Below are 58,415 nucleotides of genomic sequence, written 5' to 3' on the forward strand. Positions count from 1 at the left end.
TATTCCTGGGATGGGGTGAGGAAAACAACTGTTTCCCATCCCACATCTCATTCAACACCCAATGAGATCTGGATTTGGAGTGGGTAATCCCACAGAAACTGGCATTTCTTTGAACTGGGTCTGACTTCAATCTCCTGGCTCTGGGGCTGTGTGTGCCTTATGTACAGATGCGTATGCACATCTGGAGGGGAAGACTTGTGGCAAAGAGGGGCAAGGCAGCACAGATTACTGAGTGATGGATTACTGTAGACTGCCATAGGGTTAGAAGTGCCTCTGCACCTCAGGAAACCCCACAGATGAAGGGGTAGGAAATAATGAGGGATGAGGCAGACACAGGGATGCAGAGCCCAAGAGAAAGTTAAAGACAGTGGGGAAAAAGCAGAGGAAGTGGGAGAAAGAGACTCAGGACAGGAAGAAAAAGACAGTAAGGGAAGTAGCTTGTCAAGGAAAATTTTAAGCAAAGAAGGAACAAATGAAAGAATTAAATTAACCAATTGAACAGTATATAGTAAAACCAGAGAAATAAGGACAAGAAAGGAAGGGAAATGAGGAAAAGGGAGGAAAATGAGAACCCTAAGCCTTTTTTTTTTTTTAACATGGCCACCAATTGGATTTGTCCCATCAGAGAAAGATGTACATCCCCACAGGAGTTGTCAGACCCTCTGTAACACCAGCTTTCACTCTCACACTGGCCAGTTTGCATTGCCTCTTGTCCTGCAGAAAGCTGTGCTTAGTCTGAGTGTCATGTCCTGCCTCATGCCCTCTCTCAGGTGCTTCCTGTTCTCCTGACCCTCCTGGAGCCAGGGAGCTGCTGAGCCTGCCCCATCACAACCCCACCATCACCTCCAAACCTTTTTTCTCATGGGCATTCCCTCACCTACTTCAATTTCTGGACCATTTTAAATGAAGTACCAAGAGGAGAGAGGTGAGTTTTCTTGTCTGGGGTGGCCTTATAAGCCGTGTCCTGACAGTGCAGGGTCATAACCTTCCCACCAACTTCCAGTAACACTCACATGAGAAGTGCCCACTCCCCACAAACCATCATTCCCCAACTGCCAGGCAGGAAGTTTCTCTCTTTAACTGCTGCTGAGAGGGCATTAAACAACCTAGAAAAGAACTCACAAAATGGGTCAAGGCCCTGCTCTATTACCATATGGGCTTTGTATTTTTCTGCCTTAAGTAGGTCTTATTCTTCTCTGCTATGCTGTAGAATAGAGCTCTATCCACAGATCAACTGACATGAAAGCACATCCCCTCACCATTGTGCAGGGGGTTTCTTTGAATTTTAAATATTACCTTTTGCAAATGATAAAAAGGCTGCACTTAACCCGGTGAGTGAACCCAAGCACATGGCTAAGGCAATGAAATGGGCTCTGATCCAGCTCCCTCATAGAGAATCCTCCTCTCCTCATGGCAATCAGCTGGCTTGGTGCTGAGCACAACTGTCCTAAGGGGAATTTCTTTTCTCTGGAGCTGGGTCAGCAATGCCACCAATATTCATGAAGGATTCACTTGAATGCTTGTGATGAGGGCAATGCTGCTGATGGGTTCCTATTGGTAATTTAGTCCTTGTCCCAAATTCCTTGGCAATGAGAAGTTCAGAACCTGCCTCTGCTGAAACTCACCCACACAAGTGCTGATGACCCAGTGGCAGAGGCAGCTGGCTGTGCTGCTGTGCAGGGATCGTTGCATTCGCACACACACAGCAGCCAGTGCAAGGCTGGCTAATTCACATCGTATGTCAAGGCCAGGACAGCTGTCCCCTGGCCACCATTTCAGGGGCTGGGGACATATGTACAAAACAGGTGCTGTTGGAGCCAGTGAAGGATACAAGGTCCAGCAGCAGCAGCCAAAGCAAATTATTTGCTGGATTATATGGCCCATCAGCAGAGCTGCCCGGCTCCTCCTTGGATTGTTTGGGCTGAAATATCACATTTTATATGCTTATCTGGAGTGAGATTTCTGTAGAAAAGATTTCAATGGTCTCTTCACCAGGGCAGTCTAAAGAGTAACGCCTTTTTTTTTCTTGTGTAGGAGACTTCTTCCTATGAGTAGAGGCAAGACTTTCATATCTGGCTGAAACATGGGGATGGAGAAAGAGATTGACTGGAAGGATAAGATTTGGGGACAAAAATGCCAAGGTAGGTCACTTGGGTACCAGCTTCTTACTTCATAAAGGGATTGTGAATTCACATCCATTAACCTCTTTATGGCACTCAGATAAAATGGAGACAAGCACCACAGGAAAGTCCATATGGGTGTTAATACTTCTGCCTCCCAAGTTCTGCCTCTCAAATTGTTACAGATTCAAGGATGGGATTTCAGGACATTTGCACACTGAGCAGTGAAGATAAAACGTAAGTGCTCACTAGGAGGGCACATTTCAAACTGTTGCTCATGGCTCAGTGCCCTGAAGAGACAGCAGGAGTTTTTGTGCTACTGAAAATTTACCATTATTCATTTGCATCTATGTGCACGTAGCACTGAGACAGAGGGAGAGACCTCCTCTGTTCATCCCATCTCCAATGCAACAGTTAGAGAAGAGCTGCTTTTTGCAGATATCCTGCTAAAAACCCTGCAGTACAGAGATTTGCTGGAGCTGGGCAAAGGCAAACCTGAGGTTCTGAAGCACTTAGAAATGGCATTCATAATGTAGACAGCCCAATGAAGTTGTCCACCTTACTTGGAGAGTCAATCGACAGCAGGAATTTCTGGGAATAAGAGCACAAAGTCATTTGCTCACAGCTTTCCCATTGCAGCCCTCTGTCCTCTCACCATGAGTTTGCTGCTAAATTCATCTCCAAGCCCTGTCTGCTACACAGGTGATAACAACCACAGGGGGAAGGGAAATATCTCTTCCACAGAGGTGCATGTTAATCTCTAGTTTGGATTAAATATATCTCAGCTGCTAGAAACAGCTGGGAAAGATTTTTTTTCTTTGCTGTTTTTAAGTGTGATGCATTCTTCCTCTTCATCATCCCTTCATGAAGGGGGAAAGAAAAGCTTGGATAAAAGCCTTACTCCAGGGCAAGAAAAGATCCAAACTGTAGCTTTGCATAAATCTGTCACTTTGATTCCCCTGAGAACAACTACAAATGTGAAAAATGGCAGAGTAAAGCAAGTAGAGGTGTTAAGCCCTCTTTTTTTTAATTGTGAGGAGAAAAAAAGGGAGAAAACCTTTTTTTGTGGGTTGTGAGCAGCCCCCTGAGCATGGTGCCTTTCACTCAGCTTTATGCTTCATTAGCTCTTCCAGAACTATCTCTATGTCCATGAAATCTTGTTTCTAAATGAAAAAGGAAACGGGGAAATTGTCCCTCATCAGTATCTGCAAAATCCGCATTAATCTCTCTTTGTTGTGTCTGCTGTTTTATTCGCTCTCTAGAACAATTTGTAGGGCTTTTCCCCCTCTCTCTCACTTTTAAACACTAGTGGATCAAGGATTTTTCTGAGTTTGGCTCATGTGTGGGAGGGCAGCTTCTGAGGACACTCAGTGATGTTTCACCCCAGGGTCAGCTTTGCATCCTGCATTAAACTTGGCTCTTTAACTTGCAACAAAGGAACATTGTTGTTACAAACACTTTTTTCTGTCCTCAGTCCTTTCACTTCCAAACGCTTCTGCAACAAGTGGCCAGATCTTGCTCAGGCAAGTGATGGCAGCCGTGGGGGCTGAATTCATCTTTGCTGGCAGTGCTCTGGTTGCACCCAGCAGGACCGACAGCACCTGGAGGCAGGGGCTGCCCCTCGGTGGCACCTGGATTTGGGGCATGCTGCAGGGCCCCTCACACCAGCAGGAACGGCACAGGCACCTCCTGCTCTGCCTGGGGCTCCTCCTGCCCCCAGCCATCCCACGCAGACCCTGTCTGGCTGCAGCCCAGCTCCACACCCCTACCTTTGTCCCTTAATCTTCCATGCTCTCATTAAGCAGGAGGTGTTTTCCTTAAGGCTCCATTGTGCAGAAGGAAATTGCTTTTGCCACTGCAGTCCCAAGGGCTGTACATTTCTCAGGCAATTAGGCCTTTATCAGGCTCAACGGTGTAGAGATAAGGATTGCTGAATATCTGTTGGCTGACACAGACTGACATAGACATATAGCTTAATTAATGTAAGTGAAATGTTTTGAAGTCCTTTTTATTCTTCTTTTGGGGCTGTTTTTGTTTGTTTGTTCGGGGTTTTTTTATGTTGTTGTTCACTTGTCTGTTTTAAGTCTTTGCCCAGTAAATTGGTAAAAGTATATTTGGAGTAAATGCAGTGAAATTATTTAGGACATTGTTGAGTACCACTAGTCACCCTGTCTAAGTCTGGCAAGCTGCTCTCTCCAGTCGCGATGGCATTGGTGACTATTTCCCTCCTGTGACAGTCTCAGGACCTGATGGGACTGGAGACCCCAGATTGCTCACCACTTTCTCACACTCAATCACAGCAGGACTCAGGGTGCTGAGCCAGGAGCCCCATCTCTTGCTCTGACATTGGAGAAAGCTGCCCACACCAGGACATCTCTAATCCTACTCAGCTATAAGCCGATCGGATGTGGAAAATGGTTTACCCACCAAGGGAGTTTTGTATTACAGTGCTGCGCTGCTTGTGCTGGAAGCCAAATTAACAGTAAGGTTTGGCCAAGTTCTGCATAGTTTGAAACCTGATTTTTGACTCAGTTTCTGTCTGACAAAGAGCACGATTTTGGCATCTCCATCAGCAGCTTTGTTTTCTGGGCTGTTACTCCCATTCCAACAAGCAAGGCACAGGTGGCCTATGCTCAGACAGGATTCCTGTGTGTCTTGTGACTTGTGTCAAGGGCATTACATGGGGATGAGTTTAAACAGATGAAAAGTGAGAATTTGTGGAATTTCAGCAACCTCTACAATTAATATGCAATGACAGAGGTAGGATGAATTCCACCATTGCAGTTTTTTCCTGGGGACATGCAGTCCAGGCTAATGCACAGCTCTGCTCCTTTTGTGGTGACTGAGAGATCACACAGAATCACACCAAGAGTTGTGCTGGATTGTGATTGGAGTTTCTCATTTCAGTGATCGACCAACCCTCACTGAAACAAACAGGAGGCTAAAACAGACGTTTTTAATGTGACTTGGGTTGGCTGTTGAAACCCAGCATTATTTGTGATCATCTCTCTTACATCCCTCTGAGATTGAAGAAACATATTATGGACAAGTGCAATCATATACAGATATGATGAACATATTATATGATTAATACTCCACAATTTAGATCAGAGTTCAAATGTCTCTTAAGCAAAAGATCTTTTTCTGCCCAATATCCAGAAGCTAGAAGACAGTTTCCCAAGAGGAATCCTTAGTTCTTAAGATTGCTTCCCTCTTGGTTCATCTTTCCTTAAAGGCATTTGAGAACATGATGAGTTCTGCACATACTGGAAATTGCAGAATATTTTCTGAAAGAGAAATGCATTGTAAGACAGTAAAACCTAACTGGTCTAGCAGGAGCTGGAGTCAGGACACCAGAGTGTAATTCTCCTTCCTGCCTCTGTGACATTTTGGGCAAGTCACCAAAAGTCCCACTGTACCCCAGATTCTCATTTGTAACTAGGGATAACACCATTTTCTTTGATCACAACGCTGTGGTGAAGAGATCCTGGAATATGATGATACTATATAGTAATGGGGACTACATGAATAAAACTCATGTTGCAGGAAAGACTACTAGCAAAGGATTGATAGCTAGCAAATTGAGGAAAAGAAATACAGCAGTGAAATGTTAAGAGCTGCTAACTGTGTGTTTAAAGATTTGGGAAAATGCCTAGAGCTGTAAGTAGATGCCAGATAAATCAATTATTATAATAAAACTTCTGGGAAGAGGTTGAAATGCTGGAATGATCAGATCATGTGTAATTATGAACAATATTTTCTGTCCTCTTGGTAACACAGAGTTGCAAGGAATGTGTGTGTTGCCTCCAGAAATATGAGGGGCCAGGATGTCATTCTTTCAGAAACAAAACAGACAAGAACTGAAAAGGAAAGGGAAAAAGAAAAAAAAAAAAAAAAAAAAAGGAAGAAAAAGAAAATAAAAGCCAAACTAAACAAATGCCTCACAGGTCAATATGCAGCAGCCAGAACTTTGAAAGGCAGCCAAGGGAAATTCCCTGCAAACCTTCCCTCTGCTCACATAGGAATTCCTTGCCCCTAATCTTTGTTTGGGATAAGCTGAATCATGCTATATGGTCTTATTTTTCTTTCCAGCTGTACACCTCCAGGCTGCACACATGCAAGTGGATCATCAGGGATAAACAAGCCTCTACTTTTCTTTCCTATGGCCCTTGAGTTCATGGTTGGAATTTTTTGTTCAAACTAGTGGTCTCTGCTGGAGCCACCTTGGTCTCAAAGGGTGATGGGCAGCACCCACAAGACCAGAAGTGGTTGCTGCAGCTGAGAGCTATGCAATTGCTCCTTCACTGACATATTTAATGACAATATGTGCTGCTCACTGCAAAAAAATTATTCATAAAAATCCAGCCATTTATGGATGACTGATGGCAAGTTGGCAGCACAATTACCTAAACTGTCTGTATACACAGTTCAGGTCACTGGTGACTGTTTAGGCTGTGCTGTTTCAAGATGAATTAATTGCCTCCTGGGTTTCCCCTGGCTCTGCAAGGTTTTTCTGGATTTACACATGCTGCCAACTGCTGCACAGAAAGCCAAAGGCAAAAGATAGAGCTCGGAGAGAAGATACTGATGGGTCCTATCTAGAAAAGCTTTAGTTTCATTTGCCTCTGGATATCATAATCTCTTCGTGCCACAACTCTTGTTGTGTCACAGGCCATTGAAAAGAAATAATAAAAAACCACATTGCAAGCCATACAAATAAAAGGCTTTGATCTTGTTCTGCTGTTTGGGAGAAAAGCTACAAACTCCACCCTGCTGAAATGCAGCCCTAGCTGAGCTTTTCGTAAACTCACTCCTACAGGCTTCATCCAAATAACAAACTGGGTCCCCATCTGGAGTTTGTGTCATCCTTTTAAAGGACACTTTGATACACAGCAGTAGGATTCCCCCAAGCATCAGTTCATAATGTTTTCTTGATTCTTCCCCTTTACAGAGATGACAGGCAGTTTTTGCTCCTTGCAGAAATGGCATGCAAGTGTCAATGGGATAACTTGGTGCATCACATGGCTCATCCTCAACGCCACCTAACAGCCCTGATGCAGTGAGTGTTCAGCACCACCCCAGAGTGTTGTCCTTGTGGATGCTCCCATCCCTTGCCAATATTTTAACACCTTTAATTCAGGCTGTCTGCCTCCTCACACTACTTAGGATTCAGAGCACTTTTCCTAGACACACTGCAAAAGGAACCCAGGAGATTCCCTGAAAGAAAGGAAAACTTGACATGGTATTTTTTATCTTTTGGCTCTGCAGTGATGCTATCATGCATCTCCTGGATTGCTGACACCTTGGCATTAATCCTCATTGAATTCCTTTGCCAGCTATATCCTGCTGTCTCAGATATGATTTATGTCTTTACTGATGTTCTGCCCCATTAAAACAAGACTATCCCTCAGAGAAGACCCCTCTTCTCAATATTTATGAGCAGGTTTGATCTAGAGATTCCCAAACCCAGTACTTTCAAAGAAGACATCATGTAGGCAACTTTCGCCTATAAATTGCAGAAGCCACCAGGGTGGTATGACAATGTAATGTGAGATCCTACTGCTGAATGGTTTGCTGGGATTAAAAGACCATGTCCCTTAAGCACTGTGTAATTTCACTAGGAGTGTTTGGAGTTTATTGCAGTCTTTTCCAGAAATGGCAGCATTTCAGTGAGAGGGTGTTGTGGAGCATCACATTCTAGTGGGGTTCTCACCCTGAATTGTGAGAGTATCCAAATGCCCTTCAGAAACATTTCCAGTAGTGTGCTTTTTGCCTTTTTTCTTTTTTTCCACTCCCCAAGTTAAAAGCTCAGACTCTTTTATTCTTTGTGTACTTTATACGATCAGCTCTCAATAAGTACATGATTTATGCTTTAGGATGAAACCTGGAAATAGCACTCAGACCCCTGGAGAGTTCATTCCTACAAACTAAAGATGCTTTCAAACCATTCTGCCTGATTGCATCCCGATACAGAATGATTCAAGAGAGCAAGCCTTATTCACTTCTACCACTCCTTTGGAGAGAATCACGACAGCACAGCACAGGGGGGAGCCAGCTGTTTGGCTTTTTTATTTTATTTTGGTGGTTTTATCCCATTTTCTTCCTCAGCCTGTACCTAATTCTCAGATACATTAGCTCAAGCCAGGAGTAACTGCTCTGATTTCAAGTGAGATGGGGTTTACTCAGCTGGCTGCCTACTTTGCTCAATTATTAATGTCGGAACACTATTGATTTTGCCTCCCTGAGCTTAGTGGCGAACAAGTGCTGAAAAATGAAAGTGGCAAGCACAGGAACAAGGAGAAAACAGCACATTTTTCCAACACAGTTCAGTCATCTGAAATCCGAGTGGTCCTTGAAATATATTAATCTTTTCCTTAGAAAATAATTTCCTTAGAAATTATTTTTTCTCTCTCAAATTCCCCTAGTTACATTCACTCAACATTATTCTTTTTTCCCAGGTTCAAGGATGAGATGTTTCTGGGGTAATGGTTTGGGCAAATGATACTTCTATGGGAGCTGGCTGTAATCTAGGAAGCTCTTTGAGATTTCATATGTAGAGATATCACACTGAAGAGTTTACAAAGGAAAAAAAAAAAGTAATATATTAACCCAGCTCTCACTCTCAGACACAATCTTCCCCTGCTCAATCCCAAAATGCACTTTACTGGTTACACTCTCAGGCAGCCCAAAATCTTAGATGGCCCTTTGCTTGCAAAGAATAAAGAAGAGAAAATGCCTCTTAAGAAGTTTACCTTCCTGAGCTCCCCTGCCCCAGCACTAAGTTCACAAATCCTAGACAAAAATCCTCCAGGACCCTAAAGCGCCTTCCCATATTTTCTCTCTACTCTGGAACACACTATTGGTGCCAAAACTCACTATGTCCAGCTGTGATTCAGCAGCACTTGTGTTCAGCTCAGACTTGGCCTCAAGGAGCAACTACTGGGGCTTTTAAAGAGATTTGTATTAAATCCCCACCCAGAGCACAGCCTATAAAAAAAAGGGATGGTTTCAAAGGGAAAGTTATCAGGCCAAGAAAAAAAACTTACAGAAATCAGAACAGGTTGTGTATAGATCTATAGGCTTTTTACTACAGCATCAGGGGCAGCTCAGACCCTACAGTGATACACTACAGAAAAACTGAAAATAGAAACAATCTCTTAAATGGAAATCTTGTTGGGAATAGTGGCAGTGATATCTGATATTAGTGATGTTTGACATTGGGCTTGATTTAGATTTTGTCACAGGTCCTTTTCCTGAAGAATGATAGGCTAAACCAAAGCAATGGGACCTGGACAGGAACTCTGTCACTTGAACCCTACTCTGACATTGCAAGGCTAATAAATGCATAAGGAAAAAATAATGTAATAGTCTAACTAATAATATCTTCATAGTATCCTAACCCTTCAGTGAGAGAAACTGCCTAAAAATTTTTAAATTTACTTCCCCTTTCATTGTCTCTTGAATAAATTGATAGACAGAAGTTGTGATGTAATTTAAGCACTAGACTGACTTTTCTTTCTCTTCAGCACAGAGTTGAGGCCATGTACCCTTTCTCCTTTGTACCCTCTAACCTAATGGCCAACCAAAAAAATCAGGTAGCTGGGGGAAAACAGAGAAATAAGAAGAGGTGGCTGCAAGTGAGACAGAAAACACGATACCAAGAGGGTGCTTGGGCACAGGCTCCCAAGGGAAGTGGTCACAACACCAAGCCTATCTGAGTTCAAGAAGTGCTTGGACAACACTCAGACACATGGTGGGATTCTTGGGCTTGTCCTGCGTGGGGCCAGGATCTGGACTTGATGGTCCCTGTGGGCCCCTTCCAACTTAGGATATTCTATGATTCTATGATAGGAATTACTGCAAAGAAACTGCCTGGGTTCCTGTCTGGGCCTGCATCATGTCCTGTTCACTTTGAGGGAGCTGGGGAAATAGAAGTAACCACAAGTGTTTACCTCCTGTACACTACATTATCCAATAATCTACCCAAATAAAACAATATCCCTTTACATAAGACAGCAAAGAAACAAGTGAAAATGAGAGGAAAAATAAAATACATATACAGCAAGCAGCAGTTTTGAGGCTACAACCTGTGTGTTAATAAGATATTTTAATAGGCTGTTTCCCTGTCCTCACAGAACTCAGCAAATCTAGAAACATATTTTTTATAGCTGGCTTTCTATGACACCAGCTTGTTCCCATCTCTGTAACTAGCTTATTGCAGTTATGATATTAATTGCTCAAATTGTAAACCTGATTATAAGGTCTGCTCCCTCATCTGCTTTATTCCTTGGCTGGATGTCACTTTAGGGAGCAGCAGGGATTTAGAGTGGTGTCTGTCTGTGGCATCCATCCCCTCCCCGACTTGCCATTAAGGCTGCCTGATTCAGGAAGCACAGTCTGCCTCCAGTGGAGAAGCTGGTTACAGAGCCTCCAGCCATCAACCCCACCCGGGTCTGCTCCTGGCTGGGGAGAGAAGATCAAAGTTGCAGAGGGAGGCAGAAAGGCTGGCAGGAGGGATAAAATGCCTCTGTCTCGTGCTGTTGAATCCCACAGACCTCATGGGTCACACCTGTGAGACACTGACGTGCCCAGAGGTCCATGTTCTTCAAACAGCCACTGGGTCTGACAGTTGTAGTACTGCCTAGAGCATCCAAAGGCCAAAGATAGACAATATGTTAAGTAGGAGACGTCCAAGAGAGATCACTTGCCACTGGGAACACCCACAGGCTACCCCTTGAGAAATCCACTTTGAGTCACCCCCAGCAGATCTGACAGGCAGCAACATGGATTCAACCATTTGACATCTGGGTATCAGTCTGAATCTCATCAGGCAGCTGGACTTGATTTCTGGATATCTCTCCCTTTAATACCTAGGTACTTCCTCATGTGGAGAAAATAGATGGTCCCTGTGCTGCCTGGCTCTACCATGAGGAATTTGTATGTTGCCAAAGGCATTTCTTATATTATTGGAAATGCTTAGATGGGTTGGGAATCCCACATTATGAGTTCTGAGACATTATGTTTTCTCAGTGAAGAGTGTAATGGGACAAGGGAAACATGCTCTACCATTTCTCTTCAGAATCATTTCTCTGTGCTTCATCCCTCAGCAGGGAAACCGAGGCACTCAGTAGCTCAAGAGCCAAGTCCTGTGCTCAGGGATGAACAGAAGATCCCTCCCAAAGGTCTCTCATGCCAGCTGCAGCCTGGCTGTGTGGTCACAGAAGACAAAGAGGAAGACATTTGTTCCATGACACAATGTAGAGCCTTGGGTGCCAGGGCACCTGAACAAAAAATGGTGGCCCCGGCCATGCCTTGAGGCTCTGCACAGCTCAAGTTAGGAGACACCATCATAGCCACATTGTCATACACAAACCCTAAATTAAGACATTTATCACCATGCACACGTGTACCCAAGAGAGATTAGTTACATGCCCAATGTCAAATAGCCTTGCAAGTCACAGGTCCTTTAATTTAATTACCAGTACTTGAAAATGCAGATCAAAGTTTCTGTGGATGAAAACAAGGCTGACTCAAAAATCCTTAACTTTCTAAGCCAAGATGTCCCTTTACAGCTGAAAAAATTACAGAAATGACTGCCACAATAAGTAGATTAACCTCTCTTCTAAAGACATGAAGTATCCAACTAAGAAATACTTTAGTTGCAGTAATTATTTGACTTTAATAAAGTAAGTGCATGTATTAAGTGTATTTCGTCAAAGTAAACTAATTTTTATTCATACCACTAGAGGTAATAATAAGAGTTAACAAATCAGACACATTGTTTTGTGTCCTAAGAAGCTTTAGAAGCACTAAGGAATTAAGGATTTGCTAATAAAAAGTGGTGAACAAACAAAAACCACTGAACAATTTTAAGAAGCTTGAATAAGCTAGAGAAATCAATGCAAGATAAATGAGAATCTAGAGAAATCTGATTTATATTAAAAATCCCTAAAAAGAATCATGCATCATAGTCTGGGTGGAACAAAATTACTGTGTCTTTTTTCCATACCTGAACAGACGCCCCAAAATGCAGATTCCACCACAGGAAAGGACATTTCTTGGGACATTTGGGACAGCTATAGGGGGTGGTTCTGGCAAAGGTGTGTCATGCAAAGAAGCATATCTGTGATAATGATAAAACCAGGATGAGAGAAAACTGACAGAAGATAACCAGAATCACAAATACACAGGTATATGAGCCTAACATTTTTCTCTGGTTCTATTTCTATGGTGCTACTTGAAATTGCAATAAATAAACAAAACCCTGCTGCTTCAGAAGGGGAAATCAGTGATCAGAGTTCTTTCAAGGTGCCATTAAAATCAAGGCAATAAATTTATGCTTGTACTGAAGCACATAAGCAGTTATTTAACCAGCTCTGGGTTCGTCATTTTTCAGCTATTGGTTATGCTGGACCCTGAGCCCCATCCCAGGCATTGCTCACCAGCAGTGCTATGTGTGGTTAGAGCATTTTAGTGCTGTAACTTTAAAGCCCAAACCTGCAGAACGCAAACCTCACTTCAGAAGTGCTTAGCGCCCTCAGCTGCCTGAAAAGCACTTTGTTTTCTCACAAAATTTCAGTCTGAGTTTACTGCCTCAAATAGCCTCAGAAAAATTCTCCTTCTCTACCTTTTCTTGCAAACCAAATTATTCCCAGTATCCACTGGTCTCCCAGTGCCATGGGCAGGAACACCTTCCACTAGATCAGGCTTCTCAAAGCCCCATCCAACCCGGCCTTGAATACTTCCAGAAATTGAGCATCCATCCATAGCTTTTCTGGTCGACTTGGGCCCATTTTCATCACCCTCCTTGCAAAAATACTCTTATGTACATTCTAAACCTACCCTCTTTCATTTTAAAACTGTTTTCCTTTATCTTGTTGCTACTAGTCCTGTTAAAAAGTCTCTCTCCATCGTTATTACAAGCCCCCTTTCAGTATTGAAATGCTTCAATAAGGTCTCCCAGAGCCTTTTCCTCTCCAAGCTGAACAACTCCAACTCTTTTAGCCTGTCTTCACAGGAGAGGTGCTTCAGCCCTTTGTTAATTGTCATGGTCTTCCTCTGGACCTGTTCCAACAGGCCCAAAGGCTATTTCTCCCCAGCCTTCTACCTTAACCATGTGAGCATGTTTTGAGTCAGCACAAGTGAAATTCTTTTAGGTAAAAACTGATCCAGGTTAAAAACCTCTGGCCTGATCCACTCTGATCTGGTTGTCTGTTCAATGGCAGTGTTGTCTCAAAGAGGCTTAAACACCATACAAACTGCAATCAAAGCCTCCTTGCAGCAGTTATATTCATTCCCAGGTATGCTGGGGTATTCCTACAGTCATCACAGAGACAAGCCAAGGCTTCAACATGAGAATATCTCTTAAATTATCAGGGGAATACTGCAATTTATGACATGTGCTTGCAAACTTCACTTCCACCCAGCAGAAACCACAGTATCTCAAGAGCAAGATGAGGATATGGTCCCATGGAGAACTGTTGAAAGTTCATGGCTTGTAGGCCTGGAAGACGCTCTAGAAAAAAAATCCAGTTAGGTCCTATCAAGACTGTGATTTGGCGTGTCTTATTGGGAAACACTATACTGTAACAACGTCCATAAAATTCTGGAATTTTCCTTTTAGTGGTTTGTCTTTGCTGCATCCCATCAAAAATACCAGTGCAGCTCAGTTCACTGGGATAGCACTATTTCCCTCCTCCAGATTGTGTAAAAGAGAAAGAGTGATGAGTGCAATTACACAACCCACTAGAATGACATTTTCCACATTTAGCAGGAAAGCAGCTTGTGGAGTCGAAGAGCTCTTCAACCAAAAATCCTAGCAAGACATTTGAGGTAAAGAGAAAAGAAGGGGCATGTATGACTGAAAACATTAGACAGATATTTTAAAAAAGGATTTAAGTGATAAAATTGAGGAAGAACTCATTTTCTTCCAGGCTATAGTTGAGAGATATGTTTTTTTAAAATAATGTTTTAAAAATAATGTAATGCTTTTTTTACATTTAAAACAACGTTACACCTAAATATTTTTCTTTTGACCATCTCTTTGCAGCCAGGAAGCAATGCATTCTTTATGTCATAATGTATGATGGGAGCCTGGCTCATCCCTCCCCATGGCCCACTTGGTGGTATGGAGCTGTTCTCTTCTAATGACAAACACCAATGCATTACAGGATAAAGGAAACATTCTTATCTGTGAGAGATCTTTGCCACAGTACTTTCTGAAGAGAGGCTTCCTCAAGTCCATTCATGTTAAATTTCCTATTGAAGATTTATACAAACATTAAGAAGTCACTTCTTGCAAGGGGAGCCTGCTGTGTTGGACAGTCCACTGTGTGTGATTCTTCCTCTACAAGTTGCACTGTCATTCCTCCTTGGCTGTCCAAGACTTCTCCATCTGACCTGGAATCCTCACATTACATTCCCTTCTTCCATGGCTCTCCAATTCCTTCTCAGTTAAACCCTAAAATAGTCCCACTTTTACTTTTGATCATCCTGAGGCAAAAGTAAACCTCCCTCCCCCACCTCTGAGCCCTGGGTCGTGTTTGCTCATTGATCTGCCTGTGTTTTCCTGGCATGGCTGTACTTGGCAGCACTGCCACATTACAAGGGCTTCAGACATTTTTTCAGTCCACTGTCTTCTTGGTGCAAATTTCACACTCAGAAAGAGTAAAAGAAAAGGGCAAAGATGCCTGTATTTTTAAACTCTGGTATTCTGGAGCTCCTGACCTGTTCAACTGATGATGATCTGGAAAGAGAATTGCTGCCATCTATTGGAAAGAGAAAAGGATGGTAGTCAGTTTGGTCTTTAGCTTTTCTGCACATTTATCCATCTTATTTTTGGCATGGCAGCTGTTAAATTAAATGTACTGCATCCTGAGTTGACACCAGTATCTGCTGAGCGGTCACAAAAGAGAAGACAGCCTGAACAAGGACCCTGCAGTGCTGTCTGTGGTAGTTATTCCACAGTCATGAGTCAGTTCATCTCCTCTGCAATGACAAAGACAAAATCACAAAACCACCAGACTTGTGGTTAATATTTTGCTCTTCTCCTCTGCAAAAATTCTAAAGCAGCTTACTGACAGGTAAAAAATTACTTTGTCATCAGAGCTTCTAAGGCAGGGCCAGGTACCTAGAGGAAATGGTGTGGAATACTTTTCATGGCTGCTGCTCATGCTAGACTGAGGATAAGTGGGATACTTTTGTTAGTTTGACTCAAATCACTAAAATTATTAGAAAATTTATTTTATTATAAAAAAAATTACAGATAATATTTTTGACTGATGACAGAATGAGTTGGCTTCAATAAAGAAATCAGAGCCGCTGGTGAAGAATTCCAGCAACTTGTCACAATCAAACTGCAACTCACTAGAGGAAGAAAGATCTGGAAAATAAAACCCTGACATTACAATTTCCCTACATGCCAGCAGTCTTTTCATTAGATCATCCAAAAATTGCACTAGACCATCTTTGCTATCCTGTGTCATTGCACAGGAGAGTTATATAACTGCAGTTGTAAAAGTTATCCATTTGACAGTATGTGGGGGGGGAAGAGGTACACAACATACTGCATTAAACTCGCAACTGGCCAAAAGCAGTTAGTTAGGCACATTCTTGGCACTACCTTTGCTTTGCATATCCTGCCCACAGCTGGGTTATTAGATTGAAAATAGGACCTCGGGTCATTTTTTTTTCTACTGCTTTATTTCTGTCATCTTTTGGCTTCCTGGACTTCCTTTTTGATTAATTTCCTGTGGAAGGTAAGAACAGTATCAATAGTAATAGGTTCAACACTGGACTGATAATCAAAAATCCATGATGATCCCAGATTTAACATGTCATACCATCTGTCAGTGGCAGATAAACATTTAGATCATACACCTTACTTTCATGCTCTTTGTAGCTGTTTTACTGTAGATGATAATCTAAGGCCTGACACTGCTTAATGTAAATTTTTACCAGCTGGCTCTGAGCGCTCTCCAGGCCATGATAGCACTGAATTGTTGGAAGCAATGAATGCATTTCATGATCTTACTTCTCTCTAGGTTATGGTGACATTCATCACAGAGTACTGCTGACTGCAGAAGTTGGATGTGCTTTATAACAACCCCTCTCCCCCATTTAGTCTGCTGAAAGTCTGCAAAGAACATATCTTTATGGTGTTTTCAAATTACCTGTCAGTTGGAAATTAGGCTTAATCAGCAAATCTGAAGTCACAGCAAACACTCCAGCATTTACGCTGGCAAGAAGCCCAGGTATTAATCAAGGTTAGTAGTTCTTCCACAGACATGCAGATAGCTCTGTGGCAGAATAAAGTAAAGCCTCTTTAGGCACCTGAGCTGCTCAGAAGTGATCCAGACCAGGATAGTGCATATTCCTTGTGTCCTGAGAGAGAAGTCAGTTTTTGGGCTATGTCTGTACATTATCTATGGGATCCTGGCCAAAATCAGGAGTTTCCAGCAGCTACTGCAGCAACAGTCAAGAAGGCAATGCTGAGACTTGAAAGACAGGAAGAGTAAAGCCAACATAAGAGTTTCAGAGGCACATGAGTTCCACATAATCCACGACAGACAGAGAGACGGATAAACCATAAGCCCTGAGTGTATATATGTAGAGATATTCATAGATAGGTGTTCTTTGTACCAAAGCCTTCCAAAGTTCAAGCCTTGGCTGATTCTCAGAACTCAGCTCCCAGATAACTGCAAAAACAGTACGTAAGATGTTAGCCCAGACTGATGTGATAATTCAGCGCAATTCTCCATCATTTCAGACTAAGCTAAATTGAATTATCCCACATTTGCTAGGGAGTCAGGGTGTACACAAAGACTGTTTCCATACCTCAGATGCCACATGGAAATTTCTTAAGTAACTTGACTGCATCTGCATCTCAGACTGCACCTGAGCCCTCAGACCCAAAGATGACCTAGGTCTTTTTTTGCAAACAAATGTTATGGAGTAGTTTGGGAAAAACTGGACACTTTTATACCTCTTGCATATAAATATTTATTATCTGTGCCACACAGCACCGTACAGAGAGATGTGCTACTCCTAACTCAGCCCAGCAGTTCAGACCACTCACCAGGAGAACCAGCACAGATCTCCTTCCTACACAGAGCCCACATATCTAATTTCTGTGTGTCACCTGTAACCTTCAGAATGGACTAAAGGATTCATTACATGAGAAACTGTGGTGAAAAAAATATCTGAATAAAATAGGGGGGCCCAACAATTGCTTTATCCCTTGTATTCCCACAAGGGTATGTGCAACAGGAGTTTTGTGCAAATACTTTAATCTTCCTTAGACAGAAACCATTTTTTCTTTCATGTAAATAAATAATCTCATATTTTTTATTTTTCATAAAGCCTCTTTGGTTATTTATCTCCTTTCCATATCTACAAGGACTCTAATTTTTCTTTAGCTTTTAAAAAGTAAAGTGTTTCATTCCTCAGAATCAGATATATGACATCTGCTTCCAGTTAACCCACCTCAATTTTAGAACTGCAAGCAAGGACTATTCTTGCATTTGGATCTTTTCAAAGAATTGTGAGATACATAAATCTTACTGGCAGTGAAACACACACTGAAAAGATAAACTGCTCCCCCAAAAATTGGGTATTTGTGGCTAAAATAAGACCTGTTCCCAAAAATTAAGTCTGGGTACTAAAACCAGACCTGGGATTACTGAGGGAACAAACAACTATCAGGACTGTAAAAAAATAGCAAATTTATTTAAAGTCCTCTGACAAGTATAACTCAATTTTCTTCGCTGCACATGCAGTAAGGTCTTGCTGTCTGCAATAACTTAGCTCAGAGCTCAAATAAAAAGCCATGATGAGCTGCTAGTAATTCTGTTCCTCGTCTCTCAGAAGGTTCCTTTATTGCCCCTGTAACTCCCATGCACTCCTGTCTAACATCCAGCCACAGATGCAGTGATGGGAGATGACAGCAATTCCAAGATCACGCTCCCTCACACAGAGAAGGTCTCACTGTAACATCAAGGAGACAGACTCTGTTCATTAGCAGTGCAAGCAAAAAGCACATGGATTATGGACTCAGCACGCATAAATCTGCTATCAGACCTGTTCCTTGCCATGTACATGGTCCCAAATGTTTGCTGACTTCATTTTTTGGGAGATTTGTAAGCTGCACCCTGTTTAAATGCTGAACCTGTAAAAGGACTCCTCCCTACCAGTGTCCACCATTCACCATCTGGTGGGCACCTTACTTTTCTCCTTCATCCTAGGAAATTCCTGGCTGTGGCACTTGGAGGGCAGCTGGTGACACCAGCCCGTGGAAAAGCATGATTTCATTAAACAACAGACAGTTCACAACTCCTAGGTGATGTCAAAGCAACACTTTCAAATCAAAAGAGCTTATTTTTGAGCCATGGGTTGTTTTAATGAAAGATTGGTATTTTCCACATCAGAAACTGACATTTTAGCTACAATGGCTACAGTTTACAATTCTTCACATTGTAAACGAAGGAACCAAAACGTTGTGGTTGGTTTTATTACTTAAGAACAGGCAGTTGAAGTACTCTTGGGCCCACATCCTGCTAAGCACAGTCAAAAAGCACCGGGCTGTGCAGGGTGAATGACCCCAGCTAAACCCATCCCTGGGACCTGGCGTTTAAAGGATTCCAGGGTCAGATACTACATCCAGCCACATCGTTTGACAGCCATTAATGGACTATATCCCCACAGCACGGCAAACCCCTTCCTAATTGATTTGATCCTGTGGCAAAAATCACTAAAATGTCCTGCAAAATAATGTTCCCTTTTGTTCACCTCACACCTACCTCTCGATCCTGTCTTTTAGGCCACATGCCAGGAGAAGCCATTCCTCCCCCTTGCACGGGGCAGTGGCGAGGCCACCCCTCGAGTGCTGTGCTCAGTTCTGGGTCCCTCAATTCAAGGACACTGAGGTGCTGCAGGGGATTCAGAGAAGGGCAGCGGAGCTGGGGAACGGTTTGGAGCATCAGTCCTGTGAGGAGCAGCTGAGGGAGATGGGTTTGTTTATCCTGGAGAAAAGGAGACTCAACGGTGACCTTACCGCTCCCTACAAGTCCCTGACAGGAGGGTGTAGCCAGGTGGGGGTCGGGCTCTGCCCCCAGGAAATCAGCGACGGGATGAGAGGACATGGCCTCAAGCTGTTCTAGGGAAGGTTTAGCCTGGACATTGGGATGAATTTCTTCACGTAAAGGGTGATTCGACGTTGGAACGGGCTGCCCATGGAGGTGGTGGAGTCACTGTCCCTGGAGGTGACTGTAAAGGAAAGTCTGGAAGTGCCATTGCCTGGTTGACAAGGTGGTGCTCAATCATAAACTGGACTCGAAGATCTCAGAGTTCTTTTCCAACGTCATCGACCCGCTGGATTTTTTCCCCCTGAGGGGCAGAGCTCCCCTCACGACCTTGCTGCTCCATGGGGGACTTGGCTCCCGCTCCCGCCGGACCTCAGGGTCGGAGCAGGCAGAGCAAGAAGGAAGCGCAGGCTGCGTGCCCGGGAGGAGGGAGGTGCGGAGCTGGAAAGTCCCCGCGGAGGAGGAGGAGGAGGAGGAGGAGGAGGAGGAGGAGGAGGCGGGGAGGGCGGGCAGTCCGTCCGTCAGCTGAGCGGGGCCGCTGCCGCCATGGGCGAGCCGTGAGGGGTGAGCCGGGACGGGGTCCCTGAGGCCAGCCCAGAGCGGGGGGCGGCGGTCGCCATGGCCGGGCTCGCCCGGTGACTCGGCGGATCCGGGGTGGGCCTGCGGGAAAGGAAGGTTAAGGCGGGGGAATGCTGTTTTGCGGCTCCCGGGGGCCAGTCTGGCCCAGGGACGGAGCGGCCGTGCCCGGGCAGCGGCCAGTGCAGGCGCCGCAGCCTCCCAGCGCCGCGGTGGGGTATGCAGGAGAACGGGAAAAGGGGATATGAAAGCGAAAATGAAAGTTAAAAATCAGCGGAAACGGGCTCTCAGTGTGAAAGGCGGCGCCGGGGCGCCGACAGGGCCGGGCGGGCGGCGGGGCCCGAGTGCTGTCAGGGCTGGGAAGGGAGGGGGCGAGGCGGGAGTCTCCTTTCATTCCCAGGGAAGTGGGCTCCTGAGGACGAGTTGGTTAGCCCGAAAGACGTCTTGGGGGCCATGTGTTTTAGGCCCATGGGGGATTAACGTAAACTCATGGATATTCTGGTGTAGCGGGGTTAGAGGGATTGAAGGTGCCTCTGTGCTGTGACAAGGCATGGTGGCTTGCATGTGTTAATAAAATGAGTGTGTGATTATGCTTTCTTCATAATTTGGCACGAAATTGAAAGTGTTCACCTGGCAAACCTTGTAACAGCTGCTTCAGAGATGTCCAGCAAGTTGAAGGGCCGTCCTGCTGAAAATGGAGAGGATTCCAAGAGTAAAATAGAAAATGGAATGGACAGCATGGCTGCCCCAGCCCTTAGCACCTACACCCCGGAAGAGATGGTGCAGCAGATGAAAGAACTAATCACTGAGAACAATGAGTTAAAAGGTGAATGTGCACGTGAGCTGGTCTTTAAATGCAAGAGCCCCAGTCCCTTCTGAAGGGTTTGTTTTGTCCCATGAGTGTGAATTCTGTGCTTGTTTGCCCTTGCTGGGTAGCATTCACTGTATAAACAGCTCTGCAAGTGACAATGCCAGTTTGATAAGATACATCAATAGGATGGTAGCACACATCAAATTGAATTGGTGTGGTAGATTAGGGGGAGAGCAGCCCAATGTAAAGGTAACTTACTTGCTCTAGAGTTTCATGCATAAGCGGTATAGCACTGTGTATTTTGGAAGGTGACATGAAAAATCTCTTTCTATGATGTGCTATTTGCTCATCAACCTCTAAAAGATTTTTTTTAGTTTTTCTTGTAAAACTGTTGGCTCCATTACAAACATTTTGCCAAACCTGCATTAGGAGGGGTGGGTACTGAACCTTCTGTACTTCAGAAAGGAGTGGTGGCTATGGCAGGGTATATCTGGGAGAAACCAATAGCCTTCCCTGATGATTTGAGTCCTTTGTGTGAGATAGATTTACTTCTGAATCTGGAATTTAGGTGATTCTTTTCTTTAAACAGTTACAGCAAAACTGAGGGGATCTTTAGAGTTCTCTGTGTAGAAGACAGAGGTATCTCACTGTTTATATGATAGCAGAACATGGAGTCACATATCTCCTGTATTGTGATTTTACACTGGTGTTTAAATGCTTCCTGAATCACTTTTGGACATGGTCCAAGTTCTCTGTCTCATGGGAATCTAGCAGGAAAGTTGTTTGTAGAAGTATATCTGGTATTTTGCTAAAAGGCCTTATATAAGATAATATTCTGGGACATATTTACAGCTGCTGTAACCCATAACTTGCAGAATCATTCTCCAGACTATTTTTTTTTTTATTTTTCAAAACCTGAAGGATTTATGACATATGACATATGGATGTAATGGAAGTTACTGGAAAGTACAAGTATAAAGGATTTTTAAGCAGCCGGCTTTGAGTTGGTTGTTTTAAAAAAAGCATGTCTAAAATAATTTAATTGACTAAGAGTCTTGTAAGCATTTTGCAATAGTAAGACTGGTATTGTTACATACTGATTTAGTTACTTACAGGGAACTGACTTGGCTGTAAGTTGTTTGGTATATTTTTCAATGCTTGCAATTGCATCTTAACCAAATGTTGGGGGACAGCATTGTTGGGCTTATTTGATACATTTGATTTGATAGCATTTGTTTCCATGCAGTTATTTATCAGTCTAGGATGTTTTCCCTGCCAGGTCTCAGTCATTTCAGAAGCTCCATTCAGCAGTTTCATGTGGGCTGATCATGTAAATACCACACACAGCAAAATACCAGGTATCTCTTGTGAACAGTCCTTCTGGCTTCTTGGTTTAGGAAAAAGTCAAGAAGTCCATGAGTGTGGGCATGTGATCTCAGCAGTGGATTCAAAGCTATTTATTGTAGTGCTAACGGACTAGGATAAGTTTAGTTTTGGCTTGGTATTTAAGGTACGCCAGACAGAGGCTCACATTTCATACCTAATTATTGCCAACCCATTTGACGCTGAAGAATGCTGAGCTCAGTGTAGTGGAAATCTGCTGTTTCATGGGTAGAGTGTTAGTGTGATTCACTGTCTTCTCTCTGGCTACCATTCAGAAGCCATGAAGTTGCACAACCAAGCTATGAAGGACCGATATGAGGAGCTTTCCACCTGGAGAGAGAAGCAGAAAGAAGAACGAGAATTTTATGAGTTAAAGTTTAAGGAGGCAAAGCAGTGCTTGCAGGCCAAGTGCATTGAAAATGAACAGCTACAGCAGCAACTTCAGAGCTTAAAGGAAAGAGAAGAAGGAACTGAAATGGTAAATAAGGAACTGGTTAGATTGACATGCTTTTGAATTAATTGAAAATCTGGAGCATTCAGTCCCTTCTATGGTTCTAGGGTTCATCACACTGGGATGGTTCGGAGATTTGTTAACATCTCCATTTTTATCCTTAGCTCTAAGGAATTGTCTTGACCTGACTTACTTTATAAAGTGAGGCCTTTCAGAGTATAGTAACAGAAAATTATGGCACACGTGAGATAATTTACTTTTTTTTCAGCATTTAGTAAACAATAATAGTTAAACTTTTTTACATAATAAATAAGAACTAGCATTTCTTGCTGATTTTTCATTTATTCTTGGATATCTCTTTATTCTTCCCTTTATTTGTTATATTATCTGTCCCTCATGTTCATTTAATTGCTTTTTGTATTATGTTTCCAGGGAGAAGTTGACGTGTAAACAAGCAAAAAAAATTACGTGTCATCTATTTTTATTGTATCAGTCTTCTTTTATGAAAGCTCTTTTACTGAGGTCAGATTAAGACTTGTGCTTCTGCTGTTCCATTTGAGTCTGAGCTGTCTCTCTCTGTCCTGCCTTTGGCTCAGTTACACATCATTTCTAATGTTGCAGGTGGTTGCACAGTAGCCAGGCAACATTTTGCAGGTGGTACTGAAGGCGTCTGTGGGCAAAGCTGATCAAAACAAAATCTGCTTTGTGTCCCAAATGGTCATGTGAAAAGTTACTTAAGAAGTTCCATGCAGAGCCAAACTGATGCATTCTGATGACTGGTACCTCCAGGACCCATGTGAATTCTCTGTTTGATAAATTATGAGTGTATTAACCTTTTTCTCAACAGAATCACTAGTAGACATCTCTCCTCTCCCTCTCCCTCTCCCTCTCCCTCTCCCTCTCCCTCTCCCTCTCCCTCTCCCTCTCCCTCTCCCTCTCCCTCTCCCTCTCCCTCTCCCTCTCCCTCTCCCTCTCCCTCTCCCTCTCCCTCTCCCTCTCCCTCTCCCTCTCCCTCTCCCTCTCCCTCTCCCTCTGTTTTATGGAACTCTGTAAAAACTATTTCAGCATGTAAATCAAAATCAGCCAGTAAGCTCAGAACATGCAAGGGGGAGAAAAGCCATGTTTAAATAGTGTAAGTATTACTTACACAGTCTTTACAGGCTGAAAGTTGTGTTTCAGGATTGTCAAGTAAATTCAGGATTTCATAAATCATTCAGAATTTCATAAATCTGGAACATTCTTTAAAGGAAGGTAGAGGATTTATAATCCTTCTATCTGCTGTAGAACTTCTTGTACTTTGAATGCCTAAAGCATGCTGTTGCCAGAGTTTTCCAGCCTGCTTGAGAAATCTAAAATCTCTCTCCTTCCCTGGAATTGACTCTAAATGCATCATCTTACAGTATAAGAAAAAAAAAAAAAAAAAAAAAAAGAGGCAGCAGCAGGTCAGGGCCAGAGTGGTATTGTGGGATGAGAGACACTGTCAACGTAGAGATAATTTGGAGATTTGGTATAATCATAACTTAGAATGTAATTCAGACTCCAGGAATTGTTCAGAATTTGCATTGATATTATGAGATGTAATAAAGGTATTATCAGGAGGTGGAAGCTCAGATGACAAAATGAAGAAGAAACAACCTCACAGGGAAAGTTTAATAATGGGGAGTAGCATTTAAAGGAGAGGGAAAAACTAGTCTTGCTGGTCATGTAGAGGTTTAAGAGACGGTTTTGAGTAACCTAGAGAAAGGGAAGAGGCAGAAGGTAAAGGAGATGGTCAGGATTGGAAGGAGATAAGTTTGGGGAGAATCTCTGAGGAACAGAGACTTTGTGGAAGGGATCTAGGACTTTGTGTGAAGGTCAAGGAATTGTGAAGATGGAAATGGGGTACAAAGAAGCTAGATGGTGGGTAAAGGCAAAAAATGGGGTGTGTGGGAAAGGTCGCTGCCCACAGGTTTATTCTCCCTTGAATCTTAGTTAGATTTGGGAAAAGAGGAATAGGGATATGGGTGAAAAAATGCAATAGTTCTGGAGGTTGGCTGATCCCCTTTGTGGTAGCAAAAAGCATAGGTTCAGGCAAAGATTTACATCCTAATTATCTGTGCATTCAGAGAACCAGTCCCATATTTTCCAGCAGTGGGATGCCCAGTGTTTGATTAACTTGGTTTCACAGTTTAAACTTCTTGCTGTTGAGTGAACCAAAACAGTTTAGGGGTCTGTCCTGTGGGGTTTTCAGGCAAGCCTGAACAGGAAAGAAGGGATGTAGGATGCTGTTATTCAGCTGATGTTCAGGCTGTGTGCTCCTTGGCTGGCGTTCCCTTTGGGTTGGCTAATGCAGAGTACGTTTATCCCAGGAGGGCTGCACGGCTCCCGAGAAGGAAGTGAGGCAGCTGAAGTCCCAGGTGCAGCGGCTCCAGGCTGAGAAGGCAGATCTGCTCGCCATCATTTCAGAGCTGCAGGTCAAGCTGAACATCTCAGCAGAGGATTCCTTTGTGGAGATTGGGATGAATGTAAGTAAAGGGAATAACAGGAACACAATAACCTGCAGCCAGGTGCCAGTATAAATAATTCTGTAATTCATTGGTCTCTCACGTTACCTGTCGTAGAGCACTTGTGGATTACAAGATAGTGTAAAGGTAGTGGTAAAGGACTTGGAATTAATTTCTGTCCTTCCACTTTAAAGCTCTAAGTAAACTAATTTCATAGATAGCCCCTATTACTAGTTAAAAATGTTAAGTCTTGTCTTAGCTGGAATTTCTGGGAACATCAGTACTATGTTTTGTTAAGAGGCAACACCTGTGCACAGATGGCATTTTCTTTTGACAATGGGGCTTACTTCCTACTGAGAGGTAAGTAGAGATGCAGACAAACAAAACTTAAGTGCAAAACTTTAGAGATTATTCCCTAGAGGCATAAAAATCTACTTCCTTTACTCTTCTTATATCTGGAAAACCTTCACAGGCAAACTGAAATGTGAAAATGCACATTTCTGCTATCTTTCTATTCCCCATATCTTCTCTCTGAAAAGTAGATGTGCAACAAGAAATTTAAAAAATGTAATTAAAATGTGTTTGGAGTTGTCAGACAAAACTCAGGGGTGCATTCTCCTTTTAATTTGATAGAAGAAGTCTCCTTTGGGCTACAAAGATCAAGGAGTGGGGTTTGTAGTGGGAAAGAAGACTGCTTTTAGGAGGCTGGAGAGTAGGTTCTAGGTTTATGTTGAATGTCACCTGCAGTGTCATTGACTTGCTCAGTGGTGCTTAGTCATCTTCACAGGGGAGAGTGGCTGTGGAAATTGCTGATTAATGGAGAAGGGCAAATCTCATTGTTGTCTCAATTCTCTAATCAAGCTGTAAGAGATACAGGGAAAGGCATGTGAAATATTTAAATTAAGAATTTCCAAACATGAGGATGATCTGTAGGAGTTTATTTATCTGTATTGCCATGATAGCAATTCTCCCTGTTTTTCTTCTTTTCCTAACTCAAATAAATAAAACCCTGTCCTGCTTATTCCAAATACTGAGCTAATAGTGTTTTTTTCTCTCCTAGGAAGGGGAAATAAATAGAACTGCAAAGGAGCATCAAGACAATAGCGGTGAAATGCCCAGTAATGTTGCTGTCTACATGTACGTAGGTTCTTGTGTGATATGTGTGATTCAGACTTCTGCTTTGGGTTTCATTTTCAGTGTAAGGGAACTTCTTTCTATGAGGAATGCACTAGAAGATCCTCTTTTTCTTTGGCTTTGCACTCCTCCATTGCAGTAGCTCTACCTTCCTAGCATGCGGTTAGACCCCCAGCTCTCTGACAGTTTTCCTTCCAGTTTTTACTAGCTGACAAGAGGGAGTGCATATTCTGGCCAGCTGACCAGGCATTTATGGACATTCTGACTTGCCAACTCTTCAGGCTTTTAAGGGAGGCCAAACAGAAAAGAAAAATATAGAGGCTGCAGGGGCTTCTTCCCTCCTAACCATTGGAAACCATCTAATAGAGCATCTGTCCTCTACCTGATTATACTGATGTTAGTAAGAGTCAGAGATCTTGTAGTCTTTCAGATCTGACCCTGTTTGTGTGTAATTGGTATGAAGTGTATCCATGATGGGGTAGACACAGTGCAATATAGTCCTTGCTTTTCAGGTTACTGGGTTTAAGATACCAGCATTCTGTTCAGGTTACTTCTCAAAATTTGATCTTTACATCAGCTCCAGGACACAAGGGACTTTCTTGCCCCTGGCTGAACCTTTACACCTTGTGGACATAGACATCTGATACTGTTCAACTTTCCATTTTGGATACTGCCCAATTTAGCAGCTAGATGGCTTTGGCTGAACTCTTGTTTACTCTGCGCCTTTACTTTTGAAAAGGAAGGATACGAAAAATGCTAAGGACATAGCAGGCCAGAAAGCTGTGCTCCGTATTGTCACTTCCTATGTCACTGCAAGGGAGAAGAGTGCTTCAGTGTAGTATCACAGAAGCTTGTCCCTCAGCATGCAGATAAGAAGTTGAAGGAGGAAAAAAAAAGGGGTGTTAAAATTGTGGACAAAACTGGGAGTTGCTGATCACAGACCAAGCCATGAGTATTAAGCTTGTTGTTAGTTGTGGCTTGTGAGAACACTGATTATGAGAAGACGTTCCCTGTGGAACTAGCTTACCTTTGGAGGAGAATCTGGGCCATATCTACAAGAACAGGGGTCATACGTACCTCTTAAAATATTTCCAGTGTCACCACGTGTCTTTGTCCAGCCCTGAAACTTTAGATGGGTGCTGTTAACAGGTTCAAAGAAATGTGATCCACTCAGGATGGATTTATTTCTGTAAGGGTAGAACTGCACTAAAAATCCCCTGATAAAAGTTATTTACTTAAAATATCCTGGCTGAACACTGTCTTTTGTGTATTGAATTTTGCTCACCAGAGATTTCTAGCTCTCAGAAGCACACAGAAGATTCTGCTTTCTTTTCTGAATGACAAAAGTAGAATTTTTAACACATGCTGTTCTACAGCTGAGACTGAAATATACAGTCTAGCTTGTCTGTCTTCCATACAGTTTGGGGATTTTGACTTTCTGTCTAGATGGACATAAAATACTGTAATGGAATACAGTATTTTATCACCCTATTTTTTTGAGCTTTGTATTTTTTCTGGTTCAATTTACAGTAGAATAATGTGATTTTGAAAATAAATATAGAATTTGAGGAGGGTGAAACATTAAAGATATTTATTTCTGAAAAATGAAGTGATTTCTGATGTAAAATAGGTCAGAATAAGTGAATTGGGTTTTGTGTTGTCATGGCTGCTTTTGCTTTCCTTGCTTAAGTGCTAAATTGTTCCCTCAGCTGGAAGGGGGCTGCCTGTGCCCTTCATTTGCACTCACAGGGCTGTGGCTACTGGTCTTGGCTCTTGGTATTTAGGAATGAGCCCTTTGGTCAGAGCACTGGTTTCCAGCACTGTGTGAAATGGTGGCCTCTCAGACTGAATCCCAGCATTAGGGTTAAGGGAGTGCACTGCTGAAGGGGTAGCTGTTGTTATTTATATCTGGTTTCGTTTGAAGCAGGAGCAGATCAGCAGATGAATCTAAGAATTTGGAGTCTGAGGAGCTAACTGTGAGCCAGCTGCTCTGCTGCCTTAGAAATGAAACTCAGAAGAGGGAAGAACTTGAGAAGGAGCTGCAGGATCACAAAGAGAGGTATGAAGTAGGTGCACTGTAACATTTGGAGCTGTTTTCTTTCAGGGCTGTTGCAGTTATCAAGTCTCAGAATGATCAGCAACAAGCTGAAATACCAGTGTGATTTGGATGGGGAATTTCCTGAGCACTGAGTTGTAATAACATTTGTGGTTGTCTATATGGGGATAAACCACAGTTCTCTTCCATGGGCAAAAGAGATTTTGATTTCCTGAAGTGCCACAAATCAAAGCAAGTTACCCATTTCCTCTAGTGTTTGAACTATCCCTGCGTTATTCAGAAAGACAGGATGACTAGTTGAGGCTGTTCTCTCCATTCACTCCTCCACAGTTACTTGGTTTTGTATGAATCATCTCTGCAGCCTTAACCAAATCACTATGTCTAAAACAGGATTATAGTCCTCTTCGTGATATTTAGCAGTGTGTGAGCTTGCAAAAGCTCCTTAGAAATGTCTAAAATAAGTTTAATTCCAAACTTTTCTAAGAGAGAGAGTTTTCACATTGAGACCTGTATGAGGGTCTGTCGCAGCTCAGTTCTGTGGGTGTAAATCAGCACAACTGTTCACAAGTGGCAAATTCCCCAAGCAGTTCCAGCTCCCCATTTCATAGAGACAGAGTAAGACTTGCTGGACATTATCTACTATGAAAGGTTGGTGTCACAGTAATGGCTTCTATGTGGTCTTGCTAGAAGAGGTAATGAGCCATAACCAAACAATTCTTAGAAACCTCAGCCCCTGAAAATACCACAGGAAAATAGAAGCAATACTAATCACTGGATTCACTGAACAGAATGACCTATTTCCAAAGAGCTGGCAGTTTTTGACTGTACCAAAGATCAGTCCCTTTGGACTGACTGTCATGACCGTCACCACACCTGCAGACTTTCACATGTATTTTAATTAAATATACACAGTGTCCTGTGTTCTTCAGGAACCCCCTTCATTGTGCATGTCTGTGCTTTTCATTCTGCCTTGTGTTTTTTTTGTAGCTGTGATGTTACAAAGAGAGTACATAAGCCAAATCCATCATTATTGGCTCCTTCTCTTTTCCAGACTGTCAAAGCTGGAGAAGGACACCAGAAACTGCCTGGAGAGTGGGACACAAACTGAACAGGAAGAAGAGAGTTCAGAAGCTGTAAGTACCTGTCCTCAGCCAAGATAAAACATCATACAGCTGACTTGTTGAGGTCACCAACCTCAGCGTCTAGATTTCTACTTGCACTCAGGGAGCAAAGGGCGATTGTCCTGCATGGGTAATGGAAGTGAACTTTGATGTAGCTTAGATGTGGTTCCAAATTACACAAGCCACTGCGGTAGGATTGGGGACCAAGTATTTGGGAGGCTTGGCATAACTGCAGTTATACCACATTGCCCTGGCCATGCCCAGTAAACAGAGAGAAATACAGTAATTTCTAGCTCCAGAAATCATCTAGACTGCATGAATTTCCTCACTGCTGCCTAGGGCAGCTTTTGGATCAGAATCCAGTGACAGCATACTGTAAAACAGAGTTTAAATGTGAAGCTCGTATGGCACCTGCTTTAGGGTTGTTCATGTTTTTAGAGGGATTACAATGGTGGGGTATAACTATCTTGGATTGAGACACAGTTCCAGGCAAAATCTTAGTCCTGATGTTTTCAATTAAGGTTTGAAAGAATGCTGGGGTTGGGATTCAGCTCCAGTAAGATGCTTAAACTTCTGTGCCTGCAGCTGTAAGCTTCTGTGTGAGCTGAGAGTGCAATCCCATAGCCTTGGAGGTCCATTCTGGTTCAGTGAAACTGCGTAATACAGGCAACTAAGAGTGTTTGTATGTGAGGTGTGTGAGTTCTTGCAGTGCTGCATGGGGCTTGGAAATATGCTCTGGGACCTGATGCAGGTCAACACAAGTATTTTAGGTCAGGGTTGGGTTGATTTAACAAGACCAGTCTGCAGTGAGGCCAAGAGATGCCCTTCCAAGGGAAAGCAGATGATGTCTCGGTTAATTAATGTTTCCAGTGCTCTTATCTCCGCTTTGCCTGAGTACAGCCTGGGCCCAACACTCCTCATTGAAGCGGATACTGAGGTCAGCGCTTGTGCTTGTGCTGGCAGCCGTTTCCATGTACACTGTTGTGTTTCTTCAGAGGCTCTTGTCAGCAGAGTTCATGTTACCTACCTCTGTGGTAAAATGTAGATCGTTAGTGGAACAGGGTGGGTATAGTGTGGAATAATTGTAAAGCCTTGTAGATGAGGCCTTACTACTGAGTATAGACTGTAACCTAAACTAACTTAGGCTGTTTTCTCTAGAGTGAGATTTACTTCTTATCTTTCTTAGCCTGTAACTTTACTATCTTGAATTGTCCATATGTAATTTTCATTATTTTTTCTCTAAAAGGTTGGCAGTGAAGTAGAAACCCTGAATCTGCAAGTTTGTGCTCTGTTTAAAGAGCTTCAGGAAGCCCATGAAAAGTTAAAAGAAGCAGAATTGATTCAGAAGAAACTTCAAGAAAAGTAAGGCTCAGAAGAGCAAAAGTTCTGTCATGGCACCCAGTACATACTTGTACGGCAACTCCCATCTTGGGAAACTCACCAGCTCTACAAATATCAAATAACTGTTTCATATAAGTGCTGTTAAGAAATGCTTTCTTTGTAAGTGGTGAAGTGCAGAAATACAGCAATTGTCAGAAAATCTGAGCTACCAACCTAGTTCTACAGATAGAACCTCAGTGCTTTGAATTGTAAGATTTAGGTTTTAACCTTTCATGATGTAAAGAAAAATAATTTCTGTTTTCTCCTTCACATAATCAATCCCTATTCTGGCTTTAGGGGAAAAAGTCGAGGGACTTGGTTATAACCTTTTCACATTAGCTGTCTGGGCTTTTGAAGAAAATTGTCTAGGTTATAGAAGTGGTTACAAGACCCTCATTTTTTTGCTTAGCTTCCTGTCAAATTCCAATTCTTTGAGATCCATAATAGTAAGTAAGTTTTCTGATGGTTGTATATAGACTGATTTTTGTCTTTCCATGTTCTTCATCAAAATAAGCCTTTAAAGTGTACTATACAAATATTCTTTTTGCTGTATGCTTTGTGGGGAAAATCTATCAGGAGAGGGTGAACAGAAGAGATCAACCTTTTTTTCTTTTCTATCAGATGCCAGGTACTGGAAAGAAAAAGCTTGGCTGCTGCATCAGAATTGGAGGAGAAGCAGCAGCTAATATACACCATCAAGAAGCTGGAACTTCAGGTGGAGAGCATGCAGGCAGAGGTCAAGCTGGAACAAGCCAAGACACATGAAGAAAAGTGAGTACGACTTGGTTTTGTATTCCAGGAAGGTATTGTCAGTGAAGAAGCGAAGCCCAAGGGAACCTGGCCTTTTGTGTCCTGCACCCTTTGAAACCATGCTGTCTTTGTAGATTATGAAGTAGAAGTCTGTATTCTTTTATCTACTGAACCCTTCACTTAGGAATACTCGAGCTGTCAACTCTGACTAGTATCTTCCTTCAGTCATAAAGTCAAAGGTGGAATAGAGCTGGATGTAACATACAAGTGGAGGAAGCAGAGAAGTGACAACAGCTGTGCCATGGACTAGCTGGGGTAAATGCAGAACATCCTGGAGGGCAGGGACAAGTCAGGTGGTGACAGTGCTCGGAAAGTGACTTTAATGAAGAGGTCTGCAATCCCTACAATATGTTTGCACTAGGAGAGTCAAGTGTGTGGTGAGGGTGAGGTAAAGTGAGGCTGTTTGCTTTGGCTCCCCACTCCCTTTCATGTGCATTCCATGTAAGGAGTGTGAAAATGTCAGTCCAAGCTGTTCAGAGAGGCTGAACTTCCTGAAGGACACATCTTCAGCTGCTGCAGAAGCTGCTTGTTATCTCTAAAGTCTGTGTCTGGTTATTCTGATGAATTCTCCTTCCCTTGAAGTCTGAGTCAAGACTTGGATATCTTCCTAAGAGGGGTGTTATATTTTGAACAAAATTTGTGAGCTTCATATAAAAATACTGAGTGATGGATTCTTCACTATGAAATGCACATGATCAGTAAGGACACTGGTTTGTACTCAATCCATGGATAGAGCAGCACACAACTCATTGGAAGAGAAATGTTGAGACACGGAGCATGACTTTTTCTCACCAGAAATGCAGGCTCATTTGCAAGGAGCTGGTAGTGGCTTAAGTTCTAACATAATTTAGATGTCAAAGAATTGTTTAAAACCTTCATCTCTTTTCTTGTCATAAACAGGGCAAGATACAATAACCTTCAGGATTCATATAGCAAACTCCTTCCAGAACTCACTGAGGCAATGAAAAAAATTGATGAAATGAAACTCAAAGAGGTAAACTCATCACAAAAAGAAATCATAATTAATTAGGGGTGAGGGGGAAGGGATGGAAGAACATCTTTAGAATCAAATTTGGGCAGGAAACAACTGTCATCCCTTCTGTATAATTACATGCAACATAGCAGCACTGCTCTGATAAACATAGATCCTGTGCTGTCAGTTACAGAAAACTTTATCCACACATCAGTACTTCCATGGTGTTTTCTGGGTAAGGTCTAATCTGCAGTGCAGTGCAGCATAGAGTCCAGTCCTTAGACAGAAGTGATAGGTACATCAGTGTTCCTGCAGCATCATTTATAAAAATGTGGGAAGGTAAGTCTCTAAACATTTTTTTAATGTATTCTTAAATAGAATGCCTGCCATGGTGAGGTCTTGTTAGGAGCTGAACCACCATGGAAGTGCCATGTTGTTCTGTGTAATTTCAGAAACTAGGAAAAGGTCTTTTACAGTGTCCACTAGGGGGTTGTCTTTTAACTTACTACAATGTAGTTCGAAAGCGCAAAACTAATCTTTAGGGTAAAATATCAGTCACCACTGCAGGCTTAGTTCAAGTTCCTTTGGTGTCCTTTTCCAAGGACAGGAGGAGTAAGAAGCAAATGTTAACTTTGAGGAGGGTCATATTTGGAGTTCATCTCATAATCACAGTTCTTCTTTGCAGCTGGACAGAGTAGATAAAGCTGTGGTGGAACAACTGACAGCGAAGGTGGAGTTGGCAGAACAAGCCCTTGCTGCAAAGCAACTCCAGATAGATGAAATGAAGCAGATAATTGCTAAGCAAGAGGAGGACCTTGAAACTATGTCTGTGCTCCGTGCTCAGGTAACAGCTCTTCACAAACTGTCTACTTCCCCCACCCAATTTTCAGAAACCAGGAGGAATTTAATGGCTCACTCTGAAATGCTGAATACATTTTCTCAGCTTCAAAGCTTAAGTCCCTGTACTTGGCTTGCCTTGCAGATCCCTGCAGAGCCTTTACCCACTATATTCTAGGGCTCTGTAGGAGGAACTGTGTATGCTGGGGTCTGGCTCAACAAACAGAAGTTGGGAGTAGATGTGTATTTAGAACCACTGGCTTAAGAATCACTGCATATGTTATAGGAATGACTTTACTCAAACCAGTATGTGTTAAGTGACTAAAAAGGGTTTGCCTCACATTTAAGGCACAGAACCAGCATCTTGGCCTGGTTCCACTCTCTGAACCACAGATTTGTCAGTGTAATCAATCAAATCACCTCGTCACTGCTCGTCTATGCCTCATTTCTGCACAGCAGAGGCAATACCTGTGTCCCAAGTAAGACACTTTGAGTATCTTTTACAGAGTCCAGAAACTGTTAGGTCTCCTTCACCTTGTGAGAAGTGCAGGTGTTAGCTTTGCAGTGTGTGGTGTTTTGAGTAGTTGCAGATTATGATACAGATTTGTGATTTTGACATATACAAATATGGTTCGGTCAAAGTTACAAATTTTCAGCCTGATCTCATTTCTCTGATCAGATGGAGGTTTATTGTTCTGATTTCCATGCTGAGAGGGCAGCAAGAGAGAAGATCCATGAGGAGAAGGAGCAGTTGGCTGTCCAGCTGGCATACCTACTAAAAGAGCAACAAAACCTTGAAGATCTTGGCCGGTGAGAACAGACTTCAGCTGCCTTTGCACAGTCCTGTTACTCCTGTTACTCTGTGTTGTTACTGTGTTGACCAGCATTGTCTTGTGAGCGTCTCAGTAGAAAAGCAAATAACTTTGCAGACATTTCTTGCTTAACTTGAATTTAAAAAGAGAAAAAAAGTGAATTGGCTTACTTCTCAATTTTCTGGTAGTATCTCTGTAAAGTGTGTTAGTTCTTAGTTGGGTGCCTTATTAAGTTTTCATTTTGGGTGATTCATGCTTGGTAGATTCTCTCTGTTGATCCATGTGAGTTTCTTTGGGTTCTGGCCTAAATTTTAGCTGTGAATCTGCAGCAAATCTTGCTCTGTGTGTGTACCAGGAATATCTGCTGCTCCTCCAGTAGGCAGTGGTGAGTACACAGTTCTGGGTACAGTGGTAATTGAATCAAGTTACATTTCACATTAACTGTGCACTGAGTCCTTTTTATGGTACAACTTGTTTTCTACTTAAAGCAAATTTGCAATTTTCTCTGAACAGCTGGGAGTCCTTGGAGCTTTCCAGAGAAATGTGCCCTAGATCCCTAGGTGTGTAGCTGCCCAAATCCTGCTGCTGGTGTCATTTGCATGATTTCAGCAGACCTCTGGCATGATCTCACAAAGCAGTGGCATTTCTAGTCCTGTTTCTGAGCAGCAGTTGTGATCTAAATGCATGACCAGTTGACAGGAGTCTGTCTTCAAAGCCCTTGACTTATGATCCACAGAACCTCTCTGGCAGAGATGCAGAGTCGCCACGGAGCCAGGATGCCGGATCGGGAGCACTCGCCTCACCTTGTCCAAAGAGGTACTGCAAGCACCTTCTCAGCCCTCAGGGTCAGGGTCAGGTTCAGGCTCCCCACTCCCTTAAACCAGCTTTGCTTGGCTGCAGACAGCTTCCCTGTGGTTATTCTGGCAGCTGGGTAGCTGTAGAGAGCAAAATTGGGTAATACAAGAGTTAATAATTTTTCTTCTCTGCTTGCAGGAACTAGTAGTCAAGATTGGCCAGAGCAGCGGAATATTTCAATCTATTCATGTCCTAAATGTGAAGAAATTCTACCTGATTTGGACACACTGCAGATTCACGTTATGGACTGCATTAATTGAGTGATGCCCTCCAATTCTTGGTCTTTGGGAATTTCACCTGCCAGACACTTTGGGTTTTTTACCTTCTTGCTCAAATAGTGCTCAGCTCTTATGTCCTATGAAGGAGGTTTTCAGGGGTTTGCTTATTAATTAAATATGAAAAGGGTAAAACTCTTCCCCTGCCCTGTAGTCACTAATCTTGTAATCTGCTTTAGGGAAGGAGTTTTCATAGATTAACAACATGGATGTGCTAGAGAACACGCAGTGTGTCTGCTGCTATGAAACCTTTCAGGAGCATTCCCCTGAAGTGCTCTGCTCTATGGCTAATCTGCAGAATGGGGCTGAATTACTGAAGTCAGAGGAGAGATGAGATATTTGCTGATCAAATATATATATAAATACCAAATATATGTGAGGCTGTAAATACTTCATCTCTTACATACTATATACCAGGAAAGTAATACACGAAAAAAGATGTTTGAGAAGCTTTCAGCAAAATAGAATAATGCTGTATTCATCGAGCATTTGAAGTGAACCCTGCTCTTTCTCCAGATGGCCATTTCATTGCTGCCCTTGTGACCATACTAATCTGATGTTAAATTTTTGATGGCTTATGTAACTTCTTGCTTTAGCCAGATGTGGGTAAGGTTTAAAATGGATCAGCTAGGTCTGATATATGTAGCTCCTGGTGTACTCAAGTCACTTGGTTTTCTAGAACTGTTAATTTTTATGATGTTGTTTTAATTTTTCTTTATTACAGTAAAAGCATTTGAACTTGTACAGTATTGTGGTAGAAAGCACTGAGATGAATGTAACCTAATTTAAAGAGAGTATAGTGGATTTTCTTGTATCAAAATAAATCTATTACAATTATAAATTTATCTCTGCCTGTGAATACTTGGGAGACTGAAACGGGATTGCAAATTCCTATGCCAGAAAAGCTTGTCTAGAAACAGCTGTAGTAGATTAGTTCTATTTTTGTTCTCACAGGTGTTTTTATCTCAACAATAGGGAGACAATCCCTTTTTTGCCATTGTAATTCAAGTAAATTTTTTGCTTTGTTTGTTGTCCCTGTTGTTCTAATTATCACTTTTAGACTCTGGATTCTTATTTTCTGTTATAGCTCATCTATAGCTTCATCCATAATTTCAGGTAACACAAGAGCTGACTGTTGTGAAGAGGTATTCCTGAGCCTTGTTGTAACCTACATCAATTACAAGTAGTCCCAGCAGATGCAATCTTTTACTGGCTTTTAATTGGTTCCTTGTGACAGTAGGATTTATGGGCTTATTTTACCCTGAATCCCATTTTATTATGGGAGCTTTGTGACAGTTACAGATTCTGCAATGATTAAAATCTGATAGAAATGCTACTAGGCCAGAAGCAGACTAACAGAATGATAATAGAGCTGATTTCATCTGAGAAGTATTAACCTTAATGAAAACACAGAAAATCAATGTGAAAGGCCAAAGAAGGAATAATTTATGCGTTTGTCAAGTCAAAATGAATCATCCAAGGGGGTTTCAGAGAGAGGAGATGTTAGCGCAGGAATGAATGCTAGCAGGAAAATATGGGCATTAGGTGAAATAGGTCTTCATAGAAAGATAAAAGGACAGGTCTAATAGTACAAATCAGGAGGGGTAAGGAACTCCAAAGAATAAAGCCACAATACACTGAAGCCTGTTCATGTTACAGGGAAGATTATTTTTTGTTGTCATTACCAACTGCAGTCCAGCAATGAGCTTGTACATCTGCAGAAATATTTTTCGTAGAATTATAGTTGTACCAAAGAAAACTGACCAAACTACAAAATTCTGTTCACTGCATGTGACTAGGATTGAATTTGATGGTATAACACAAGTGTTGACAATGTTTAGGTTATCCAGATGGGGATGCACCTGCTGTGACCCCTCCCTCGGCAGACTCTCTCTGCCCAGACAGGGACAATTCTGCAGTTAAATGGGCTTAACCAGAGCCTGTATCAGGAATAATGTACCCAGCAGGACCAGGGGTGTGATTCTTCCCTCTGTTGTGGGCACTGGTGTGGCCACAACTTGAATCCTGTGTCCAGTTCTGGCCCCTCAGCTCAGGAAAGGCACTGAGGTGCTGCGTGTGTCCAGGGAAGGGCAATGGAGCTGGGCAGGGGCTGGAGCACAGGTCTGAAGAGGAACAGCTGAGGGAGCTGGGCGCGCAGCCTGGAGAAAAGGGCACTCGGGGGGACCTTGTCGGTCCCTAAAAGTCCCTGACAAGAGGGTGTAGCCAGGTGGGGGTCGGGCTCTGCTCCTGGCTAACCAGTGACCGAATGAGAGGACATGGCGTCAAGCTGCACCAGGGGACGTTTAGGCTGGACTACTGGGAGGAATTTCTTTCCGTAAAGGGTGATTCGAAACTAGAACGGGCTGCCCAAGGAGGTGGAGGAGTGACCGTCCCTATAGATGTTTAAGGAAAGTCCGGACGTGGCCCTCAGTGCCACGATCTGGTTGACAGGTGGTGATCTGTTATAGGTTGGACTCGATAGGACTTTTCCAGTCCCATCGATTCCGTGCTCCACACGCCGCTATCGCCGCCCCTCAGCGGGCACCCGCCACTTCCCCTCCGCCCGCCCACAGCCAAGATGGCGCCGGGCAGCGCCGCGGCTGCCAGCACTAAAGATGTTCACTAAAGATGATCCGCGCGTGCGCGGAAGGGGCGGGGCCGGTCCGAATTCTGGCGGGTACTGGCAGCGCGCGCTGCGGTGAGCGGGGTGCGTGAGGGGATCGGGGCGATCGGGGCGATCGGGGCACAGGAGCGATCCCAGGGCACAGGAGCGATCCCGGGGCACACGGATCGATCCCGGGGCACAGGAGCGATCCCGGGACACACGGAGCGATCCCGGGGCACAGGAGCGATCCCGGGACACACGGAGCGATCCCGGGGCACAGGAGCGATCCCGGGGCACACGGAGCGATCCCGGGACACACGGAGCGATCCCGGGACACAGGAGCGATCCCGGGGCACACGGAGCGATCCCGGGGCATGGAGCCTGGTCCGAAGGTCGGGGAGCCCCAGAGGAGGTTGGGGTTCTGCTGGGTGGGAGAGGCGGCCGAGCGGAGGCCCGAGAGCGGAACCGTGAGGGAAAAAGCGCGGGGTCCGCGGTGCTCATTAGCCTTCTCTGCTGGTGCGAATTATGCAGTGTTGCTAAAAATGAATATTCTGGAGCGTGAGAAAATTATCAAAAGCTGAGTTTATGGGCGAAACAAAAGATTCTGCATCATGAAGTTCTGTTAGCACAGTTAGACTTTGGGTTTGTGACTCATTCGGTCTCAGTGGATATCCCATCTGTCTTATCCAAGCTTCCCTGGCCCATTCATGTCCGCCCGTGCTGATTGTTTTTCGCAGACCCTTCTCCATTAAATGGAGAAGCTGTGAGAAACGCAGAATGCGCACTTTTGAGAATAACAACAGTTAGACTTTAATAACTAGTTAAATGCTAGTTGTAATTATGGTGTACTCAGTGTAATCAGATGAGGTGGAAATGGTTATTACTATGAGAACGTGGTAGGCATTTCTTAAATTCTCTGTCTGTAATGGGATTTTTTTTTTTATAAAAGTAGTATCCTTACACTGCAGCAGGTTCAGCGTGGGTCAGACTTTTGATGTAGAAAATGTATGTGCAAGTTTAAATGTGAAAGTTTTAAATGGAGCCCTCATCTGCAGCTGTAAACAAAACCAAGTTGGTGGATTGCAAGTTGTCAAATAAGGAGTCTGAACACAATATATATTTCTAGATGAGGTATATGTACTTTAACAGTTTCACTTTTGTCCTCCCCATAACAGAATATTTTGTCTTGAGGGGCTCTTGAAGAAGTCCTGGTGAAACTATGGACGGTAAGGGAGAAAATTTTCTTTCTTTCAGTGGAAAGCTTGTCTTCTTATCAGCCTGTTAGTTAGTAAGTTCAAGTGTTCAGAAAACCCAGTAAGGCTTTTAGCAAAGGAATTTACATTCCACTGAGTTTATTTGCTGAGGTTGCCTCTTGCTTTCCTTCTTGTCACTTTCCTGTGAGGCTGCTCTGTGCCTTCCCTGGTTTGGTGTTTTCCTCAGCAGCAAAGGCTAAATCAGTTTCTTGGTTTTCATTTCTGCTCTGTCTGTCGCGTTTTTCTCTCTGTACTTACTCTTCTCCATTTTTGTCCCTTTGTCCCTGCTTCTTTGTTCTCTGTGTTTTTCCATGAGCTAACTATATCCGAAGATATGCTTTGTTGCCTGCCTTGCACCTCCCTCTTTCCCTTCCATTGGCAAAAGCCACATGGGTGTCTGTTGGCTACAAGTTTACAGGTTCCAGGCTTTTCTGTATAACAGCAGCTACTGTTGAAGGAACTTCATAGGAGGAAAAGCCAGTGCTGAGTAGCTGGCAAGTTTTCTGCTGAGTTCATAACCTGTGCCACAAGCTGAGAGCATCTGCAACTACTTTTCCATCTGGCCTCACAGCCAGAAGCTTCTCTAGATGCCTTTAGCTAAACCTGAAGTGTATTTTTTTTTTTAATGCTGCTTGCTGCTTTGATTTAGTTTCAGTTGTCATTAGCTTGTAATCAAGGTGTCTTGGATGTTTTATTCCTTAGCAGCTTTTCTTTAACTGGAGAGAAATAACTCTGAGTCTGATTTTTGCCTTAGCTGATGATGACTTGGATCTGTTGGCTTCCCTCCTGGAAGAAAACGAAGCAACTGAGGAAAGGAATTCTCCTGAGGAGGAAGATGCTCCAGAGGATGAGGGTGGAGAACCAGATGAATACGATGAGCTCTTTGATGCAGAAGATGATGCATCCTACACTGAGGAGGTTGATGCTGAGAACAGCATGATTGATGAGGAGAAGGAGAACTTGGCTACATTGTTCGGAGATGTAGATGACCTGCTGGAAGAGGAGGAGGCAGAGAAAGCTGTCCCCACTTCAGCTCCCAGTCAGGCAAAGGAGAAAACCAATGAAGAACTGCAAGGTTTCTGAAACAGCATCTTTGATCTGTTTTGTTTGATATATTCTGTCTCTAGAGAGCTAATGGGCAGGAGATATGGCCTCCCTCTTATTGATTATGGCTGGAGAGGAAATACTGAAAGGCCTTGTGAGAGATTCTAAGTTCAGTTTTCAGTGTCCAGTGGCCAAATTCACCAAACCTCTTTTCCTAAAAGAAAGGCAGAGGACTTAAGTAAGCCAGGGAGACTAATAGAGCTGTGCTGAGTAGCATAGGGAGGGCTGCCTGTGTACCTATGCCTTGTCTGATGAAGAGCAATCTTGCTGCAGCCTTCAGGGCAGGCATCAGACACCATCCTGGCATCTTTCACCAGCACACCAGTACTTTCCCCCTCAGGGCTTAATGACAGGAGGTTCTGCCCTACAAGTGTGGAAGTTATTGTGGCAGCAGAGTCAGCCACAGCTTTCCTGTGTCCAGGCTGTGTATTTGATTATATAAGGAAATACTTCTTTATGCTAAGGAGTGCAATCATCAGCCATTTAAATTGTCTGATGGTGAGTAAGAAAGTTTTATTCAGCGTGGGAAGGAACATGCCACAATTAAGTAAAATATTTTTCTGAGAGGACCCAGCTCCGGACTATGTGGAAAAGTTTGCCTTCACTATGAGCTGTGTAGAATCAAGTAAATCTGCATTGTGACTCAAGTTTTCATTTTCTAAGTTTCCGTGATGCAGTAAGACTGCCAGACTTCCAGGGATCTCATAAATCCCTGTTTGCAATGGCTTCCTGCTGTCTTCATTATTATCCTTTTTCTTCTCCTTTCTTTCCTAGCTGAGCTGAGAAAATTGCAAGAACAGATGAAGACGTTACAGGAGCAGTTGCAGAAGACTGCTCTTGGGCAACAATCCAGTTCAGGCCCTGAGAAGAAAACCCCTGGTAATGATGGTAATGAAATGGATTAATTAATTAAATGGATTTATTATTTATTTGCTTACAAATGTGAGTTTGTAGGCAGAATTTAAAATAATCCTGAAGTGGGCACTAAGTAGCAAGGAGCAATGGCGGTCTGGTATATTCTCACACAGGTTGTTTCTTACAGGTACAGATTAAATCAGTTTTGGTCTCTGCATCATGAATTAATTCTACATTGAGCACCTTTCATGACTAAGTGCTCCAGACTCTTCTGGAGGTGTCCCTTCTTACTGGCAGATGTTTGTACACCCAGTATATACAGCTGTGTCCATTGCTATAGCTTGTTGGATGTCGTAATGAAACTTCATGGAAAGATTGCAAAATAGGATGTTTCTACTTTCCACACCTTTGAGGTTGCAGTGACATCCAAAGTCTTAAGTTGTCATGGGGAAGAGTCTTTGGGGCTTTTTCAGCTGTTGCATTTCAGCTGACAGCTTGGCTGAAAGATTTTCATGTAGGGCACTGGCTTGGATTTATTATTCGGGAATTACACATTTTGGAGCAGAGCTTAGAGTCTGAATCCAGATCCCGAGGTCTCATAGTTTTTTGTTCCTTTTGCCAGGTAAATCTCCCTGTCTACCCTTAAAGGAAAGGAAACTTCAGAAGCTGCAAGAGTCACCATGCTTCTCAACCCAGCTGGGCAATCCTTTACCACCAGCCAAGCGAGGAATGCAGAAATCAAAAGCATCCTCAGCAGGTACCATTCTCAGTCCACATTTTATTAAACACACTGAGCCTCTGTCGAAAACTTATAGTTCCCAGTAGTGGTGTGGACACATCCAGGATAGTGTTATACTACTCACTGCACCAGGAGTGGTTTGGTCACAGTGGCAGAGAGCTTATTACAGTTAATTATTGCATTCTTTGTAATGGGACCTATGCCTTTTTTCTTCTGCTGAAGAGAACAAGATTCCTCCTCCACGGCAAGTCCTCAGTCTGGCGTTCCAGCCCCTCAGGTCTGCCGTAGGGAACACACCCAGTAAGGTGACCAGAGAGAAGACTTCTCACGTGCCTGCATGCTCCAGTGCAACCACTCAGCCAGTGTCTGTGGAAAGCTTCTCAGGACTGAGATTAAGGTCAGCAGCTGGGCTCGGAGCCCTGTCTGGGGACAGCCCCTCCAGTAAAGGCAAAGAAAACACAATGTATATACATGGTTTAACTATGTCAGATTAGTCACTTGTCATCAGGGGATGTAACACAAAGCCACAGCAGGGGCTGGTTGATCAGTACTCGTGTAACATTGACTTTCATCTTGGTACCACATTTCTGTTTTCACCTCTGCTCTTTTCTAAGAGAAAAGCTCTTATTTCATTAGCGCTGCCTTTCCTGGGGCATCCTCAGGGGTGGAGCAGGGAAGCAGTGGGCATGTGCAAAGCCCAGCTGAGCTCCAGTTGAGCCAGTTTTTGCTGTACACAGAAACCTCAGGAGCCACTCACCATCCCTATACTCAGTGTGGCCACAAGAGGACTCTGAATCCTCACGGTGTCCTCACCAGAACCCAAGCTGTATTCCCAGCTCAGTCAGCCATTCTTGGTTAGTCTGAAATTAGCAGAGTTTAGTGCAGGCTTGGGGCTGATTTGCAATGCACCTATTTGGACAAAAACCAAGTGTCCACGACCAAGTGTCATCAGTAGTTTTCTGATATGGGAGGTTTTATTTCAAGTGACTTCCGGGTGAAGTAAGGCACAGAGGTGTAAGATGTAGTCTCCCCAGGAAAGTGCTGGTTGGTTTTGATTTGTGCCAATGAATGTGTTGTCTTTTACCTGCTTTCACTGGATCTAGAAAGCCCCGGGTGTCTTCAGCTGAAATGGACAGGAAAATGGCTAACAGGAAGCTCATCCGACTGTCACAGCTGAAGAACAAACTTGCTACTGAAAATCTGGAGGAAATAGACTGGGTCACATTTGGAGTCATAGTGAAGAAGGTCACTCCTCAGAGTGCAAATAATGTAAGTGACTTCATTGTATCCCTTGCTCAGTTCAAGTGAAATGCTGGTCATCTTTCCTGAGAAACTTTCCTAGATCTTCAAATTAATTAGCCAGCTTCATGTAGTTAATGGAAAACTTCTGTATTCAAGATCTTTGCTTGTCTGGTTTCATCCAGTATTGTATGTATCCCATAGAAAGTTACTGATGAAATAAATCTGGATATGCCGTGGTTTTGTGTGTTCAGTGGGGTAAAAACCTCTTTATTCAACAAACAAGTGTGCTGCCCAGTTTTGATATCAGAAAGGTTGGTGGTAGCAGAATTATTTGCTGTTTTGGCCTGTAAGAACTCCAGAACTGGCAACATGGATGGCTGGAGATACTGTGTCTAAGCTCTCCTGAGGTTACAAATTATGCTTTTCTAAATCAGGAAAATCTTGGGGAAAAGTCAGAATATCTCTTTAAAAGAAACAGCCAGAGGGGATGCGGTCAGTGTGTCTCCATCAGAGCTGAAAGGAAAAGGAATGTCTTCCAGGGCAGGACCTTCAGTATCTGGCGGCTGAACGACCTGCGGGACCTCAACGAGTGCGTCTCACTCTTCCTGTTTGGTGAGGTCCACAAGGAGCACTGGAAGACTGACCAAGGCACAGTCATTGGCCTGCTTAATGCCAACCCTATGAAACCCAAAGAAGGCTCAGATGAGGTGAGAGGACTTTTCATTCAACTGTGGATAAAAACCTATAGCTGAACCTTTTCATATTTGGTTGAGATTTAGCTTTATAACATATCTTCAGGTTGAAATTGCAGCAGTCTGCCCAACAAGTTTGAATTGCATTCAGGTAGTTGCATGGTGTGTATCTGCTCCTGGGCTCCTGGAAGACTGGACTTCAATAAGTCCTATTAAGCATTTAAACCCAGAGTTTATTTCAGTTTTTAATCTGCTCTTGGTAGCAGTTGGCTTTTCCACAAATATAGGGAGTGCATTTTCATTTAATTTTATTCAGCTACTCCAGTGCAACACCTATTTCAACCTAGAGGTCTCTCAAAGCCCAAAAAGGTGAAGCACTTTCTCTCGTCTAATTCAAGCATGAGATACAATTACAAAATGTTTCTGATTCAAAAATCACAACAGAGAAGCAGCAACATTTGATTTATTAGACAAACAATGTATTATGTAAATATGTCAGTTGATACATAGTAGTTCACTTGTTTAATTAATTATTTATAAATGCAGAACATTAAAGATGGCTTCATTTTACTAATAAATCAATATATTTTTAATTGCACTGCAATGTAATCTGTTTCCAGTTACTTCTGTCAAGGGGAATTTCAGTCTAGTAGCTGATCACATAGTGTTCTGCATTTTAAATTGTCCAAATAGAAAAATTAAGGATCTCATTAATTGTCTTTTAAGCTGTAGAATAGCTTAAGCTAGCATGACTAGGCAGTAGATAGTCCCATTGGTGAGCAAAAAGGCACACCAGATTTAAGAGGAAGGCTGCATTTAACTGAAGAATGGCTCTCCGTAGCTAAAATGTTCACATTTATTACTACATTAAAACTGACTTCTGAAATTGTCCCCAGCTACAGACAACAGTCCCTGGTGTATTTGGTTGTGTGAATTGGACACTCCTCTTGCACAGGACTCAGTTTTGATTGGACCAAGACATTTGGAGAAGGACAGAGAGCCCTGGTACAGCTCTTCCTCCCATCCCCTGCTGGATATGGGGGTCACGATGGTGTCAGAGTCAAGCAGCTGTACAGGAGCATTTACAGCACAATTTGAGCTGCCTTAGGCGCTTTTTGGTTTCCTGAGGCTCTGAGCATAGAACACAAATGTCTTTCATCTCTTTGTGAGAAACAAATTCACCTTTTTCTTTTTAACTGAGCCATTTCTCAACCTAAATAGGACACTTGGTTTTCTTAAGCTAGGCCTGCATTTGAAGACTATGTTGTTAGTACCAGAGGTACTGAACCAGATCAAAGACAAACAAGTGACATCTAGAAAGAGGCCTATCCAGGAGTGTTCTGATTTCTGTCCAGGTGTGTTTGTCCGTTGACCATCCCCAGAAGATCCTTCTTATGGGAGAAGCTCTGGATATGGGCACCTGCAAAGCCAGAAAGAAGAATGGTGATCCTTGTGCACAAATTGTGAACCTGGTCTGTATCTCAGTAGTCAGGGCATTCCTAAACTGCTGGTGAAAATCTGGCTGATGATTTTGTACTGATACTCTGACTTTTTTACTTGTTTCTGGATCTTGACTTGCAACTAACTAAAGTGGGTGGAGAAAGTGAGAAATGAAACCCAGAGGAGCTGTTTCTGTGCTGTCACTGTGCAGGGGATTTCCCTAAATGTAAGGCTGGTGCTGCAGTGAAAGGAGATGGTCTTGACCCATGATGCCATACCCTTTCACTCTCCTTTGCTCCAGTGCAAGCTTCCATGCACTGCGCTAGAGAACTCATCCAGGGAAAAATAACATAAGATTTTTTTGGGGGGGGAATGGCTATTTTTTTTTTAATGATTTTAACCCAATGAGCTCTCTTGTCCAGCATAGTTGCAAGTTGTTACACCTGAATGTGGGGCACTAGAGATGAGAGAAAAAACGGTGTTGGGATCCTTCTTTTAGGACGTTACTGACTTGTAGTAGTTTAAAGGACTTGTGGATTATGTTACTTCATGGCTATGGAGATGCTGTGATACCGAAAGGAACCTCATATCAGTCAGAAGGGCTGTAGATAGTAGAGTATCAGAAGGAGCAGAAAAAAATGAAGGAATGAAGAACTGGGGAAGAGCTGGACGTGTGGGAAGTGGGAAGACAAATTCAGAAGGTACTTGTACTGAATGAGGACTGTGATTGCAGATCCACTCCAGGAGGAGGCTCTGCATACAGTACATAAAACTGAGTAGAGTCAAGAATACAGAGTCTGGGCAAGAGGTCCTGGGTGGGATATGAGTTGACTTAAAGGAATAGCCTTAAAATTCCTTGATGCACAGAGTTGTTTCCAGTGATGAGTATAGGCAATTTAACTTTGTTTTTTGTTGCTCAAGTGTGGGCATATTTTTGCTTAGTTGATCAAATGCTGGCATACCACAGTGGAGATGTTATTTCATTTTAGCCATACAAGGGTGCATGTGGGTGAGAGGAATGAAGGAAATTGTAATTGCTGATGTTCTGTAACAGGCTTCTCCCGTTTCTTTTCAGAATGACTGTGAATATTGTCAGTATCACATACAATCCCAGTACAAGAAGGTCAGCTCAAAGCGGGCAGATCTGCAGTCCACCTTTTCTGGTGGCCGCATTCCCAAAAGATTTGGTCGGAAAAATCCCACTTTGAAGGAGAGGCTGTGTCAGGATGGGTTTTACTATGGAGGAGTCTCTTCAGCAGCATATGCTGCCTCAGTGTAAGATAAACCATTTCTTTCCCTTGTTCTTGAACAGAATTTCCCTCTCCAGTACAAGGGAGCCTGAAGCTATATCTAAGGGAGTCTATTCATTTAGAGAATGCCTTTGCCTTAACTACATTCACCAAATAGGAATAAAGCCCCACATTTGGCATAATCCTACAGGCCACATGGGATAACAGAGCTGCTGTTTGACAGGAAAAAATTTAAGTTGGTACTAAGATGTGGTGAGGGTTGTTTTTACCTCTACATTACTACTGTGGTGTGAAGCCAGGCAGCTTTGTGTTTCAGAAGATTAATGGGCTTTGAGATCATGATATCCCAAGCATTCAAGTCTCTGAGATTGTAACTGTATTTTCTTATGGCTTACTGCATTTAATCCCAGAGTCAGAGTTTTCTGCATTTCCTCATGTCTTCTTTGGCTGAAATAATAGTGTCACTCTGGGTTAATGAGGAAATAGGATTGACCAAGATCAGTGTGCATCCCATAATGGCCGAGTCCTTTATCCAAATCCCATGAAGACAGCCGTGGAAAGATGAGTCACAGCTGGATCCAGCCCTGTGCTTGGACACAGCTTTTATTCCCTTACCACTGCCTTCTGATACCTGGTGTGACTCCACAGTAATGAAGCAGTTCCAACCTCCTTTCTGTCCCTGGAACAACCTGTGAGCAAAGCAAAGCTTTGATCTATGTTTAGTTTTCCATTAATGCATAGGAAATACATATCTCAACAAAAGGAGAAATGGGAGATCCTAAACATTATGCTGGAATTTGAATTTAGATTCACATCCTTCCAAAAAACAGACAGATGGCCCTTTGGGGTGGCTGGAGTTTTGTTGTATCATTGGGCTAGTATTCAGGCTTCTGTCCTTGCTCTAAGCATGGGAAAACTGAAGTTTTATATTTGTTTCCTCTTTCTAGTGCAGCAGCTGCTGTGCCAAAAAGGAAGATTCAAACCACTCTCTCCAACCTGGTCGTGAAAGGATCTGATGCAATTGTCCAGGAAACCAGGCAGAAAATTGGTACCCAGTTACCCCCAAGTAGTCTCTTCACTCTTTAGATGTTTTCAGTTCAATGTGTAGATGTGTCCTAGGGCCTTCTAGTCGCTGAATGAACCTGGCAGTCACTTTGGTGCAGAAGGGGTCATTTGCAGGCAGCTTCCTCAGTTGGTGAAAACTCCTCTTCCCTCTTGAGATCACAATTTCAAGGCAAATGTAACTAAGCAACTGCGTGGCTCCATGCATCTTTTTTACATCAGTGCCCCCAAATTAAGTCTCCTGTTCTGTCTTTGGACAGTGACAGAAGATCTTTGCCAGATTAATGGGAATTGGAAATTTTAAGAACTTTGAACCGGAGAATTTATTTTATTTGATTAAAATAAATTACTTCTGTCAACCTTGAAAGCTTCTAATGAATACTAAGTATAAATCAGTCAGGTTTGCAATGCAGAAGACCTCCTGAGAACCCACCTTGTTTCTAGTGCTTTTCTTTTGTGTCAAAGCATGTTCCTTTTGTCGCCCCTGGGATGTCACCAGTCTTCTCTGCCTCTGCTTTGTTTCTATAAAGCACTTAATATTTATGCTCCTTGTAGAGCAGGTGACAGATTATTCAAACTGTGTTCTAGATGCCACTTATTCTTATTTGCATCTTTCAGTTCCATCAGTTGCCTCAGACAACATAGTGTATGTCCATAGCAGCTTTTAGCTGCTCTTAATTCTTCAGGGATAAAGTATGGAGGGCTTCAGGACTCCAAGCATCCTAAAAATGGGAATGGTGGGAGTAACAGAGACAGCCAAGGCTGATGAGGAACTGAGTGACTGAGTTCCTGAAGGGATAGAAATGTCTGTGACAAATGACAAAACCTTGGGCAGCCAAATAGAATGTAAATGTTGGTCTTGCTTTGAGAAGTGGTCAGGTGACCTTCAAGGGTTTCTTCCGACCTAGACAACTTTACATCCCGAAAGCCAGGCCTGCTTTCCTTCCTCACTTCAAATCTGTTGTATTTCTGCCTCTTCCACTCAGGTGCAGCAAAGAGACCCATGCAGTGTTCTGAAGAATTCAGGGAACTGCTGGCACAGCCAACTTTCGGAGCACGAAATCTCTGCAAACACTGGACCAAAACAGGTATTGTCCTTTTGCCTGAAGGAAGACCCACTCCTAAAATCACTCCACCTCCTTCTGAACAAAGTGGCTTTTTATTTTGGTTTATTCTTTTTTCCCAGATGCTGAAAAGAAGCAACGGGCAAATTTCCAGTCTATCTCTGCTTCAGCACTGCTCAAGCAACAGAAACAGAAATTGCTGGAGGCCCGAAAAAAGCGGTCTGAAGAGATTCAGAGGCGGTAAGACAAACTGGCTTTCACAGGAAGGGCTCTGTTATTGTAGCCTTAAGGATAGCTGTGTTTTCACTTCTTACTTCTCAGCTTTGAGTGATGCTTCTCTCTGATTTTAGCTTTGAAAACAATTGGTCATTCACTCTTTCTGGTGACTTTTTCAAGTCATTCTTGATTTCAGTGATCCCCAGTGAGTCCTTTACCAGTCTCGTTTTCTTCTCCCAAATACCAAAATTGCTGTGTGTTTCTTTTAGCAATTAAAAGGCCAAATAGTAAAAAATCATAGTCTGCATCCCCTCCAATTTGTGTCTTAAACATTTCTATCTCTGACTTGTGTCCCTAACTGAATGATTATTCTTGTCTTACAAGGTTTCTTCAGAACACAGGTAAAGCCAGCACTCCTGCTCTCCCGTCCTCCTCCAGACAGACCTCCCTCCATTCCCCAGTGCCTGGGGCGGAATTTCCCAAAGCTGCAAAAATATCAACTCCTAAAAGGCCCAGGCTAGGTACAGGCTTCTCAGAAGGAGAAGATATCCTCTTCTTTGACAAGTCTCCACCTCCAAGGCCAAAGCTAGACAGCTTGGCAGAAGCCAAAAAGGTACCAGCTCTTTTGATCTTTTAAGTATTAAAGAGAGGTTAAGGGAAATTTGGTTTGTCGTAGGAGTCTTTGGTCAGATATGGCCCAGCTCAGTTCTGGTGTTAGTGAAGTTTCTCATTTGTGGGACCACACTGGCCTACATTGCAGCACACAGGATACCTGTGGTTCCTGATAGCTGTTAATGCCAAAGTCCATGCTGCCATCTTGCCTTCAGTCAGTCTCTTAAGGCAAGGGATTTGTGCTGAGAATCCCTGGAGTGCTAAACTCTGGCATTGCTAGTGCGGTGTATTGCAGGTGTTTTCTGTTTGACAGGTAGGCAAACAACTGATTTAGCTGTGTTGTGTCACGAGTCTGGATAATTTTGTTTTCTAGCCAAAACAGACTGGATCTTTTTTTTGGCAAAAATATGTTCATTTGTTTGTCAAAGACACTTTTCCAGCTAGAATGAGGAAGTCTTAGCATTCTGGGAGTATGAGAAGGAATAATACTAAGAAATTTTCTATTAGTTCCAAATTATTATTATCAGTTTATGTGGAAATCTCAAGTGATTTAATTTCTCTGAAAAACTTACTGATTTGTGAATCGGGTAAAGCTCAGCTGCAGAGACACTAGGCCTGGTAACACCTGTGGAGAAGTGATTTTATGGTTTGGGAAGTCACGAGAGGTTGGGTGTATGTCAGAGCTGGGAATTTTGTTGGGCCTCTCTCCAGCCAGCTCCATGCTCAGGCCAGTGGATGTTCTCTCTTCCAGTGAGTGGATGTTCTCTCTTCCTCTGCTATTTCTGGAAGTAGGAGCTGGGAGACAGACAGGTCACCAACACTTCCCCTGCTCTTTCCTGTTTTCTAGCTGGCGGCAATACAACGACTACGAGCAAAAGGCCACATTCTCCCTAAAACGGATCCAAACAGTGTCAAGAGAAAACGGACTGATGCTGAGGATGTCCTAGAAATTGTTGAACGAGTTGAGAAAAATGTTGCTCAGCCACAAGGTGCAGAAGCAGACAATGGTATGTACTGTTAGCTTCTGGAACAGAAAAAAAAAGTGCTTCTGTCCTACTGACAGAGCAGGACTTGCTCTGGGTTAAGGACTTAATTGCTGTACTGAAAAGAGGCGAAATTAGGTCCGTTTGGAACTTCAAGGGTTTGTTGGACAGACTAAAAAAATCTCTAACCCTGTGGAGAAAGTGTGAAATGTAATCTCTGATAGCTCCCTGTGCTCATCTCTGTTCCCTTTCTTCCGGGACTTGAGCATCTGCAGTGCAAGGCTGACTTCACCAAGGGAAACCAAGAACTAATCCCACCTGGGGAAGTATCTGAATTTTTTGTGGGAACTTGAGATTGCCTGCTGGTGATTTACTGTGTGATGTTATATGAATTGTTTAATTCCCTTTAAAGTTTCTTCATCAGTCAGTGAGGGAACACTGCTTGCACTCCTGGGAGTAATGTGAAAATTCCTAGTACAGTGCTTTGAGAGAAGATGCAATGTTATTTTTAAAAAATTATTTTATTTTTCTGAAGCTATATTTTGAACTTGTTTTCATGTTCCCAAACTATGAAAGGCTGCTGTTTGACCTCAACATCTGCCTGGGAGAGCTGAGACTTCCAGAATCTCTTGCAGTGAGCAAGTTTAGCCATCACAGCCTTGTTTTGTAGGACTGAACCTTTTTGTCTCCCTAGAAATGGATGAACTGGAACCTGCTCAAAAGAAACGGCGTGAGCAGCTGGCCTATCTGGAGTCAGAAGAGTTCCAGAAAATCCTGAAGGCCAAGTCCAAGCACACAGATGTCCTAAAAGAGGTATGGCCTCCATCCAGCCATGACTGAGGGCTTAGAACTGGGAGCTGACTGGTCTTTGTGATTTCAGCAAGAAGCAGGCACCCAAACATCTCATAGGCTCCAGATTGTCCCAAGGACTAGGGCTGGGTGTCTCTGGGCACACAGGGCACAGTGCCTGCAAGTCAGCACTTTTGCCTTAGGGGTGAGGTCATGTTGCCAGTTGACATCAGGTTTTTTTGTTGTGTTTGGAAGAATCAGTGAAGTTTCCTATTGGTGGATAATCAAAGAAACCCCTCTGCCTTAAAATCAAATGAGCCATATGCCTATTTTGTCCCTCATTACTTGGCATCTTGGCCACATAAAGCCAGCTGCCACCTTCATCTGTGGCTCATGTCAGCTGTGAAATGCCATCAGGTGCCCTGAAGAGCTGAGGTTGGGTTTCTCACACTGGGGACTCTGCTGAACACTTTCTCAGGGTTACAGCACCTCCAACGGCACAGGACTCTTATCTTGGACACTTATTGGCATGAAGTCATAGTTGTTTTAAGGTCTTCTGGGGAGTAGTATTTGGCTAAGACCCTCTTCCATTAATTACATCTGCCTACCTGACTTCTCTCTGCACTGTCCTCATGGATGTGTGCTTATTTCAGTACTTCCTGCTGTTGTTAAACCTTCCTACTCTGCATTTCAGAGGTGGCTCATTTCAGTGCTGGTGAACTACAGCCTTTATACAATAATGGATTATTTGAAGCAAGAGAGATGTGTTTCTCTGCTTCCAGACTGCAGTCTGCTTCAAGCAGGCCTAGTAATAATTTGCCCTAAGGCCATTTATGGAGTGGCTTCTCCCCTCTTTGTGTCCTCACAACCCATTTTGTGTGCCCCACAGGCTGAGGCTGAACTGCAGGAGCAATACTTTCAGCCACTGGTGAAAAAGGAAGAACTGGAAGAGAAGATGAGGAACATTAAAGCAGTGAAATGCCGAGTTGTGACGTGTAAAACGGTGAGTGAAGGGGAGCCAGGGTACCAGCAGGGGACTGGAACACGGATTCTACAAAATGGTGCTGAATTATCCTGCAGATTCCCATCTGTCACTGTGTTGGCTGTGGTCCAGTGCAGGGATTGATGTTTTGTTCCTTATGCCTGTTGCTGAGAGCAGCCTGTGCATGGAGCGACTGAGACATGGCAAGGTTTAGTGCTGTGCTCAACATCTCAGCTCAGTGCTTATGCCAGTGCTTCCATGGGTATTGCTGTCCTGAATTTCTGTTTCTTCCGGCAAGTGCTTCATACCAGGACCCTCAGTTGCCCATATTTCATGAAAAAATAAGCAAAGTCCTTGAAAACATTAACACTGGGTGGGCAGGAATCCTCTGTCTGCATTTCCAGGGATTTTGCCATCAGGAAGAGGAGTGGAGCTTTTTGACTGTCCCAGATGTACTGAGAGGAAGGGAAGCATTACCTCTCACAAAGTTTCAGCCCCTGCTGAACTTACCCTCTTGCTGCCTTCCCTACCTGTTTTGGGATTGCACAGAGGGACGCTTGTGCCCTATGAAGTGCTGGGAGCAGGACCATGGTGGTGGCAAGGGGAGGATGGCATTAGAAGAAGCAGTGACAAAGCCTAGGGTGGTGATCCAACTGCTGGGCTCCTCAGGATGGGAGAGGACAGGGATGCTTTCCTCTGAACATTCGGCTGTTGCCAGCCCTCACAACAGGTCTCATATGCTCGTTCTCTCTCCTCCCTGACAGTGTAATTACACCTATTTCAAGCCTCTGGAGACCTGTGTGCAGGATAACCATGACTACCTCTGGCACGATGCCATCAAGAGATTTTTCAAATGTCCTTGTGGAAGCAGAGCTATTTCCCTTGACAGGCTTCCAAAAAAGCACTGCAGGTAAGAAATGAGCTTCATGAAATAGTGACTGGGACTACGGTACTGTCCCTTCACAAGTAACTTGTTGTGAGTCACATACCTGTGTCCTAAAAGGGGAATATTAGCCCTTGTGCTAAGGGCCCCACATGGGCTGGGTGTGGGGCTACTTTAGGATCCCCTCACACTGTGTAGCAGACACAGCACAGTGGTCCTCACTTGCCATCTTCATCTTTCAGTAACTGTGGCCTCTTCAAGTGGGAGCGAGATGGGATGCTAAAGGTAAGTGTGAGCCAGCAGTTCTGAGCACCTCAGCACTCCAGCTGCTTCCTGTGGTACTTTTGTCCCTCTCTTTGGTTCTGTGCCCGTACGAGCTCCCAGCAAAGCCAAGCAGCTCTGCATTTCATCAGGCACACACAGGTGCCTGCAGGCTGTGTTAGAGTGGACTTCTACTTTTTGCTTTCTGTTCTCAAAGATTTGTTTTATTTAACCATGGGGAAATGGCTTTTGAACAAAATTGTAAGAGTTCAGAATGTCAAGGTCCTTAGAGGGTCTGTCAATGTTTAGTCAGGTAATTTAGCCCTACCACAGTTTCTGCCAGAGAAGTGTTTGGGAGACACCACACATTCAACTTATTTTCTTCATGGTTAATGTTTCCAGGAGAAAAAAGGCCCGAAGATTGGTGGAGAAACGCTTTTGCCAAGAGGAGAAGAACAACCAAAATTTCTCAATAGTCTTAAGTGACCTGGAGTTGATTTTTTTTCACAACATATGGATGGATTTTTGTGTCTGAAACACACATTTATACTGGACTGCCAAGAGGATTCAGATTTTAGTGATGAATCAGTAGGGGAATCAGTTTTTGATGAAAATATCATCTGCCAAGTGTCCACCAGGCCACTTGGATATTGCATGTGCATGGATATTGAACTTTGATATTTTTTTAATTGACTGAATAAGACTGCATGTGAAATACATATTCATGCCTGTTCTTTCCAACTACCAACACAAGAGTGATTTCACTATTAGGTGACAGACATCATGAATGGGAATGATTGTAGATTCCATAAGCACTTATGAAATTAATACTCTGATGTGTTCATGCCAACCTGTCTTCAGCTCGTGGACAAAAAGGGGTGTGAGAGGGTTGTAGGCACTGAGTATTCTCCATTGGCTTCAAAATTACTCATTCTGAACCCCTAAGAATAGATGTCAAACAGTAGTTCTATGCTTTTCCTTGGTTTACCTGTTATAAAACTCTTCCATGACTTTGGCCCTGCTAGCCAGCAGTGTTTATGCTGGAGACACGGAGCTCCCTGTCCCCCAGCACCATCCACACTACAGTGTTCTTGTGGCTACAGACCTGTAGCTCCCATTTAAAAAAAAAAAAATCAGTGAATCTGGCACCATTTTGTGAGTGGTTTTAAAGAGCTGAGTGATTATATTTAAAAGCTTTTACGCTTTTTCTGGTGTTTTAAAGAGGAACAGTAGCTGTCTCAGACCAAGCAGGATCAAATCTCCCTCCAAGTGGTGGCTCCTGAGAACTGCTGTCACTGTACAGGCATTTTTCTGACAGCACATCTCTGTAGGAATGCCTGGGGCATTTAACCAGCTTTTCCTGGACCTGAGCCTTTTCCTGGCCCTGCCTTTTCTTCCATGCACAGTAGGATCACAGGGTATTTTTAAATGCCTAAACCCCCTCTGACCTTAGTGATTTGATCAAAGTGCCACTAAACGTCTCACATGGCCCGGCAGTCCTGTTGATGCCTGTTGTTTGCTTGCACAGGGGCTGGAAGATAAATTACTTCATTTGAAGCAACTGGACAGATTCACCTCAGCATTCTGCAGCCCTCATCTCTTACTGGTGCTTTTATTGGTGCAACTTGGCTGATAGCATTCATTTCAGTTTCCTGTTGGTACCATTTGCTGAGTGGGGTGTCACTGCCAGGGGACAAAATCAGTAACTGTGACATTGCTTGGCAACATCTCCTGTGGATTCCTCATTCAGAATAAATAGAGTACAGAATAAAACACTCCCTGGGTCTGCATGGTATTTCTCTGAGGAGGGGGAAGAGTTGCTTCCTCAGCATCTTTGTTTGCCCACAAGCTCAGTGCAGAATCACCAAAAGGAAATGATTTTTGGTCTGTAATTTTGGCTTTTACAGAATTTACTCATTCAGACTTAACAGGAGTTTCTCACCTAGAGTCACAAGACCACCATGAAACTCCACATTGGTATCAGTCTTCAGCCAGCACGTTGAAAGGTTCACACTTTTTCTAGTTCCTGCCTCTTGGGCCCAAGGAAAGGAGGTTCTGCAGAAATGAAGATGTCAAAAGAGGGTTAATGCTTTATTTTCATAAATGCCTCTAGGACTGGGATATGTAAGACATGTATCTCTGTGGGAGTGTGGAAGCAATGCTTGTCTGCAAAAATAGGGTGAAGAAAACCAAACCAGTTGCTTTGCTAAACCTCTAACAGTAAACAAGGAGTGGAATGGGGGAGATGAATGTATTGAATTTATGTGCCTCACTATTTTGAGATGCTTTTCTTGTGCCAGAGATTGCACTACCACCCTGATCCCAGAATACTGGCTTCTAGCAACAGGGACACTAGGGTCAGTCAGGATGGTCACAGCAAGGAGATGAGGAGATAATGGCAGGTGCTTTGCTCAAAGCTGTCTCAAAAATGGGTTTGGCCCAAACATCCTGCAGGACCAGCAGTTACTGGATTTTTGGGTGACTCCCAGCTGCAGCACCTTGGTGTTTCCCTTAGACCCAGCACCTGCCTCACCAGGGTTCACTTTGGTTATTCAGCCACACAAGCCACAATAGAATTTTTGAGCCACAGAAATAATCTAGTGCAGCCATTAAAGCTGGTTTTGCTACAATTTAATATTTATTTCAAAAATAAAATAAAATCCACATTTTCCATCAGTACCAATGACTTCCCATGTAAGCTTGTACTGAAAGTGATTCACTGGTTGATTTTGTCCAGAAAAGGATGTTAAAATCCTTAAACACATAATCACACATGGAATTTTATATTAATATGATTTTGCCAACTATATTAGTTATCTTACATTAATAGAATATATATATATATATATATATGTATATAAAAGTATATCAAGAGAGTGACCAGAAAAAATAAATAATGCACAACTCATCATAATCTTTGATTACCTGAAGTAGCTGCAGCAATCTGATTTTGTAGGTCAGGTTTTCTTTGAAGTCCATCAGCTGTTCAGCCTTGCTGCACCTGTTTTGTATTAGCATGAAATGCTTTTGTAATGCAGCATTTGGGGCAAGTTCCTTACATGGGGGCAAAAAGCACACAGATCTGGCTCCTCAGAGGCTGGGGCTCAGGCACAGATTTCCCATCCTGGTCTTTAGAGGTCACTTTAAAGTTTGATCTTTTTCCTTGCACTACCTTTGCTAGCTTCTTCCAAACTGTCTGCATTAAGAAACCCCACAAAACAACAGCAACAACAAATCTAGAAAACAGAATCTTTGAATGCAGTATTTCCTTCTTGTTCCTGGTATGAGCAGATCTGTTTGGCCATAAAAACACCCATTAACTTATTCACTGTCTCTTCAAAGCCTCAAACAGAAATGTACAGACAACACTAAATTAAATTAAAAGCTACAAGCTCCAATGCACAAAACCCTGTTTGGTGTAAGCCAAAAGGCTCATTGGACCGATGTGAGCAGAGAAGGTGCTTGGATGGATGTTTTATAAATTATGTCCTTCTTGCAAATCCAGTTACAGAAGGACTGAGTAACAGCCTCTCCTACCTAAATACCTGCTGACACAAGCTTGTCCTACCTGGGCTGATTTGCACTGAAAAGATAGCAAAGCACATGGATGAAATCAATTTTGGCAGCCCAGAGGTGGGAATGGTGATGAGTAGAGCTGGAGGAGAAATTTGCAGAGCTGCTGGGCTGATTTCCAGGGGTGTGAAGGGGCTGTCTGTGGAGCAAGGGCGCTTCTCCAGCACAGGCAGGCAGCAAGAAGCCTTATCAGCAGAAAGGCCAAAATTACTTGTGAGTTACAAGACAATAGCACAAGGTCTGGAGCAGAAACTATTTTCTATTTTGCATGTCCAAATTCAATTACTTCTTTCTCCAGCTGCTCCTGGATCATGTTCTTAACATCACTGTAATAACACTCTAAGATGGTGAGGTGAGAACTGTGTGAAGACACTGAGCATCACTCACTGCCACTTTGATTACAAATGACTGCTGGAAAAGGACCTCCCACATCCCAGATCAGCTTATAGAGTCAAATCTACTTTGAAAAAACTATAATGTAGTTAATTAAACTTCCTTTTTTCCCCCATTTCTCTTGCATGAAGTAGGACTTTGATCTACAGCATAGAAGCCAAAGCCAGGATTCAAAATCCTTCCTTTGGCACCTACCCAGTGTCTTCACATCAAAGCGCTGAGCGCACAACCGCTGTCAGCAAGGCCAGGAGTCAGACTAAATCTGACATTTCTGAACTGCTAGTCTGGAAAATAGCACATAAATTCCAAGCAAAAGATCTTCTCTGTGTTTATTGTCTTTTACCAAGCTCCAGGAAGCCTTTGTTTTCAACACATGTGAAATGTCAAGGCAAATAAAGTGTCTGAAACACCGGGGCTTCATGCAACTGCAGATGGCCAAATAAGCAGCTGGATGTCTAATTTTTACATGTTCCTTTTTGAAACTTGGATGCTGCTATTAAAAAAATATAGTAGAAGGAGAGCTAACATGGTTAATCTAAACTGCAGGAACATGAAGTTAGTTGGAAACAAAGTTTTAGATGTAACACACAGTTACATAAATTTAGGAGCACACCTACCTCCAGTGTGAACTTAACACCTACAGCAAATTTTAAGAAACACCCCACCAAGCCAAGGCTAAACTAAAACACAGTATTACCAAATCACTTTAAATATTTTGCTTTTAATTTCAAGCAACTTTTCTCATAGGGTAAGTGCTGCTCCACTATAACACACAGCAACCCAAGCCTTTCAACAGCTTCTGCATTTCCCTGACCCTTGAAGCTCTGCTAATGAATCTGGAAGTTTATTTCTCAAAGGTATTATTGCTACAGGGGAGGTATCCAGCAACACCACACATCCATTCTGGGAGAATCCAGCTTCATCCAACTGTGTTCTCCCCATCAGAACAAGCACAGCCTGCCCCAGAGGGCTGTTACCAAACAGAGTCGGAGGAATGAGGACACAAGTTTCATCGGGTAGGACAATGAGTTTAGATGACCTCTGAGGTCGTTGATGGGTTTGTTCTTCTGAAAGAGACAATTTTAAGCCTCAATCCATAGGCAGAGGTGTATAAATTTTTAAAAACAAAGCTAACCTTCCGTCTCTTTCCTGGCCATAGTAAGAGAAATTCAGTCTTGAAAGTGGGAATGTGACACCTGTCGCTCTTCTCTGTGGTCACAGCTCCCTCTGCAGTTAACCCTGCTCCACCAGTGATGCCAGAC

General features: G+C 43.1%; 2 protein-coding genes and 1 long non-coding RNA gene across 6 annotated transcripts; all 3 read left to right on the forward strand.

Moving 5' to 3' along the window:
* The first annotated feature begins 811 nt into the window (after window positions 1–811).
* On the forward strand, window positions 812–14,549 carry LOC131592472 (uncharacterized). The gene is made up of 3 exons (XR_009280625.1): window positions 812–925; window positions 2,035–2,141; window positions 14,170–14,549. It is a non-coding gene; the product is annotated as an uncharacterized LOC131592472 (long non-coding RNA).
* Window positions 14,550–19,684: 5,135 nt separating this feature from the next.
* On the forward strand, window positions 19,685–35,996 carry LOC131592468 (optineurin-like). Of its 4 annotated transcripts, none has more exons than XM_058863997.1 (14): window positions 19,685–19,762; window positions 20,398–20,600; window positions 22,244–22,446; window positions 24,768–24,923; window positions 25,963–26,039; window positions 27,961–28,095; window positions 29,144–29,225; window positions 30,460–30,575; window positions 31,215–31,364; window positions 32,304–32,397; window positions 33,062–33,220; window positions 33,893–34,023; window positions 34,762–34,841; window positions 35,019–35,996. In XM_058863997.1, the coding sequence occupies exons 2-14, from the start codon at window positions 20,435–20,437 to the stop codon at window positions 35,138–35,140; spliced, it is 1,671 nt and encodes a 556-aa protein (XP_058719980.1). In that variant the 5' UTR covers window positions 19,685–19,762; window positions 20,398–20,434; the 3' UTR covers window positions 35,141–35,996. The 4 variants fall into 4 exon arrangements, with proteins under 4 accessions (XP_058719980.1, XP_058719981.1, XP_058719978.1 ...); XM_058863998.1 differs by having other exon boundaries at window positions 19,722–19,762; window positions 20,424–20,600; XM_058863995.1 differs by lacking the exon at window positions 19,685–19,762 and adding an exon at window positions 19,851–19,991.
* A 1,761-nt stretch (window positions 35,997–37,757) lies between these two features.
* Window positions 37,758–53,819, forward strand: LOC131592467 (protein MCM10 homolog). Its single transcript, XM_058863994.1, has 20 exons — window positions 37,758–37,862; window positions 38,936–38,986; window positions 39,768–40,088; window positions 40,892–40,996; window positions 41,595–41,729; window positions 41,934–42,108; window positions 42,815–42,980; window positions 43,493–43,660; window positions 45,001–45,117; window positions 46,161–46,360; window positions 47,283–47,383; window positions 48,384–48,527; window positions 48,614–48,701; window positions 49,062–49,290; window positions 50,137–50,262; window positions 50,930–51,085; window positions 51,951–52,064; window positions 52,808–52,953; window positions 53,169–53,211; window positions 53,590–53,819. Exons 2-20 carry the CDS (start codon window positions 38,980–38,982, stop codon window positions 53,671–53,673), a joined length of 2,625 nt encoding a protein of 874 aa, XP_058719977.1. The 5' UTR covers window positions 37,758–37,862; window positions 38,936–38,979; the 3' UTR covers window positions 53,674–53,819.
* Window positions 53,820–58,415: the final 4,596 nt, after the last annotated feature.

This window comes from Poecile atricapillus, chromosome W, assembly GCF_030490865.1.
Source record: "Poecile atricapillus isolate bPoeAtr1 chromosome W, bPoeAtr1.hap1, whole genome shotgun sequence".
Taxonomy (NCBI): Eukaryota; Metazoa; Chordata; class Aves; order Passeriformes; family Paridae; genus Poecile; species Poecile atricapillus.

Bases quoted from the DNA above. Each gene is read 5' to 3' on its own strand.
- LOC131592467 (XM_058863994.1), top strand. The intron at 45,118-46,160 runs GTCTGTATCTCA...GTTTCTTTTCAG, and splicing joins GTGCACAAATTGTGAACCTG to AATGACTGTGAATATTGTCA. The intron at 52,065-52,807 runs GTGAGTGAAGGG...CCTCCCTGACAG, and splicing joins GAGTTGTGACGTGTAAAACG to TGTAATTACACCTATTTCAA.
- LOC131592468 (XM_058863995.1), top strand. From the start codon at position 19,888: ATGCTGTTTTGCGGCTCCCGGGGGCCAGTCTGGCCCAGGGACGGAGCG. The intron at 19,992-20,397 runs GTATGCAGGAGA...CGAAATTGAAAG, and splicing joins CCTCCCAGCGCCGCGGTGGG to TGTTCACCTGGCAAACCTTG. The intron at 26,040-27,960 runs GTACGTAGGTTC...TTTCGTTTGAAG, and splicing joins AGTAATGTTGCTGTCTACAT to CAGGAGCAGATCAGCAGATG.